The sequence below is a fragment of the Frieseomelitta varia genome, unplaced genomic scaffold (assembly GCF_011392965.1).
Source record: "Frieseomelitta varia isolate USP_RPSP 00005682 unplaced genomic scaffold, Fvar_1.2 scaffold_754, whole genome shotgun sequence".
Lineage (NCBI taxonomy): Eukaryota > Metazoa > Arthropoda > Insecta > Hymenoptera > Apidae > Frieseomelitta > Frieseomelitta varia.
Genome location: NW_025110539.1, coordinates 159286 through 231374, shown reverse-complemented (window position 1 = coordinate 231374; position 72089 = coordinate 159286). Strand labels below are relative to the sequence as shown.

The window sequence follows — 72089 nt, the reverse complement described above, 5'->3', positions numbered from 1 at the left end:
AGAGGAAATCCGCAGAAACTGCGCCGCGCGGCCGGTAAGTAACGTCGGTCGGTTCCCACCCTTAATTTCTTCCACCGTCTTCGTTCTGCCCGGTCGTGTTCAGGACCGTAGCCATCTAATGTTCAAGCCCCTTTTCATCCAACTGACCAACTTCGTCTAACCTTTCATCCTGCGTGAAGTTAATTACGCTTTTATGAAGCTCCATCTTTCTTTTCCAGCGATTTCGCCCCGTAGCGAAGCCCTTTCTCTCAACGCGAACAGTCAGGGAGATTTAAAGGTCTGCTTCGAAACGTACGGTTCGCACAAGCTGGGAGAAGTGTTCACGAAGATGTGCGTGCGCAGTTTAAAAATTTTACGAACAATGAAAATCACGGGAATAAAGTAAGAGTCGTCCATCTGCAACGTTCGAGAATTTCTTCGACTAAAAGATACAAGACTAAAAAGAACGGGTAGCAGTAGAAAATTCCATCCCTTTCTTCCACGATTTATCTTCCTCCGCGCATTTCTTTTTTCCACAACATGTGCTTTGCCCTTTACCTCGTTGCATCTTTTCTTTTTCCTCGCGTTATTTAACAGTGTCATCAGTTTAGTTTTATTTCGCCAGTTCGATTCGACTCTGGGCTTTGTCCCGCGTACTTCGCTGTTTCCTTCGTTCTCTCACCTCGTCATATTCTCCGGCGTTCGATCGATTGGTTCTGATCGTCGTTGCACAATGCTATATTCTCGACCGTGTGCGGAGAAAGAGAAGGTGGTGCGGCGAACGAATGGCTGCCGGGGCTCGGGGTAAATGAGAATGACTTTATTGTCCTCGTTTCGAAGCGTCCGCCGCGCTATCCGATCGCAAAGAGGCGGCAGACCTGCGTATAGAGAACACGCTACACGCAAAAAAGCAAGAAAAAAGGAAAAGAGAAAAGGTAGACAAAGTCGGCCACCGTTACAAAGGTTTAACTGGACTTAAAGTTGCAAACGTGTGAAAAATTTTATTGCCACCAACTCTCGAGAGTAGCGGCTGTAGACGGTCGCGAGTTGTCCAAGAAAATTTCGCGCATGACTAGATTTAAACAGTTAGTGACGTAAGTAGCGTGGCACCACGTGCGATCAGGCAGAAAGAAATACGATCCATGATATATGACTTTATAATCGATCACGCGGGTTTCAGACAAGATTCAGACAACATCGTGTACTCGATCGATTAGCTACTTTAATTTCTTACACATTTTTATATTTTTGCAAGCATAAATAATGAAATGAAGATTAAATGGAATTTTTTTCATTGACTGCGGATTTTCTGTGAAATTTTTAGCCACAAGTTGCACGTAATATAAAAATGATACTTTCTACTACTGACATGTTTTTAATAACATGTCATTTTTGCGTAATGTGCAAACTGCGTGCATTTCTGTATCTTTAAACTTCCTCTAAACGCATAAAAACCCGCAGTCTTCCAATTTCCTTTGAATAGATAAATCCTTGACAGATAAAAGAGACGATAGTGCACAGAGAATAGCGACGTTACACGCTGTACAAAGAGTTAACTGCAGTTAACAGTGCGCGAAAAATTTTGTTATCTTGGAATTCTGGAGTTTTGAAAGACAATTTCGCGCAATGCTATATTTAAACAGCCGGAACTTGAAGTTTCAAAGTAAATTTCGAGCGGTGCGAGTACAATAGGGCCGTGCCTGATCAGATAAATGAAAGTAGGATATACAGCATCTCGGAATATCACGATCGATTCGAGCAAAGAATACGGACAAGTTTTTCTTTTTTTTTTTTTCTAGTATTATTCACGATGAAAAGATCGTACGACCATGCAACTGGCTACTATTACAGCTTCGTTTAAATAAAAGACAAACGTACCAGCATAGAGAGAACAAAGGCACTCCACGCTGTACGAAGCACTAACGAGACTCAGTTAGAAGTTTGTAGACAATTTTATGCACCCTTGAAACTTTGTACACGGTAGATTTTGCGAACGAAAATTCCGTAGAATATTACATTTTAATAATTGAAGACAAATCTCTAAATGTGTAAGTAGAACAAGTACATGTTTGGTGTCAGAAGTGGAGAAAAAAAGAAAAAAGAAACATTTAAAAATGTACAATTTTACAGTCGATCACGAAGATTCCTGTTGGTTTCATTGGATCGTTGATGCTGTGATCAAGCCACTGATTTCATACACCTCGATCATACAAGTAGAACATAATCGTATCTGATCAGACAAGAACGCAGACTCTTACAGTCGAGATGAGATTCTTATAGCTTCATTTCCCAAGGATCTCGTCGTACGCTCGAATTGATAGCTACCTCTATCCCCTTCCAAATAAAAGACAATCGATTCCGTTGTCGACTCGCTCTCGTTAATAAATATTTATCCGTCGGCTCGGATCGGCGTTGCCTTTACCTGGAATACTCGTTTTTAAATAAGTCGAAGCGGAGGACGAAAACGTCGTTGAATTACATTAAGGAAATCCGTCTAATCGTATAAATCTTGGCGAAACGCAGCACGACTAACGAGTAACCCGATATCCGTTCTGGGATCTAGTGTCTGGTCTCGTCGTTAGATCCATGATTCAATAAGGAATACTCTGTCGACCTCCCCTTCGATCCCACTCGGCACTTCTACCCACCAGGACAACTTTGTTTAAGTCTCACAGGGTCGTCCGCGATAACCTTCGGGATAAGATACTTCCATCGAATAAGTATTTCACCCACGACCGAACGATAAGGACCGGGTGGCCCTTTCTCTCTCGCTTCTTGCCTAAGCTCTGCCAATAAATCTCATTAGCCGTGCTACGCGCAGATCCGCCTCGGTTCTCCATCGTCGTTAATTTCGCTAATTTCGAAAACTGCGCCGCACGTTTCGAGTAAAAATTTTTCATCAGAGCGGCGCAAACGAAGAGCGACGTTTCAAGTTGTACGAAACAAAACGTGAATAGGAATTTGTATTCTTGTACACTCTGTATACCGAGAGAGATTTTTTGCAGAGGGTTTCTGAGGAAAATTTCAGTTCAGTTTCAAAAACAGTTCCCGGTTCGGTGTAAGTAGAATAAATCGGTGACTGATCAGACGAGGGAAAAAAAAAGAAGAATCTACTCTGCGAAACTTTCATTTGTGAGACGGAATATTTAATTTTTAGAGAAACTAGAAAATAAAGTCACGAAGAAAGTATATCCTCGCGAAAAGAAATTACCGGTATTTGAAAAAGACCAGACGATTGAATCTCAATGGAAAGTGGCATATGATATGATTATTGCGGGATTTGCCTCGACAGAGTTTACTCGAGTCATTTTAATCCCGTTTCAAGCCCATTACCGGCATTTCGTTTTCTAACTGAGCCAACAATTACGACTTGATTGTAACTGTAACGTCGCTGTCCTGAACGAACGCATTAACGTCCATCCAGAACATTCACAAAACGTAATCATAATTTAACAAATGCAACAAACGAGAATGGTGAAATCAATGAAAGTTGCGAGACAAGAAGGAACAAGCAAGGCAGAGCGAGAGATCGAGACAAAGAAGAAGCAGAAGCAGTAAAGTAAAGATAAGCGATACGTCCGTGAAGCAGAACAGGGAGGGAACTCGAGACTACGCAGGAACGCTGGCCAAAGTGGGAAACGGGCGAAAAAGAGAAGGAAGGAAACGGGAAGAGGGGAAGAATAGTGGCAGTAGTGGACGTACGTTTCCCGAGGAGTGTCATCGGGCCGGCGGAGATTTAAATTGTGCCGGCAACAAAATGGAAATGAGGGTTGTAGAATGGAAAATGGAAGGCGGTATAAAATAGAACGAGAGAAAGAAAGAGAGAAAGAGAGAGAGAGAGAGAGAGAGGGTGAGAGGGTCTGGTTCTACAACGACGGGCAGGACTCACCTCCGTGGCGAATAATAGCCGGCGGATGCGGCTGTTGTTCCATTTTTGAGTTCGCAGCCATTCGCGTGCCCTTGTTTACGCGGTCGTTCGCCGAATGAGAACGTAAGAGAAACAGAGAGATGCGAAACAGACAGAGAGAGAGAGAGAGAGACAGAGAGAAAGAACATCGACCGATACGCGCGCGCGTGTACAAGCGGACGACGTCTGCGAGACGCTGGCGCGTCAGACGCAACTGAACTGTCGCGCCGGATATGCGGTGCACGTGCATGCACACGCGCATCAAACCCGGGGGAATATGTTTCAACCGACTTGATGAATATTCACGTAAATAAGGCGGCATTCTAATGAGAGCCAGGTTAATGTAAATCTAGCCAAGGTGCGAGCTGAGAGAGGTCGGGAGAGAATATTCATGCACTCGCGAAGGATATTTTAGAACCGGGTGGATTAAAGTCTTCCGTCGATGACACTTGTTTCGCTTACCAGCGGGGGTCGGTCGAGCGCAGAGCGTATCAGCGACTTAAGCTCCGGTAAAGGAGTTGAGCCTGGCTGGAGGTGAGATAATGTTGCTGATTGAAAAATGTTTACAAGGTAAGAGATGTTATCCGGGCGAAAGTTCGATAAAAATTTGATGGTAGTAATTGGATAAAATTTTACCATGTTGTGTCAAATTCTAAATGGAAGTACAGGAATACACTTTAAGAGATTGACAATCTGACATGATAGAGAAGTTTTCGAACAAATCTCTGAGAAATTGTAGGTTGAAATAGTAAAAAATATGTTATAAATAGAGAAAAAATTTTCGAGAAATCTCTCGATTATAAAATAAAAATCGAAGTATATGTACAAAGATTCCCTCGTGCGTGATCAATCAGTCGCCTCTTACGACACGTAGGGACTACGTTGAGCCTATTCTACTCCCGAGCCTATTCTACTCACAGGGGAAACAAGGAGACAAGAACAAAGTAAATCCCAAGATTCTCTTTAACGAAACACTTGATAATCGCGTGTAGAGCTTAAAAATCATCCACCTGTAACCTGAACTCACTGAACTAAATGACACGTGCCAAAAAACATTTCAAAATCCCACTTCTGGCAGTATCACGACGTTCGAGCTTAACGTTCGAAAATCGCGCATGAAGCGAGTGCACAGTGGCCCCCGGTAGTTCGACAACGAAATATGCGCTGTCTCGTTCCTCGAGAGGGCAGGGGAAGGGTCAGAGACGCATGGAGTGGCCGCAGTATATAACGCGGAGTGAAAAGGATCATTTCGTACCATCTGCGCGGAAAGGAATCGCGAATTCTATGCTGCTTGGGATCTTTATATCTCCTTCAAGCGTCGGCTGCAGCGTCCCCACTTGGGGAAAACAAACGATATATCCGCTCGATGGTCTGACCGTTCTCCCCCTCCCCTCCCCTCCCTCCGCCCCGCTCTCTGGTATTATTTTTTAAATCCATTTCTGAACGCGGTCGCAAACTCGCAGACTCGTTGTCTGCCGTTTCGGCCGGGCTAGACGAGACCACGCCATTTGCGTTTTATCGGGATCGGCGCGCGCGCGACCCGCCAGCTGCCAGAAACGCGTCGCGAGGAAGAAATATATAAAGTGGCCCGGTCACGGCGAGACGAGGAAACCGCTTGATTGAATTCTGGAATTGAATTAACGCTGACGCTCCGCGCGTCGATTTTTCTTGCCGTTCGACGGGGCCGCGTTGGGAACACAGCGCGGCCGTTTGAACGCCTCGTTCCATCGTTCCATCGTTCTTCTCAAGTGTACTTCCCTTCGGTTCTTTATGTTACGCTGGATCGCCAGCACGTTTCACTCGTTAAACTTTGAAGCAACGCGGAGAGAATTATGTTCGATAGTAGGACGTGAGGTTATAAAGAATATTCGCAACGATAGATTTGAGAAGGGAGACTCGAGAGATCTCGTGAATGGGGCTGCTTTACATTTTTACGAAGAATTAAGGAAACAGATTTGAACGAGAGAAAAACTGCGTCGAAACGAGATGAAACAAGTGAATAAAGAGATAGAGACTAATTAAACGTGGCGTTAGATACTATTCAGGAACTATGATCCTCGAACCGAAGATTTCGATGAGGATGTTATCTCTCATAATTTTTATTGCCTTGTGATCAAGCAGGAATCTACGTTAGCCATTGAAACCCACCCTATCACCGTCGAACTCGAAGGTTTACCACCAGAGGACACGTAAGATCAAACTGATTTTACCTCAATCTCGGAAGACCAAAAATCTATACATGTGTTGGAAATAAAAAAAAAAATAAAAAAAGGTTTATCACATCAATTCTTCAATTAGACACAACCAATATTTCTAAATAATTAGACTGTGGATTTCAAAATTCATAAATATGGTATACAGTACGTGTAACACGAGAAAACAGAAAATATGTAAAGTATGGTTCTCTCCCCAAAGAAATTCACGAAGCAATTGCGAAACAATTGTCTAACATGATAATATTCGCATGAAATGTAAATTCGCAGTTTAGTATAAGTAAACTGACAAATTTTCGAGACAATGGCAAAAGGTATCACAGAATGAATAAAACGCCAGAGACACGAATTGAGAATATGGTGGAATCGTGAAACAACAAATCTCCTGTCAGAATAGAAATCAAGATGCCGGTGCAACGATTTGGAAGACTTTGCGCGCGACGGGCGGCCCGATAATCCAGCTCTCCATGACGGTATACATTTATGAGAAGACTTCCGCGGACGAGCAATCTGCTTCCATTTCCTCTTTGGGCATCTCTGACGCCCACGGAGGATCCGTGTTCGCCGTTCAACCGGTCGCTTAGTTAGCCAGAGAGTCTAGCTGATGTACTAGCAGCTAGGGTTGCTCTCGCAATTCCGTCCTTCTGGCCCTGAAAGCCTGCCAACCCTTTCCGGTCGCTTCCATCGAGAGCAGTCGGACTCTCGCAAATAGCCTCTTGTCCGACCGCAGCACTAATACCCGGGGATTTTGAAATGTAATACGTAGGAAATCGGCGTACCGCTAATACCTTATGCTTGCCGTTTACAAAGGACTAGCGGAAATTCATTGGAAAATTCGGAGATACAACCGGCGAGGGCGAACGTCCAGTCAGCGAGAATCGGCCGAGCAAGAGTATCGCGCTTCGATTCCCATCAAAGTTACATCAACGAGGAATCGGGCAAGCGCGCAGAGCAGAAATTTGAGAAGAAAACGCGAGAGAAAGTTGAAAGAAAATAGAGAAAAATATATTCCGCGTAAGAAGAAGAATTGGATGGGAATTGATTAGCGATTATTTCAAGAATCCACGATCGTTGAGATCGTCAAACCCTCTGAACAAATACAAAAATACAGCAAACTTTCATCAGAATTCATCCGATAACACGAATCTCGTTAAAAAGAGAAAGAGAGAGAGAGAGAGAGAGAGAGAGAGAGAGAGGTCGTCAATTTATCTAAAGCAATGAATCTTTTCCTCTGTTTTCCTTGGTCCTGCCTCTGCACGGCGTTCGAAGATAATTGATAAAAGAAGCAACAAGACACGGCCAAAGCTCGGTCGCAGCGTACGTGACCAACGAACGCGATCGAAACCGCAATTGTTCAGTTTCTCTAACCTGGCACTTTTAATTCATTTGTTAATTTATCGCGCGCACCATTGTCCCGCAGGGTCGTAACACCAATACCTGCCCCCTGTCTGTGGTCTTGTGTCCGTGTGTCCGCGCACGCAGCGAAGAAGGAGAGGGTCACCGGTGCCGGTTTGTCTCACGGAAGATTACGGTCAGTGCATGATAAGAGGAGGAGAAACCCGTGCTTTCTGTATCTTACTGTATCCGCAACAATGTTTCCTAGAATATTTCTCAGACATTGATAATTCTCCACTGGCAGAGGGAACGAGACTGCAATGTTTCAAAGTGATCTGTATCTTCAAAGAATGTAATCATCCCCTCTTGAGGAATCCACGTTCGTGCACCGATGCGGTGGAAATTAAAATTACAGCGCCGTAAAGAATTCCGAGATACACGGTGCGGAACTTCGCAAATGACGAAATAAGGAGCCCCGATGTTCGTTCGGTGGCGACTCCCTGCTATTTGGAATATCTTTTGCCCATTACTCTCGTCCTCCACTGCGTCTTCGAGGGTCCCCTTGAAATTTTTCTTCGAAACGTTTCCCCTGTTTCGCAAATGATTGTTCATCTCTGTCTCTATGAATAGAAATAATTATTCGTCGCTTGCAACGTTTCTAAAAGTTCATCAACCTACGTGGATGTTTGTGAATTCTCCGAACTCTGAAACGGTCTACCATCAGGTAAATTCTGATAAATTTGGAATGAAAATCGAAGGAAACTCCTTCGAGAGAAATCGCTACTTGCGAGGCACTCGATCCCGTCTCTAGTTGCGATTCATCGGACGTGGCGGCTCGAAGAGAATTAGCAAATTAATTAAAAGCACTTGGCCGAGAAGAATCCAAACAATGGGTGCGAGGCGAGCCAGGTTTTTCGGTCACGTAGCCAGCTCGCGTCCACCTTCCCCGTCTCCCCTTTCCATCAACTTGCCCCGCGAGCCACACAACGTCCCCCTTCCAAAGCCAAAGACATCCCTTTCCATCGCTTCCGCCGAGGTGGAGGCAGATGCGCTAAATAGCCCGTAGGGAAACCGAAACGCTCGCCTCGGTCGCCATGAATGTAGCTCGAAGGCTGCATTTTATGGAGCAACGTTCCGAACCTCGAGTCGACCTTTCTCCAGAAAGTTGACCTGGAAGCTGCTCTCCTTCGGCGAGATCAATCATCCCTCTTCCGTTTACGAGCCGGAAATCGCGGTTTAAATCGCTCGACGAACGAGGATTCACGGACCTAACCTAACCTGCGTCTTCTCGGGTCTTTTATCTTTTGCGTTTTCACTGGGAATTTAATTATTTAGAGGGTTTGTTGTTCTTTACTGCGAGAAATTAATTTTGCCTCTTTTGTTGCGGTCGGTCACTGCATTCCCACGGGCGAAGACGATGGTTTATTGTTATTTTTAATCGTAGATGATCTCGTTTGATCGGCGGGGTTGGTTGCTTTGCCGAGTGAGAAGTTGGTTTTCAAATAGAATTCCGCTCGAACGTGCACGCGCCCGTATTTCGCCGGCACGCGCGCAATTGTGTTACTTTGAAAGTAAACACAGCCCCTTCAAAACTAACTGAAGCCGCGGTCTCTTTAAACCGGAGAGGAGAGCTAAATTCATCGCTTCAGAAAGGGGGTGACGTTTAAAATTCCCTTTCCGAAAATGTTCCAGAGAAGCACAGCTTGCAGCGAACTTGGCGTTGCCGTAACGCCGCCGAATGAAGGAGCTACTTCGATTCCACAGTCTCAACGAATTACCGGATCTCTTGCGTTAGCAATTTTCTCGAATCTTTAGTGTTCAATCTTTAAACGTTTCTTCATTCACGCTACGGAATTTTCTTTGTTGACTCGTAACGTCGCGACGTCAGTTTTCGAAGTTTCTGTCGTTAAATTTCCAAGCGTCTCTGAAATTTCGCCGCGAAAATTTCAAGTTTCGAAGCAATCTTTTCATGGTAAAGATTTGCGGCAATTGACACCGATACGAATTCACGTGTCTGTCGTATATATATCAACTGGAGTCAGCTGTACATACGCGGAATATAAGCAACTCTTCCACACGTATGATCGTATCGACCGCGTGTGGTTTATGGAGACCAGAATGGACATCCCTTTCTGAAAGTATCTGACTTATAATCCACTCGATCGGACAGGACAATTCTTGCAACATTATTACAAAACTGTGAATTGACGCAATAATCTACATCGAACATGTTACATATTTTTCGGTTTCCTTTTGCAATTCAAAATGCAAAAGAAGATAATTTATAATACAAGCCAAATAATTAAACAACTCTGTACTTTCGCTTCGCAAGTCAGTGTAATTATTAATTAAAACCAAGATCCAACTTTTCAACGCAACACGATTAATTTTTCACCTCTGTCTCAGGGAATTCTTTTTAATATTCCTAATAGTTTTACAAACTATTAAGAGTAAAAAACAACCTCTCCCAGCGAAATAAAAAGAAAAACACAGCGCAAATTTCCACGCATTTGGCCAATTTACGTGGCGAGCCTCCTCTTTCCGACGCGCGACAAGTTTCGCGGACAATTAAACAATTCTTAATTATTCGATGAAGATAACACGGCTACAGCTTGTTGTTTCCAGCCGGCGCGTTATCTCGCCGCGACCATGCGATGATACACAACGGCTCGTTCTTAACGGTTAATGAGATCTTCGCGTTCAACAGAAAGAGAAGGGAGGAGCAGCGATGAAAAAAGACGGGGGTAGGAAAAGGAGAGATGAAAAATTATGTTTCGTGGACAGTTGCCTGTTGTCGAGCAACGCGGTAAAAAGCACGATAAAGCGTGCGAGCTCTCTTATCTGGCTCGATACAGCTCTCGGCCTAGACTACTTGCGATGTTTAACCCCTTTGCGCTGGCTTAACTGATTCGCGGACCATAACGAGTGACTGAAACCGTATAAAATAATTTGTCGCTTTCTTTTTCCATTGAACTCGTCGGTATGATATCACTGGATGGAAATTATTAAGAAATAAACGTACCATTTGTTTTTTGCCTGGGTCACATTTAAATATACTTAAAACTGAGAAACTGTTGCAATTTGGGATAAAAAATTCTCGACGCGCGTGGCACGTCATTCCGGCGAAACAGATTAAAGAATCTCTCCCTTCTGTAAATTCTGTAAAGCCTGTAAATTACTCTTTACTTGCTCCAGCGAAACGAGTCGAACATCTCGGACAATATACGGAAATGAATAATAACGTAGAAGAGGGGTTCAGACCTTGCCAGTGCCTGTGAAAATGAATTAATTAATTCGTATAAATGCCTCGTTGAAACAACAAACTGCAGGAGGAGAGAGTGGAGCTTGAGCTGGCTGCGTTAGGTCCGAGTTAAGTCGAGCAAGCTCTAAGACTGGATTAGATCGGGATTAGCTAATACTACTTGATCTTCTCCTGCGATGTAATCACTGCTTCTACGATGAATTAATATCGTAGAGGATAACGCGTGCACGGAGGAATGTACGTATAAATGTTCGTCTTGCTGGTCTTTCAGCAGAAAAGTACACGGCAGAGAGTTTCTCCTTCGAGAAAAAGAAGAGAACCGCAAGCAGAGGAATTGAAAGTCGCGATGTGTGTGTATGTGTGTGTATCATTGTTGCGACTAAGTTTTTAGAAATTACAAGAAAAGAATCTACGCGAATTACGCTTGCGCAAAGTTTCAAATTTTCTCGAAATTTCCCCTGTCGGTGCTATTTTAAAGCAAACAAAGAGCACAGCTCGTTTTTTACACACTTTGCCAAACGAAGCACAGAAGTGAAGCAGAGAAAGTTTTCCCCTACAGGAAAGTTGCCGAAACCCGCGAAAATCAATCTCAATTTATAGAAACCACGATCATAGAGAAAGAGAGGGGTCGCAGGAACCGTGGAAAGAGTAACGACCGAAACTGAAGTTGGGTGGGAAGTTTCCCCCATGCAGGTCAGGTCCGGATACTGCCTTGAGAAAAATACAACAACTCGTTCGTATGGTCGATGGTGAAAAACTGTCGGCAGACTGCCCCGGGGCCTCATGTACAACCGTGGAAGAGAAAGTTTCGCCAAGTTGCATTAAAGTGGCTGAGGGGGCGCGTGAGGAGGGGAGGAAACAGCCGAAATTCGGGAGCGAACGTCGAGGACGGAGGCCGCGACGTATAATTTATGCGATCATAGATGTAATCACATTTGAATATTCACAACTACGCGCGTCGCCGGAGCTGGTAACTTTATAATTACCAAGTAAATTACCTTTCCTCCGCGCCTTCCGACCCTTCTTCCTCCTTCCTCCAGTGTTCGCCAACCCCTTTTCGCCAACCGGCCGCTACCACGCACCGGGAACAACCAACCAACCAACCAGCCACCCCCTCCGGGCAACCCTAGCCGGCCGAATTTATTGAAAATTAAGTCCGATTTTATCGCGCGGAAACTTTCCAATTTTCTACGGTTACTTTCGCGTTCTATTTCGACCGACCGGCGAGGAATTTGCGAGCGGGCCGCGCTGCCAGCCAGCTTAATAAACGTCACGAGCCTGATTATGCCCTCCGAAGGAGAGCAGAGCTGATCGAACTTAGCCCCGTAACGAATACGAGAGCGCGCGAGGGAACTTGAGATTGGTTCGATTGTTCGTGGAAACTTTTGATTTTTAATAGTATCTTCGATAGAATTGACATAGGGCAAGTGAGAATAGAAAAAAAAAAAAAAAAAAGAACAGAATACAACTGCAGAACAGAGTAATTGATTATTGACGGATCGTAGCTAGTGAAGTTCTGGTCTTTCATTTCTGGAAGTTTGTACCAGGGAAATAAAATTTATCATGTCTAATGTACGACCACCAGGCACTATTATTAAAATTAGTTGAAAAATTCGAAATATCAAGATTGCACAGATATAAAATAGTAACCGAAGAGTCTATTTCTCTGATTGCATTTTCACAAACATGAATACGCAGAAAAATTTACAGTCGAGCGATCATCGTCGAGGCAATAGGTAAAACTGCTCCTTTCCCTTCTATTCTTTACAAATTTTCTAAAGGATCTTCCGATTTTAAAATCTTTGATGGAACGTCTTGAAACAACCTTGGCGCAAAATAGAATCCAACGGTGGAACGAACATTAAATTTTCTATGTTCATTGTCCAGAGGAACTAGCAGAATTCCCAACGATAATAACGCGAACGTGATACACGCAGACGTAGAAATGGAAATACACAAAATACACGCCACCTTAATGGAATACAAACTTCCGTTAACTATTGTAACAGAATTATCTGAAAACTGTCAGCGAGTGACAACGAACACGGATACCCGTTAACAGGAAAGTAATGCATGTTTCGTAGCCGTAAACGATTGCCTCGAAATAGTTGGAACTCGGTCGTTGCGGGCCACCAGTGGGGAAAGTCTCCGTCGAAGGTCCTCCAACGTTCCACGGGAAATCGAATTCCATCGGTGGAAATGCTCGTACGTTTTTAGCAAACGAATTGCTCGACATTTTCCATTAATTTGCACCATTGCTGTTTGCTCGTTTTGTCGGTCGAAATATTGGACAAATTAATGTGTATACCGCCGCACGAGTTTGCAGCCACTCGTGAAAGTAGAAGCTTGAAACGAGTTAACTGTTTAAAACTTGAACGACATTGACGTCTTGATTGAAACAATCACGAAGAATCGACATTCGAAGTAACTGCTATGAAGGAATTCGAAATTCCTCTGTTGATATCGGTTTCGATTACGGTCAGTCACCCGCAAGTAGAACAAGTCAACGTATGGTCAGAAACCACAAGTAGAGTGAGTCAGTATACGGTCAGAAACCCGCAAACAGAATGAGTATATATTTCGCCTGGAAATCATCGAACACAGTAGATTTGTCTGTTCGTAGCGACAAGTCAAGAACTGGAGTTCGTTTCTCTGCAAATAAAATATACTCGTATTCTTTTTCTTTATTACCTATTTGTTAGTGAAACATCAGAATTTCTTTTTCTTTATGAGAGAAAAAGGAAAATTATATAATATCACGCAGAAAGTGAAATTGTCTATGAAATATTTCTACGACCCGTATACACTGTTCCACAATTTTCTTTGCGATACAAAAATACAAAAAAAAAAATAGAAAAAAAATTTTTTTAAGCGTAAAAAGTACATGTAGAGTTTACCTATTTGCAGTAAGGAATTTGGCAATAAAAAGGCTCAAGTTACAGTGGGTGATAATGTTTCAACCAAAGTGGAAAATCCTCGCAAACAGAAGGGGGCTAGGATTTATTTCGAATTCGACGTGAGGAGAAGCAAAACGAGTTCCCTTTATCGATAGATATCCCGGACTCCTTTCCCTACGAACTTTACGACGCCTGCTGCCTCTCTGTTTCTGCTTTTATCGGCCCATCGTTCGGTGTGTCTTTACGTGTATATCTATCCGAAGGCAGCCGGTAAGGGAGCCCGAATTTATTTATAAGTACTACCCTCCGGAGGACGACGAAGTGAAGTCGTTCCGACCGGAAAACTGTAAAATCCTCTTTACCTGTCTACGATCCCCGTCCATCAATTATATCTAGATTTCCGTGGGATGCCACGCTCTCCCTGCTAGTTTATCGAAATATTCAACGAATAATTCCACTGTGATGGTGCCTGCCGTGAGCTTCGAATTTTCCCATCTTGCATTTACTTTGGCAAATAAAAAAATCTATTTTATCTGGTGATAATTTTGTCACGCCCCGTTTCGAATGCCGACACTTTTTCAATGTATCAAAAATTAAACAATGAAGTGAAATTATATATTTCGAAATAGTAGACACTCCGCAGGAATTATCTTCAAAAGTTAGGGACGCAGACAAGGTTTCATGAAAGAAGAAACAGTGACGATAAGATATCAACGATTAGTTCACACATAGCTATACATATATATATAATAAAAATAGGTATCTGTGTGTCAGAATTTCACCATTTTGTTCAATCGTTAAAGAACTAATAGGAACGAAGTCACAATCATTAAGTAAAAATTACGTTCACAAAATTGCAAAGAACTGACAAGTTGTTGAATTTGGAAAGCTGCAGATCGATTCGCAAACAAAATGGAACGTTGGATCGTTTTGAAAATAGAAGAAGAGAAGTGAGACATTGTGCATTTTGGAAAAGGAAAAGAGAAGAGAAACGAGGGAAAGGGGAGGGGCGGGCGGGAAAAAATTGCAAAGCCGGTCGAACGTGTGTTTAATCAATACAAACCGACATGTTCCACGTTCGCGCTATTAAACCGATTATCCCGAAGGATTCCATGGGATTTCTGTCCTATCTTCGGAACACAACAGAAGCGAAATTTCGTTCTGAACTTTAAATATTGTGGGTGCAAATCGCCTTCGGTAACTGTTGTCCCACAGGGACGAAAGGAAACAGAACGGAACGTGAATGTTAACACGTCGCGGGCCACATGTACCGACGCAACTAGGGAATTACAAATAGACACAACTGAATATACCTACGAATAAACAAGCCGCGGAAGTAAATAAATAAAGGGAAAATTCTGTTCATACGTGGAAAATCTCGGAGTTTGGACAAAAATTCGCGTAAAAATCACGCCAGCCAGAGGAAGTGCGAGTGTGATTTGTCAGTGAATTAACCAATAAAGACTTTGCTCGAATGTAGTTCGTCAACTGCGTTTAACAACTTTGCGAAAATAAAGAGAAGTGAAAATCGGTGCGTAGGTTTTCTGCGATATTACCTGTAGAGCGTGGTTGCGCCCTCGCCAACATTTATTAAAATGGTGGAATTGTTCCGAGCCGTTTCTCGCGAGATTGACTTGCTACCGAGGTTGTAATTGAGATGCGGAATAATAGCGAACCGCTCGATGCTTTGTGTTACATCCTCTGGAAATTCCATCTAAACGCTCTCCCAAATAAACACAGTCGAAATTAATCGCGACCTAGACCGAGAGCAGATACTGACAACAAAAAAGAAACCGCGGTTTTCGTTCGTAAGTTTCAGATGATTGGAAATGATTAAAAAATTATCGAGTCATCGAAAGATTATTGCCTGATTTGAGACGCGTGTAAAAATGAGGACGACGGAATTGTAAGGTAAACGAAGAATTCAAGTTGCAACGAAAACCATAAAACGAAATCACTTTGATTCTCTGCAAATTTCACGCTCAATTAATTAAAAAAACTTACTCCGTGAGATTTGAATGAAGAAACTGTGAACTCTCAATCAATCGCGTAAACTCTTGCAAACGGTTTCAACAAATTCACCAAGTTTCATTGTTTTACACCAATGCAAAATTAAGACCGATTGATCGCTGGGGCTAATTGTTACATGTCGGAACGAAACGAAATGGCATCACAGTATTCATGAGCAGAAGCGTACGCAATGCAAGCGTTATTACCAATTAAATTATCTTACGACAAACCATCTATTGTACGCAGAGTTACAATGGAGCCATTTATTGAATTCGAAGTCCCGCGAGAAGAAAAGGATAAAAAGGGAACAAAACCAGCCCGGACAAATGGTGTCTTTTTAAAACAGACAGGCAATCACTCTTCGTTTCTAATCGTAGCTTGTTTGCGTTATCACGTGCGTGACCCTACCCCGGCTATCTGCCAAGCCTGGTGGGGAAAGTGAGCCCCTCTACGAGCGAAAAGGAGGATGGCAACTAATTGTCGCACACACACTGTCCGATCACTTGTCATTCGAGATCCAATAGTCACCGAGGGAACTTCGTTATACCGATTGTTCTCTTCCAGCGAACGATCCAGTGAGATACATATAACACGGGCAAGAAAAAAAGAAAAATATCCTCCAGTCGCATCGATAGTGTTAATTACCGTTAAATTCAACGATCGATATGGTCAGGTATAGAATTGATCTTCAAATTACAGTCAAAAGTGTCCTTTTCTCGTATCGATCGAGTGTCCGTGAGTCAGAGTGAATTCGTGTTCGCAGTGTATATCTTTGGCTGGTCACCTGTTGGATCATTCTGAATAAATTTTCGACAAGTATCGCCGCGCACGGCGATGATCATCGAGAGGAATGGGTGGTTAGAGTTCAAGGTGGATCCCAGATTGCATCCCTTTTGGCTTTGCAGAGCGGTTACAAGCACCTTGGCCCGGTACGTCAATCGATACATAATTTTACAATAGGCTAATGAAGGATTTCAATCTACATACGTGTTTACGGAAAATTTACCCGTCTTTTTCGAATTCGGTTGGTTTACGTACTCGAACTGTTCCAACGAATCCAACGGAAATTACGCCGGAAATTGTCTTTCTTTTTTTTTTTTTTTTCGTGGCGCTTGACGCCGCTGGTGGTGGTTTAATTTTTCAAGGGACGCGTGTTCCATAGAGTTAATATTTAAACGCGTTTTTTGTGAGGCGAAGAACGGGAGAAAAAAAGCGCGCTAGTGCTCGTTTCATGGAATATTCATCGGTAATCTCGGGAATAAGTTCGTCAACGTTACGTGGAACAGCTTTCTAGCCGTCTGAACATCAGGGGGGAGGAGGGGGGGGCGCACTGTGAGATGCAATTAAAACTTGAACAACTGCTTAATAACTTATTGTTAGCCACTTGTGCAACGCCCAATTCTAGTTTAACTTCGACCAAAGCACCATGCCATTGTAACTTAACTTTCGTGTTTATCTCAGACAGAAGTAGTCGCGGGCGAACTTCCTTCTCGTTGAACGGTAGGAAGAGAACCGGCCGGCGAATTTATTGCCGCGAAACCGAAATTATTCCTTGGGAAATCGACGAAAACAAAACCGACGTTGGCCCCGCTCAACGCCTCGCGAATTCAATCGTTCCAGAATGTGGCAAAAATACCCCGGCGAGGTCCCTTGAAATCTCTGTTATTTCAGTAGGAGACATTCAAAAATTCTGAAACGTTTGAAAGCAACCGAAACGAACTTGCCACGATGCGTTTTTAGAAATTTAAATAATAAAATAAAAGCTCGGCAGCCCTTTAATCCACTGTAGACTATTTTCTATTCTTTTTTAATTTCGATTTCTTCACTTTATTCGATAATTTTTTTCACTTTAGTCGATAATTGTAACATTCGTCATTGAAAATTTTTTTTTATAAATTAATAAAAACATTTTATAAATTCTGTAAACTTTAATATGATGCATACGTTTCTAGTAAAATTAATATTGATTTTCATCAGCTGAAAATTTGTAATTGTAATCATTCTTTCGCTTGTTCCTGTCAATTCTTTTGTTATATCCAAGTAATTTATTCCAACCGAACTCTGGATTATTAATTCCAATGGTAACGTTATTACTAGCCTTTGCAATTCAGATAATTACAAAATAATTGATCCAATGTAAACTATGTGGGCAATAGTTTAACCAACGAGAATACCCTCAAACGTCAAAAGATCCTAATCGATTTGCAAAGCAATTGAATTTAAAACGCGAAACACCAACAAGCACCATCGAGAAAACGCTCGAGTGCCCTACATCGAAACGAAACTAATTAATAGCAGCACTGGAAACGGTGCTGAACGACACCATATGCGATGTACAACCAGACGTTTTACACGTACGATAATCCGCAACGAGTCACTATAATCTCAAGTGTTCGATAAACAGCGGTGGAAAACGCGATTCGGTCGATCTCACGCGTGACGCAAACGCGGCGTGTCAAAAGAGTCGTGCGTTAGCTCTGGGAACCGGTGTATGTTACCGCAGTGAATAGCGATTATTGGTTCTTACGGCGACGCGTGAATAATTCACCTGAATGAAGAACGATCGATCAGATTACAACGATCGTGAAGAATTCCCACCGATTTTCACAGACCAGAGGGAAAGATCGTCCACTTTGTCCCGAAAAAATAGAAGATACAGAAAGAAGGGAGGGATATTTCTTTGCTCGCCCGAGATTCCCGAGGCGTAATTGTTGCTGTGAAATTGCAGGAGCAATTCGGATACCCTGAGCAAACTTTCAGCGAGAGAATATTTTACCGTTCGCAGGGGCGAAATTTCTGCTGGCCTCAGCCTCGAACGTTTTATCGATAAATAATATTTACATATAATTCCGGTTTAGCGAGCACCGGTGTAATTCCTCCGGAGCTGATGCTTTTTTCGAACCCTGTCCTTTCAATTCCGGAAATGAGAATAATTGAGAGGCGAAGAAATACAGAGCGGTGGAAAGTCTAGAACGAAGGACAAAAGAGCACTCGCGTAACAAGTCGCGTTTCTCGTTGTTTGTAAAAGAGCAGCGTTCAAATTCAATGTGTCGAAATCGTCCTGATTTTGAGATTAGGTACGTGTTTCTATTTCTCTTTTAAAAAGTAAAAGATTTAATGAGGAAACATTTCAATACATTTTTTTAAATAAAAACCACACTAGACAACGTCTAGGGCTCTTCAAATCGACTTCCTGCATTAACAATGACCATCTAGCCTTTCAGAAGCTAAATTGATGAACTCTACATTCTACAAAGTAATCACTTTCACATCAGATGGTGATACGTGATCGACGCTCGACGCTTCAAAAATCATTGCAAGTTGCGAAAGCAATAGCGATATTCCGAGTTTTTAATTTATGGGATTGCTTCCGATAATGCTCCCTCAAAATCAAAAAAAAAAAAATCAGAAACAGACGTTTCTCTGTTCACTTCCTTATCAACTATCGCGAACATCGGCACGAAGAATCGCTTCCGGAACGTTTGTCTGATCGACGATGATCGCGATGCACCGCGAGGGAACAGGAGGAGCGGGCCAGAAGCGACACGGAAAGGAAACAGGAAAACGACGACGATCGTCTAAACATCGGGGCCGGTTCGGGGGAGGGCAGAAGGGGAAAGATACGGCCTGGCCCGATATCTTCTTGGTCGATGGACGTTTTCTCTCGCGCGACTTGATCTCAAGGCAGAACTCGTTTTGCAAAGTGCACGAGAGCCTCGAAGAAGAAGAGGAGTAGAAGAGAGATAGAGAGAGAAGAAAAATAGAAAAGAGAAAAAAGAGAGAGAGAGAGAGAGAGAGAGACCGACCACGGGAGAACGAGATCTGGCCGATGTCTCGGCGAATCTCGACGCGGAAACGGAGGGAGAGAATGGCTGGAACGAGCGATCAAATGGTTCGTGAGGCTTGCTTACCGAGATAATCTCTTTGCAGCGATCCGTGCGCCGTTGGGGAAACGATTTGGCCGCACTTTTTCCACGCTTTCCATCCTCCCGCCCCTCCAGCGCCACATTCACGTCTCGCTGGATCCCGAAGGCCTGAAATACGTTTACGCTTTCGCGCAGATTTACCAGGCCAACGGAAACAGCAAGAGAAGGAGGAGGCGAAGGCAGAGGTAGCGGAGGAGTTGCTTGGAAAAATGTACGGGATTCGCGTTCAAAGGCACGGGAGAAGCTGGGGAAAATTCCTGGAGTGAACGGGAACCCTCTCTTTCCACGCGTATTTGACTGGGGCTACAAAGCGGAAACTTCTTTCGGCGAAATTGAGACGCGTCCGTGATCTTCGAATAACGACGACTCTCTTCGCTCGTGCCACCTCTTTCTCTCTCTCTCTCTCTCTCTTTGTGAGTTTCACCAGGTAACAACTTGGCGAAAGTAACGACAGGGCCTATGAATCGATGTTTATCTATGTTTTTTTTTTTTTTTTCTTTTCTTTACGAGAGCCGTGCCGTAAATACGATAACACTTAAAGTGAGCAGTATGATACGGTTTTGCCCAAATTGCGCGGATAGACGAGAATTTGTTGTGTCAAGATGAATCTAATAATAATAGGAGAGAATTTTTCGTTGGGCGCGTCGTATCGTGGAGATGAAACTTTATTTGAAGAAACGAAGAATTGTAGAAAGTGTACTTATCTTGGTGGAAGTGTGATGAAATTTTCAGACATGTTGCAGTCGAACGTTATATTCGCAATTGAATTCGTACAATTCGTATATCAATTTGAAAGAATCTTTCTATAGCTTATACAAGAAACAACGTACTCGAAATATCAAACACCTCCAGATATCAATTTCTTCCATTACGCAGAACTCTAAAGAGACCCGGAATCGCCCTGCATTATCCAACAGATAACTTTCTAAGGAAAATAAATTTTATTGGAAACAAGCAACCATTCGCGCACTTTCTCCCGATTGCACGAGTGCATACACACACGTGCAACGTTCTTAAAAGCTTCTCCAGGCACGCTTTTTATTATAACTTTCATCTCTTTATCAATACGGTGGCTGACCCAAATAGACCGGCATGAAATTGCCAGCAACCTCGCCACCGAACAGGGGGCTTTCCACCCTCGTGAAAGAAACGCACGTGTGCTCAAACCACCCATTGCCCGACGTACGCGTGAAAAGTTTGATCCACTTTCTTCCCCCGCGGGGAAGACGTCGGGCTTGAACAGGCGCTACCTCGTCGCATCACGATCGTCGCAATTACCATAATCATTTTTTCGTGTCTGCAGAAAAGTGACGCGTGTTCCTCTTCTTCTTCTTCTTCGTCTTTCTTCTGCCACCTTTTTTCCTTCTCCCGTTTTGAACATCAACCGGCATAATACAAGTGGCAGCACGCTGCATAATTACGCTAACAGAGTGACTCTCCTTTTTCAACCGCTTTGCCGCGGCGGTCCGCGTGGCCGCGCTGCCGGGTACCGTCAACCCAGTCGAGCACTCAGTGCTTGTGCGCCCGCGAAACTGCATTCCCCTGCAGCTTGCAGCCCCCGACTGGCGCAGTTGCAGCTGCACAAGCAGCCTCGTGGCCGACCGCAATCCAACGGTGAGCGCGATTCACGTGCCCTCACTCGCTCGTATATTTTCCAGTCACGTCGTGTAATTATTTCGTATAATTAAGCTCACGTGGTCTCTCTTCATCTCTCTCTCTCTTTCTCTCCCTCTCGGCTTTAAACGGCGAGAAAGGCGCAACGACGTAGCGAAAAAACCGTTCGAACTGCGCCTTTCTCCTTTTCCTTCCTTTTTTCCTTTCGCTACTGACCCAACGCAGAAACGCAAGCCGGGAGGTGACTTGCTGTCACCTTGAAATCTTGTAATCTTGGAATTGGGTTATTCGGGCTTTTGATCGGGTAGGCGAACGCCTTTTGCGTACTCGCGTTAAAAGTAAATTCACTGTAGAGCTACTGATGGCAAAGGTGAATTTGTGTAAGTTGAAAAGTACATACAGGTTTTCTACCAATCCATAATTGTACACTTTGCAACGCGACAGATTTAATAAAATTTGTCGAGGAGGTTTTAAAAGGCCATGATTAATTAAATTAATTAACTAGTCAAAAGCTGGGAAATAACTGAATATTAGAAACAGTGGAAAATAAATCTTAAAGTGTTCGATTGAATCTGTGAGTCGAACAACCAGAATGAAAGGGTTCATAGTTGAGCGTGACGATGAATCTTGCGTGAATCGTCTCTACCGCTGTTAAACGATTGTAAGAGACGTTTAGGTGCCATCGATTTGGCAACGAAACATAACATCCAGCAACTGCAATTTTTCTCTGACTACGGATTCGTACATTACTATCTGTCACGCGAGCTGAAAGGGAACACGTTGCAGAGATAACTCCAGAAATTGTTGGCTTGCCAAATTCTGTATCGCAATTACATAAATATTCTCATCTCGTTCAACGAGTATAAATACGTGCAAATTTTTAAACTGTAACGATTGTACACTTGAAGCTATGCTGTGATCCACATACTCGATGAACTTTGAGTAAATAATTTTTGAAAGAAAGCTGTTCTCACAAATGGCACATAAATTGAGAGAAATATTAGGGAAACAATCAATTTCATATCGTTAAAATTACTTCTGCGTGCAATTTGTCAAAAGTAATAAAATAATTGTATCTCTGATTTCCACAAAAACTTTGTAAATTCTATTCTATTTCCAACTTCTAGCGTTACATTACATAAAATTCACTCTTTTAGTCGTGGAATGGCATAAAAATTGACAAAAGACTGGCAATTTTCTTCAACGACCTTCGTTTAATACCAAGATTTCAAGTATCTCTCTGTTTCATTAGTTCCCACCGATTATCACTTTATTCGACAGCCTGACAAAGAGCCGCTGAAATTTTCTAGGATTTTCTCGCGTCTACGTCCATTCAGGCGCAGCTACGCGCCTGAAACTGAGTGACTGACGGACGTGGAATAGGGGAAAAAGTAATTATTCATCGGGCTCGGGAACGAAGTTCCGTCGCCTCGAAAGCTTTCGACCATTCGATATAACGTTGCCTATTCAGGATTTCGGCGACGTGTGAAATTTCGTCGATACTTCTCCCCGGGACACACAACGTATCTCATCTCCGTGTGAAACGTTTTCATATTTTTTTGTCGGAGAAAACTTCAATTTTCTACCAGCTGAATCGTCTTAACACGTTCCGATATCCGTCTTTAATCGAAAGACAATCTTCCTGAGAGAGACTGGCATGTTCGATGTTCCGACGATTCCTCCCCCCCCCCCTCGCTTTATCTTATCTTGAAATCAATACCACTTTTCGATTCTATACAATGTTCCCGTGGAATGCTCTCTCTGCCCAATCTTATTTCTCCAATTGCTTTTCCAATATTATATTCGATAAAGATAACAGGAATTTCTTCACTTGGTACGTCATCGGTTGGACATCAACGATCGAGAGTGCATTAACTGCGATACTCGACCTAAAGTGAATCCGAAATAGGCATCGGAAATTCGCCAATGTTCGTCGTTGTGATACTCGAGGCTGATTCAGAGGGGACGAGTTTCTCTTGATTCCGTGTTTCTTTTAATTAACGCAACGTTTCATTGTATGTTTCATCAATCCGCAATTGCGTTTATAGAATGGGAGAAAAATTTCTAGAACCTGTTGCTATATTTCTACATTTTTTAACGCGTGACTTGAGCTTTCGTAATAATCTGTCGCCTGCCTACACGTTGGCAGGAGAAAATCCGATAAGCAGGCTGATTACTCGCAGTGTAACTCCCGTACGTCCAAGTTACTCCAGTTTATCATATATCTTACACGAGCACCATATATTATAAAGGCACGAGATTGCTCAATCAAGCCTGGCCTCGGGGAAAATTGAAATCCAGTTATCGAGGAGCTGTTATGAAACTGTTGGAATGAATTTCCTAACATTAATTTCCGGAACGGGCCGGGGTAACAGTGTTTTCTTTATTCTCTGTCTCTCGCTCGCTTGCTCGCTCGCTCGCTCGCTCGTTCTCTCAGTATAATTGAGCGACATGGAATCGTGCTAAACCGGTGGGAGAAGGGACATACCGGATGGAATTAGACGGCTGCGAGAATTTATTAAACGTCCAAATTTCAGCCGAATATATATTGAACGCTACGTCTCGATATTATCGGCGGTAATAACTTTCGTAGAGCGTGTATAATTACGCGCAATTATTCCGTACTGTTTTAACATCGTATATCGTTAGACGCCAAGTCTTTGAAAAGTAATTGGCTACCCTTTGAACGTGGCAGTCGGTCTTTGTTCGACCCGGATCCTTTGTGAAGTGAAATAAATTTCATGAAATTTCAACGCGTTCATATTCATAGTGCGTCGAGCGTTCTCATGTTTATTCACAAAATAGAACAATATAAACTTGTATATTCCTGACACGAACGGGGAATTGCGAAAGAAACGAATTAATCTTTCGTTAAAAATAAAAGACGATAAAACACCGGTAGGTCGACCGTGGATTTTTATGCATTTATGGGGAATTTAAAGATGCGAAGATCCAAAGAGGAAAGGAAAAAAAACTGTAAAAAGTCAAAGGTAAATTTTGTTCTTCGTAGAGCGCGAAGCAACAGACTAATCGTCGACCAAAACGAAAGACGATAAATTACAAACGATCATCTCGTCCAGCAATGAAACAAAGATTTTTCAACGAGATTCTTGAACAGGGATTCTCAAAACTACATTTGCGAAAAGATACGAGATACGCGTAGCAGATCAGAGTAAAAAATATCTCAACAACCACCAAACTATATTAAAACAACCAATTCACAATTACTCGCCGAAATTTCAATGATCATTGTTCTATCGCAAGTTTCTTTGATACAAGTTTCACATTTCGATCGACAGTGTTAAACGCGTCAAACTACACGTATACACGTTTTTCAGCCAGGTTCGGTTCTTCAATTAAAACGAGGAATTCAATCCATTTCAATCGCGCACGAATGGAATTTCTTTGATACAAATTCTGCACGTTAAAGACGACTAACACGACAGTGTAACACTTTCAGCGGGGTTCTCTCCCGGTGGCGGCAGACATTAATGACGTACGTTCATAAATGATCGAGGCTGATTCGAAGGTTCTGCCGATTCAGCTCTAGCGTTTGGCAGTAATTGAAATAAATGACGTGGCGCGCCTCGCCCCCGCCACTGGCTGAACGCCATAATGAACTTGCCCGTTACGGGGGTTGACAGATGTCACAGCGACCTGCCGCCTCGGTGCTCGCCTTCGTTAGCTTCCTACCTTCAGAAAGGTTTAATCTCGGTTCAAGTAGACCGTTGATATTTGATCTCCGATCTCTGGGAAACTTTCGACCCCCCGATATTTCTTATCGTCAACTCGATCGTCCGCAACCCCGTCAAGCAGCCACCATGGACAAATGTCGTGTTCTATCGGCATTTATTCGCTTCTAAAGTTGCGGCTGTTTTCAATATTAATTTCACGCCGTACGTACATACGCTCGTGTACCCGATAAATCTAATTTTATCAGCTTAAATACTTACAAGCGCCGTTTTAAAATTCACGGAAGAGTTCTCGGAAATTTATGAATTTTCACTCGGACACTATCGACGCTGTACGAAAACGTGCCCTTCCCTTGTGAAAACACGTTTCACACCTAACCAGACTGTCTATGCGATTCAACGTAAGATTTAATGTGTCATTCAGAATTTTGAAACTAAATATTGTCGTTATCTAATATTTAGCAGATCTGAAGGATGCAATCAGCTTTATCGACTATTTTATTGCAAGAGAAAGAAATAAACAAATCATTGTCAAATTTCAGTAAATCTTCTATAAAATTCAAAATTCCAACGAAATGGAAGTGACACTGATATAATTTCCGAAAAATTACATTGACCGAATAGACAGCCTGGCGTTTCCTATGAAAGACTTGAATTAAAAGATGCGAGACATAATCGACTATATAATAAAACCAAGGAATCTAAATTCCATTTTATCTGCATTTATACGTAACAGCCTTAATCGTTGCAACGTTTTACGCTGTAAATTATTACAAAGCCATTGGAAAGTGAAAAGGTTGGCTTGGCGAAAGATTGATGGGTTAGTGACAAAGTTACGCTCGACTACTGTGGCAGACAGGTACTTTCTAGGCTTATATCGCTGCGAAATTAGATATTAGTTTACGCGCGCACACTTATGGGGGAGGGGAGGGGTAGCGCGGCGTGTCAGCCACATAATTCCGATACATAACATAATCGATACGGTACTAATAGGTTCAAGAGTTAAGTGAGATCGAGTGTATGAAACTAGTCGGGGCCCTCTTTGACCAAATTCACGTGACGCTGGTTACGGCGTTGATTTCAATTAAAACTTTGACTTTGACGTAGCCGGGGTTTGACGTGCCGTAGTTTCAAAGATTGCCTTCGCTAATTCAATTTCCCACGCATTATATCAGCCGCCGGCTGCGCTCCGCGGCACAAACGGACGATCCCATGGCGAGACACCATGGATCCTCCTCTAAATCGACAACTTTTTCAATTCTAATTTCATCGAGGAGGATGAACTTTTTTTCAACTCGGAGAACGCGCTGCCGAAACTTTCTTTTCGTTTCAACAATTATCCAACTGGCGACGAATCAAATCCATTTTGTCTCCGTCAAGTCTCTTTATAGGACATTCTCTTCGTTTTGAACATTTTTTTTCAAACGACAGATGGATTAGGATTTCTGTTTGTTAATTCTTGCGTTATACTCGAGTATCGTTATTCTGTCAAATTTGGTAAAGAAATGTTGAATTTTAGAAAAGATTTTGCTATATTCTGTTCTCGTTTGGAGAAATTTAAAACAGTTAAACAGTTTCTTTATATAGAAATAAAAATAGGATATTTTTATGTCGACAAAGGGTTGACAAAGTTACTGTTGAATTTTGAGAAATACAAGTTTGTTTAACCAGTTTTCTGAGTCACTGTGGTACGCTTGGTGCCTCGATCACTCGAGTAAATACGGATTTAAACAACAGGGCGGTTGAACAGCGCAAGTTTCCCGCTCCCTTCCGGAAGTCGTGGAAATTCCACAAATTTCACAGATATCGCGCGCTCGTGTCGCGTCATTTAGTATCCCAGGCATAATAATCGCTCGTACATCGTTCAACGTCGTCGGGTGGCTCGAGCTTACAAACGCTGTCTCGCCGAGTGCGTGCGCCTCGAGATTACGCGCCCTCTTCCTTGCCACTTCAACCACCCGGGCAAATTCAATTATACACATTGAATTCCGCGGATGAAACTCTGGCAGTTTCGCGGCAACGGAAAGTTTGCAGATCCTCGAATGGAAACGGATCTCGGGGAGTGTTTACGCGTCGATACGTAACTTGGCGAGCATCGGCCGCGATAATGACGACTGGCGGTTTGCTCCGTGCCAGAAAACAATCTTCAGGATGGAGAGTGGCGTCTGTCGAGGCGAGCAGTCCTCTGCGTGTATTCGTACGTGCGTGTGTGTCGTAGATTCGCGCGCGTGCCTCGTAAAAATTTCGAACCTTCGAAGGAGGGCGAGCAAGAAACAGCGTGGAAACACCGTGGAATTTATGGGGGATCGCGCAGTCGATTTCATTTCCCCGGTTAGCTATATATATCGGGATCGCTGCTTCGGGAACAGTTGCGAAAATATGCGGTGGATTTTTGTTTCATCGTCTCGCTGGCATCTTCGGAAATTGCTTCGGCAATGTGTTGCGACTGGTGATGAGTTCCTGAGATGTCGAGAATTTTTCTCGATACAGTGAACACGTTAGAAGTTTAGAGTAATTAACTGATGTCTTTTTTTTTTTTTTTTTTGTAAATTTCTGAATCTCCATACTGACGTGACAAAAAAAATAAAATCTACGGTGAAACGTTTCAATGTCTCTATTTCTTCCTTCACAAATTTTCCGCGAAATTGTTAATCTAACAGTTGGCAATATTATTCTTTTATTTTTTAAATTCATGTAGAATTAATCACCCTAGTTCGACAACTAGGAGAGATTCGTAAAATTCCGCCGAAAGCGGGTAAAAACACGAGCCGGCGCGGTCCGAGGTTACAAAAACAGCAACGAAATCAGTTGGAAAACAGGGATTGCACGAGCGAAAGGACACGTGCACGAGGGTACACGTATCCCGCCGCGCGGATGGTGTACGCGAAAGGTGTTTCCCTGTTCCACAGGAGGATAGAAACGTTAGGGTTTTCATTGGAATCTGACGATGCCTGCGGGAGCTTACTGCCGCGGGATTACCAGAGAGACAGTTGGAAATCCGATCAAAACAAATGGACTGCGAAAATACTGCCTTTCTCTCCTGTTATTACCCCGCCCTCTCTTCCTCCCCCTCGTCGCCCGTCGCATTTAGAATCCAGTCGTTTGCTCCAGCAGCGGCGCTGTTACAGACCGACCTCGATAGCCAGCGACTCGCGGATTTTCCCCACAGAAGGGGCAGGGGGAGACAACCGGGCGTAATTTTCGCCGATCGATAAGAGGAATTTCGCTGATCGTCGGGTAATGAGCGACTCCGATTTCTTGCAATCTCCCAGGCCTCGTTCCGATGAGAAGAAGACTCACGTAAGACGAGGTAGTTTTCAGGTGCTGGATTGACAAACAGGGGAGGCGAGAGAGTAGTTTCGAACAGCGTGGATCGCCACCGGGACGAAGGGAACCGGGCCATTATCACGTAACAGACGAATTCGAGTTTGAAGCGTCCCCACGTGGAAGCTTCAAACGTCAGGCGAGCCGCGTCGAACGTGTCCCATTTCGGGACTGTTCCCTCGTCAAACGGAGGGTTGACCTTGATGGAGAGTCGAGAGTCCACAGACTTTGGAATTGCGGAAATCAGGGTTAGAGATTCTTGAACTGTCGCTCGGAGGAGGAAAACGGATGGTAAGAACGAAGAATTGTGACATAATGCATTGAAAAGCCGACAAGTGGACAGAGCTGCGCGCGTTAAGCATCATTCACTGTGTAACGATAGCAACTCTGGCTTCTTCCAGTTTTTTCAACCATCCAATTCCCCCTCTCTATTAAATGATAAATTGGAAAAAATAAAAGATCGTCCTGCCCTTGCGTTTCTGATTCAAACCGCGTGACGGGGAGAGCGTCGCTCTCTCACGGGGTGAAGAATCGCGGATTAACCTGGAAAAGTCACGATTAGAAACGCGGCCCATTCTTCAGGAGGAGATTGGGAGATAAAGCGAATTGTGGATGAAACGTGATCAGCCGGTGAACGTGAAATCTATGATACGTGGCGACTTGCAGCGAACGAGGGCGTCGAATGAACAAAATCGGCTCCATAAATCTTCTTAAATGCCCGAGCGAAATTATTTGCGTGTGACCGGGGATAGGGGGGGGGGGGCAGGGGTGTCGCGGATGTAAATTGCCGCGCTTCGACTTCCTGCTGGCGCCAGGAATCGCGATAACATCGATGCACCGGAGCCAGTGGTGTAAAAATCGGTAGCTGCTTACGCCATCACGTGCGATCGTTCGCACGTACGACCGTTTTTATCCTCGCACGTTCGAACTGAATTGTCCTCTCATCCCCTCTCCTTCACCACCTCCCCTCCCCCCCCCCTTCCCCGAAAAAAATACGAAAAAAAAGGATATCATAAAATAAAACAGACAGAAAGGGACGAGGGGGGAAAAAAAGGAGAACACGAAAAAAACAAGCGCGGGGATCCTCGTCGAGGATATTCGGTCGTTTATCGTTCGAGTTCGACGGCCAACGACCGATCGAATTCATTCCCTCTGGCTGAATACATTGCAAATATAATGGATACTGGATTATAGGAATTTTTTTTTCCGCGACCCAAGCCAAGCCAGATGCGGGATTATTGTTTCATAACGGGCTTCGTGGATTTTTCCGGCCTTTGTTTTTCCGCGCGACAATGTGATTCGATGAAAATTGGGGTCACTCTTGAGCCTATCGCGTGACCAAGCGATACCCGCGGTAATATCGCGCGAAACATAGCAATCGTGGCCGTTCGTTATTATTCTCTCTCTGTCTCTTTTCCCTGTTAAATATACTATCTGGTATTTTGCGCGAATATTAGATAATGTACGCTGCCCTTGCCAAAGAAAAAGGAAAATTGCACCGCTTTGAAAATAAATTCGTACAATTTTCGATACGAAGGAATGAATTTTGAATTTCAAATTCCCCGAGTATCAAGTAGTTAATAAACATAAAATGTTCCTTTCCTTGTTCCAAACAATGTTTCGATACGTGTAAGAAAAAGAAATTTAGATTGCTCGATGAAGTCTTTGCTACGATATACAAGCAATTTTTAAAGTTTAAAAAAAAAGAAATAAAAATTCACGAGTGAAATTTGATTCAAGTTTTCATATGGAACGTACGTGTTGTGTGTCCGAAAGTTTTGACGAGAGCGGCGTATACACGTATATTCGCAAATATCTTCGGCTGTTAATTACCGGTTGGAAATCTGTCGACGAATCTGCGGGACAACGAATCTCCGCGCCATTCTTTCCCACGTTTCAAATCTTGCGCGGCTTTTACTCTGGAAAATACAGTTATTTGATAATGCAGGAAAATATTTCGACTCCTGACAGTTCATTTCCCCGCGCTTTTTCCCCGGGAAACATCGATGACGAACGAGGTTTTTAATCGCAAACGTCCATTGAAACGGTGCAAATATGGAAATGATCTATCGCGATGTAACGAGATATGACGTTACGTCGGGGCGAAAGAGAGGAGATACACATCTGGCCCGCGTGTAGATACGCTCGATTTATACAACGCTCGTAATCCACCAACTGCTGTAATATTTGTAATTGACATATTCGTCACGTTAAAAACATGGACACGTAGTTATATATGTATGGTTTGCATTAAAAGAAAAAAAAAAAAAAAGAAGAGAAAGAGATGAAAGTAAAATACACACTCGGTTCGTATTATATTCCGCGCTCCGTTTCACGCACACAGCTGGATAAAAGTAGCCGATATTTTTACTCTTTAATTGCGAAATTTGGAATAAATTGAACTGCAATTTATTCGCTAGGATATACAATGGTTAAATCTGGCGTTCGTAAATGTCGGACTTGGTAAAACTACTTTGTTATTCCGTTACCTCGTCTGCGCAATTTCTACAGACAGCTACGTCTTTGAGAAGAGTTTTTATTTCATTACGACAGCCTTACGAAGCATTTTAAAAGCTCCGGCATTCGAGTATCTTGAATTGTAAAGAGAATTGTAGAAAAAGAAAAGAAAGAAAAAACCCAATTAACCCAAAAATAGCCGAATTAAATTGAATTTCACAACGGTAATGAAGAGAATTACCAAGTAATATCTGGAAGACTGCTCTGATAATGGAAAGAATACAAATGCATAGAATTAAGGGTTAATCTCTGAACTGCGAGTCAGACTGTACCTAGTTAAACAGCGAATAACGAAATATAATACATAATCGTTTCAACAAACAATCCACATTTACATATAATTATTAAATCACCGCTAATCCACGAACATTAATCAAATTCAAACATCACAGTTGGATCGAAATCCTACGTATTTTATACGTATATCTGATCGAAGAATAACTGAAAAATCAGATTAATCAACCAACAGGCGAGACGGGTGAACATTCCAAGCCGGGAAATCCCACCAATTTCTCAATTCTTCTCTCAACCTGTTACGATAAGCCATAAACCACTTTGCACCTGCAAACTCCTCGTCACCCCGTGCACGTATTCCCATGCGTCGCACCCTAGTGCACCAGCACACGCAGTCACCACCACAATCATCAATCAGGCCTGACCCGTGAATCGATAAACCATCAGCCAGTGGGAAAATCCGACTGTCAGGAGGTGGATCGAAAATAAAATGCAGACTCGGCTCGTTACGGAAATTTCGTCCAGGTCCCTCGTCTCGTATCGAGAGGAGCTGTTGACACCGTACGCCAGACACACCATAGAAAAATACCGCCAACACGTGACGCCTGGATAATAACAACGTTATACCCCATTCTTTCGACGTTCGACGTTCGAACGCTGAAAGCCATTTCGTCAGTTTCACTCTGCCTGTCTTTCTGTCCCTCGTTAAAATTGAGACACCAACCCTCTGTTCATGCTACCCTGTTCGAAGCGTCCCGTTCGATCGTTCCAAGGGTTGAAACGTTGCGACGTCGCGGCGCACCCCGGCTGCTCCATGGGAAGGGTGGTGACTAATAACGACCAACAGATACTCGAGTTTAAAGATGTTACGATTCTATACAACAGACTTTACACATGGTAAATTATATTTTTGTTCGTTGTTTTATATGAGAGGAATTTTCACATCTCGTCGATCGAAAATTCTCTATTTGTTAAATTTAAGCTTGACAATATTGAAAATATGCAGAAATATATTAAAATAGAGTCCGTTAAAAGATACACATTTGCGCAAATTTTGTATTTTTGAATTATCGTTGAAAAGTAAAAACCTTCCTCGACCGTGTTATATTGAAACATATATCCTTTGGATCATCAAACAACATCGAAGTCAGAAAGTCAACAGAGTTACACAATAATTCTCTTCGGATGAATATTTCGAGTGTTAAATTTCAGCTTTATTTTTTGTTCAACATTAATTTGCAAACATCCGCGGGTCCATTTTTGTCGCTCGAAAATTTAAATGCAATCTCGTTTGAGGTGTTTTATTAAATTTCTGGCTGGGAAAATGCTGCAGCGATGGTGGTACTGTGTCGCGTTACACGATTATCGAATTGGGAGCGTAAAAAATCAAAATAGAAAAAAAAAAAGAAAAATATATACCAGAGATAGATGAAAGCAATACGCAGGCCTGCGCGTCGCCATCAGGTTAATTTAAATTTTTATGAAGCCGCTGTCGTGCCGATCTCGCGTTAATTTGAATTTTTCTGCCGAAAATTGCAATCTTTCCCGATTCCACCCTGCATCGTGGTTTCTTGATTCAGGTCTTGGGATTCAAGGACACGTATATCTGGCTCAAAGATGACAACGGTGGTCAGAAGAAAAGGGGTGGAGTTTGGTTAACGAAAGCACTAAATTCGAGCAACAAGGTAACATGATTGAAATGATTTCTAATTCTCTATCGAACAAAATTTTAGAAATTAATCCTTTAATTGGAGGAATTAATTCGTCACTGAAAAAATGATGTTCTATAGTATCGATCCTTGCAAGAGAAAAACATTAACAGCAACTACTAATAATTATTGTAAAGTAATCATTCGGTATTTTTGTGGTAGTGAAGCAGTAAGAAGAGAAAGCAAAATCTTCAAAATGTTGAAGGGAGTTAAATTCTTAAACTACAATATTAACCTCCACTGACACGATTCTTTTGTTCTGGAGATCATTTGGGCGGACCAGCAGAAGAAAATCGAGAGACAGAAACGCGGCTACTTGCCACTATCTAGCCTCGACTCGGAGAAACCACTGATAAGGGAAAAGAGGCTAGGGATGGATCAGTATTACTTGAATGGTATACAAAACAACGACGAATACTGGCAGGAACTTTGGCGAGAAGATCCTCTAGACTCCAGATTGATGTTCAATGACGAACTTTGGGATCAAGAATGGTATCTGGTAACGAAAAAACGTATTCAAATCTCCCTTTAAAATTGCCTAACACTTGGAAACGAAGAAAAAATACTATATATATATATATATAAAAGATAGTAAAATGTAGAATAGAAAGAAATCAATATGAACCGAGATCAATAAGAGGAATTGTTGGTAAAACGTTTGGCGGATGACTTTGTTGTCTGACGATAAGATAAGGTTTTCTTATCAACTGTTGCAGCAAGACACGAGGTCGAACAAAGCATTACCCAAGCTGGATCTGAATGTACTATCCCTCTATCGACTGGGGGTAACTGGTCGAGGCGTGAGAGTCGCTGTTCTGGACGATGGGTTGGAATATACCCACGACGATTTGCGAAATAATTACGTAAGTGGGTACTTTGATCACTTAAAATTGCCACACTAATATTTCTTAGCAATTTTCTATTTTTTGTTTCTTTTTCTGTCCGTCTATCAAAGGTTTTTAGCTCATTCAATAATATTATCAAGAATATATCGAAGCAACTTTGATATCAGTTACGCTTTTTATTTCACAGATGACGGGAGTGGTCTTTTAGAATTACACCCTCGAATTCTTTAACCCTTAAAAGCTATCGTCAAAAGAAACATAAGTTAATTTCATCCTGCGTGAAATCTCACCGCAGTACATTTCCCTAGCTTGGAAGTCGATAACATCAGAAGCGTTGAATATTTTATTGCTGTCCAAAGTAGAAAAATTATTGATTGCGGTGGATATAAATAGCACTGCAATAATATTATTCTGGGTCGGGAATATTAAAATAAACTTCGTAAGAAGTGAAATTTCACTCCAGTGTAATAAAAAAATTAATAAATTCAGATAATGTTACATTAAAATATCGCAATGTCAAGGCAATAAATCAAACGTGAGATAAAATTTAATACCGAAATAAATTTCATCTATGATAGTCTTCAAGGGTTAAAACTATTCTACTTCATCTACCAAACTCTGCTATCTAACGATTTATTAATTAATCTCATTATGAATTTGTTGAACTAGGATCCTGACATTAGTTACGACGTGAACGAAAATGACGACGATCCTCTGCCACGATATGAATTATCAGGTATCAATTATGAAATCACGACATATAAATTCAGAGAAAAAATCGAGCTACTACTCTTCTAACTATTTATTCTACGAACTGTATGCTCGAGTTTTATACTGTCACATCGTAGAATTTCCGCGATCAAGATAGTTTATTCACGTATCAGATTTATTCCGCATCAAGAACTCTCGCAAGTTATCGTGTCTCGCAATAGAGAAACTGACAGGCGAACTGCAGTAAACTGTTGACGAGCAATCTATACAGGATACGCTATAACTCCAAAGACACTCAAAATTAATTTAAAACTTGACAAATTTGATTTACGTTGTTTCGAAACTTACCCCTCCCTTCCCCTCCTGCCATTCTGTCCAACATCAGAATATTGATATCAATTTTGTCGATATAGCTCTGGCCAATGTATTTTTTTTTTTTTTTTCAACCATCAACTAGTTTTATCCTTCCAGATCTCTAAAAACTATTAATTCTGGAGTTCAAAAATTTTCGAGGGAGTTATACTTATAGTAATTTAAGTAACTTACAGAGGACGATTGTTTTTCATTACCAAATTTCGTACTAAAACGTTAAAGAGATATTTTAACTGCTCGCGACACAAACAATGATAAGATTCTGTGAATTTCGCAATTCTAAAAAAGATGAAGAGAATTTAAAGAAATTCTTTCGTACTCTGCTGAAACTTAAGAAATTGTCCAACGATGCAGAGAAATATTGAAAAAAGAACGTGAAAATTCTGAACATTTGAAGAGACATCTATTTAATCAACGTTTCCTGTTACTTTACTATTCAACGCGTCGTCAGGAGCAAACGGCCACGGGACGAGATGCGCGGGGGAAATAGCAATGGAGGCGAATAACCGGAAGTGCGGCGTGGGCATCGCTTTCGAGGCTTCCGTCGGCGGGATTAAGCTGCTCGATGGTTTGGTGAACGATCGCGTCGAGGGAGAAGCACTCGGATACAAACCAGAATTGGTAGACATTTATACGGCCTCGTGGGGCCCGGCCGACGATGGGAAAAGTTTAGAGGCACCTGGAAGATTGGCCACCGAGGCGCTGGAACGTGGAATCGCGATGGCAAGTACAGAGACTTGAAATTGACTGTTTTCGTTGGTAAACAGCAGCGAGAGCTCGAGATTACTTGGAACATTAATTTATTCATTAATTGTTCTATCGTCTGACGATTAAGTCTGCGGATATTTATGTAAATTCGTACACCTCAACCTCCGCTAGGTTAAAAAAAAGAAAATTACTGTCTTATCTGTGAAACATTCTACTTTGAACATTTTGTATATTTTTTTGTATCTTTGTATCGTGAAAAAAATTAGTCGAAGTAATGAAAATTGTATAAACTTTCGTATAAATTTCGATTTTCCATCTGGTCGTCCCTTGCAGGACGAATTAATTTCATACGAGAAAACGAACACGTAACAGTTTCATGAAAATATACGACGTGGCTACGAAGAATTAAATATTCATGGAGAATAAATCGCGCGAGAAGGTCGAGGAACCAACGATGCATATTTATATCATGGCCGATGCATATTTGTCAAACGAATCCCTCGTGATTTGCATTGTTCCATTCGATACGACGTAAAAGTATGGTTGACGAACAGGGTTTAGAGCGCGTAACACGCGCTTTTATAACGCGGCTTCTTAATATTATCGATCTCGCACCGATTGTCCAGGGCAGGAACGGCAGAGGCAGCATTTACGTGTGGGCTTCTGGGAATGGAGGCTTGAAATCGGACGACTGTGGATGCGACGGATACGTAGGAAGCATTTACACGATCGCTGTGGGCTCCGCTAGTCAAACTGGAAGATTTCCATGGTACAGTGAAAGCTGTCCGGCCACGTTAGCCACTACGTATAGCAGCGGTGCTTATCACGATCAAATGATAGTAAGCGATGTGTCTCATGTTTTCTGTAATATTATACAGTCGAAACTCGGTCAGGACGGGATCCTGTTAATCTGTTCGTTTCGTTACAAAAGATAAATGACTTGTTAAAGTTCATTTATCAAAAAAAAAGACAACCAACGTTCCAACATCTTCATTCTTCTCTCGATAGTTCAAAAAATAGTCTAAAAATTGCGGTCAAATACGCGAAGCAAGGATCTTCAAGTCGTTCGACGATTCGAAGATTTTAACTTCTCCCGTAGAGACTCGAATCACCGAAAATCTAATAGCAGCGGATTACTCGAATCGTTAAAAATTTTAAATTGCAGCAAAGCGAACGGGAACGCAGCTAACGGAATAATTTAACTCTCTGTTTCTCTGCCATCAGGCTACGACGGACTTAAGGAACACCTGCACCACGGGCCACACGGGCACTTCCGCGTCCGCTCCATTAGCCGCGGGAATCCTGGCCTTAGCTTTGCAAGTAAAGTACGAGCTCGTTACCGTTACTTTTTCTCGCAGCCGATGGAACATCTGTCCCATTTAAACCGGGCACGGGCTATCAAATTTGCAGGGAGAATCGTTAAACGCATTACCGCCTGACTATGCTTGAGTTTTCCATTGAGATTCAAGTAGCAGCAGCTTCTCAGATGGATCCGTGGAACTGAACATTTGCACCAAGTGCATGCATACATTAACACCGAGCAAGTCGCGTTACTAACAATTTTATCAGAGGATGAAGCAGTGAAGTAGGGCGCAGAAGTTTCTCGTATCAAGCTAGTATCATAGTTAGCAGAAGAGAAATACTTTCTTCCTTTCCTTTATTCTCACATTCCGCGATTTATCGACACTCTGTCGGCCACTTCATTCCTCCACCATCTGCTAATTTTCTCGTTTAAATTATAAAGCTAGTAGAGGGAAAAGTAACCTTTCCTTCTTTCGTTCCTCTCCTCCTCATTTCCTCCTATTCTATCCTCTCTCCTTTGCTCGCTTTTATCTCTCTTTCTCCCCATTATTCATTTCTCTCTTTATTCCTTTCTTAACATCTCTCTTTCAACTCTTTCTTCTTTCTTTCGATCCGGGAATAACGGGAAAATTGACCTACGTGAGCTTAATTAATTAGTACAACGTGCAAGTTTATTGCAGATATATACCGCTGTTTCCGCAAAGTTGAAAACAAAACGTGTACGCGGGAAAACAAGCTAAAGTTCCTTTCTGAGTCGGATATTTATTCACCACGAATCCCCGCGTAATCTCTTTTTCATTTATGAAAATATTGTTACCGGAAATCTGTGGTTGCCCGCACGCACAGAGAACGCTCGGAACATAAATCTGTCCGCGGGGCATTAGCATAATACGCGACTTGATTAAAAACTTATCGTTGCCCTCCCCCGACTGCGATGAAAATTTCAAACGAGCCACGTGTTCGTTCCGTCTAAGAAGATGCAAAATTTACGGCAACAAGCCGCGAAGAAAAACGCTTTGAGCAATCACCTTGTCCTCGCGTTTGCTTTAACTTTGCGTTCCAACTAGATTACAAAATATTTCATCTACGTGCGTCGCGAGACTACGTACTTTCATCATTCACGTATTGTTCTTGAAGCAAAGATCTGACCTGGAGGGACGTGCAGCATCTCATCGTTTGGACCTCGGAATACAGTCCACTCAGGTACGTTCGACGATTACGTTGTAACATACATATTTCAACTTTCTATTCTTCACAGAGCAGTAATCCTAAAGTTCTAAATGTCGCCAATCGATCCAACATTACCAGAATTGTCCATTTACTTAATTACGAGGTTAAATATCTGTTTTTTTTTTCCATCCGCTTCGTGATTAAATATCGCTTCTCGTAATATAATACGACGCGATAATATTTGAATAAATATGTACAATGAGTTTCCTGGCCGCAAAATTCAATTTTTAAATCTCGGGCGAACATAAATTGACATAATTTAATTATGAATATAAATTAATCTCTTTTCGGCGATAAAATGATTTATCGAGTCTTCCACCATTCGTGCACGGTGACGTCCGATCTCTAACATTGATATAATATTTGACTAACAAAACTTCGTTCGAAAACAGCTCATATTTTTATCTCTGTATCCTCTTTCGAGCAGAGATGTTATCACGCGGCAGACACTGTGACAATGCGTAAAAATTTAGATTACGAAATCAGCTGCTGCACATACTTACACATAACGCACGTAGGAATTTTCTTCGATCCATCGAAAACGCAGTGAAGTGACAACGAATTCAAATCGACCAACTTGATTTCACTCCCGAATTCCTTGTCGTTTTACAGCCACGAGATCGAAATAAATTCGGTCACGCACCCGCAGCCTCCGAGCCAATTAAAACCATCGAAATGCGAATTTCACCGCCGGTTCGCTTTGCCGAAATACCTTGTATAATAATCGTCGTCATCAATTTTCATTAATTTAATTAATCTCGCGAGATTTATATACGCGCGTGAAAATCCACGTTTAATTTCGCAAACAAGTCGACGGCTCGGACGTATCGTTGCACGGAGATTATCCGAGAGGGAATATATATCTCGCCGAATTGCCGAGCCCCGAATGGAAAAAGCTTTTCCCCGCTAGGAATATAGGAAGCCGAAGTAGTCGATCTCGTTTTTTTTTTCTCCTTCGGGGGAGGTATCGCGAGAGCCGTCGCCGGATTAAAGCATTGTGTCATTCTTATTCGTTCCGCGACGGCCAGGGAATGTAGGTCGACGGTGCTGTTTCGATTCGGGCAACGATAATTGCAGTGAAACGAACAGGAAGCGAAGATCGTTTCTTTCTCTGTGTTGAAGATAAATACAGGCCGCGGTAGGTAGCCCCGCTGTTTCGCTGCACCTGGCCAATCAGTCAGGATCAAGACGAGCCTGCGCCAGTCGTTTCCCTTTCCCATTTCATACGCGTGTTACGACGAGCTTTTTAATTGAAATTACAACGGTGTAATTACATTTGTAATTAATCTCGCGATAACTGCTCCGACTCCGTCTGAATTTCACTGACATTGTTTGAAGCACTCTCTGTTTGTCTCTGCGTGAAACAAAATGCGATTCGATCAAAGAACGAAGAGAACGCGCGAAAAAGTAAAGTAGGGGAAATTAATTCGCGAGTGATCTCGTAACTTTTGTTGGGATGCGCGGAGCGAGATATATTAAATTTTCACGGAAGAGAAGAAAACAAGAACGGGTGGCGGATGAAAAGAGGACGAGGAGACAGAAGGAGAGGGACTGGATTTATTAAGAATTTCCAACTTCATTCATGGCGTGGAGAGTCGCGCGATAGCTCGAATTCAGTGACCTGATTGTACGATTGTATCGGGCTTTCGACGAGACGCGGCGAGCAATGCTTTGTCCTGCGCCGATATCGCTCAAATGAAACCGTCCGCGGTTAAAATCGATGTTTGCAAAAGTAATCGGCTATCGATCCCCGATGCATTATCATCGCGGATTCTTGGACAAATTCGTAACGATTAAGGAAATTGTAGTTTGAAGAGAAACTTTCTTCAGTCTCCAACTATGGATGTTTCGTACATTTCTATCGCGACAAGTGTCGCGATATTTGTTACGAAAGATAACGAATTAGAAAGCTGCTTGAAATAAAAATTAACAACAGCTATAGAAAAGTAGATGACGATATCCGTAATCAATTTGATTAATTGGGAAATTTCAAAATTTTGAAGGTCAAATGGAATAAAACAGGAAATAGAAAAGATTGAACTGCAATTCATTAATTATCAGTTAAAATAACGATCGACATTTGTAGTAGCTGGTTAAATTAATAACAGAATGTAAACAATTTTTATTGAGTGTTATAGACACATAACACAAGATGATTTCAAAAATTTTTGAAAAGTTGATCATTTTTCGGATTCTTCGCTAGATATCAAACTTGTTCTTTATAAATGTTCCAACACTTATAAACTGAAATACACATATACAGTATCTTTTTAAATAGTCAAAGTATCTTTATATATCAAGAACGTTAAGAAGGGCTTCGAAAGAAGAGTATTCGGCAATTAATCTAGGAACGAATTAAACGAAAACTTTCCAAGATGCAAGTTAAATAAACTTGTCTAGCAAATGGAGGCTTCTCGCCGCTTGTAAAAAGGGATTACACGCGGGGAACCGTTTCATTTTACGTTGGTCATTCTTTCCTTCGCACCGGCGAACCTCGGTAATTGTATCAACTTTCAGGGAGAATCCTGGCTGGTTCAGAAATTCCGCTGGATTTTGGTTCAACTCACGTTTCGGCTACGGACTTATGAACGCGTACGCTCTAGTCTCGGCCAGTTACAATTGGACCACTGTGCCGGACAAGACCATCTGTAAAGCGGACGTGGCCAAAGTGTAAGTGACACCACAGAGGAAATTCTACCCTTCGCTCGACAAAATTCTTTACCAATGTTATCAACTCTAAAACTACCAGCGAATATTCCAAATTCGTATCTCTATTAGACGAAAATTTGCAGTTTGTAACACAACTATGCTTTTAATTCTCACGGTATATATTTGTTTGAAAAATCAAATTCGAATCTTGATTCAACTAATTCCATAGAGAAATTATCAACTGATCGTTAAATACGAAACTTTACGAAAATTATCAATCGATCGATATGAAAGAAATCCTACGTAGAATTGCCGATCTGTCGTTAAACGTATAAAAATTCTACGAATTATTAATTGACAATTTCGATCATTCTGCTGGTTCTAGTGCTAAAAGGAAACTTAATCGACGTAAAGTAGAAACGAATATTCGTTTAAATTTTTCACTGAAACGTGTGAAAATGTATTTTATACATGGCTAGGGGAAAAAAGGGAAATGATTAATCAGACTTATATAGAATGCAACGCAGACACGCGATACCGTTAATCGATAATACGGACGTGTCCCGTTGTAGTCGAACCAACTACATGCAAATACTGCGCACGTAGGATTTACCACTCACGGTCCATTTAGATTACCATAGTTGAACCTGATTCTGTACGTTGCTTTAAACACCGTTAACTCTGAATACTGAAACAAGCTTTCGAGCTTTCGAACTTGAAACTTTCACCCGCCATTTCGCCAACTATCGAATGCGTCACACTCGCGTCTCAATTTCCACTTTCTATTAACCTAATACAGGAGTTCCTCGATCGCAAACTTCTGGACTTCACACACACAGTTGACAGATATCAAAATTCATATCCGTCCCCGGATTCAATTTTCGTTTCGATCCGATTTCAAATTAAATCAGAAAATCGAGGATTCATAACAAATAAGAGAATTGTTACGGCCAACAGACACGAGTTACAACTAGCCACGAAGAATTTCTACATTTTTGTAATTCCGACTCTTCCATTTAATTTCATCTTTCGTCCTTTAATTTAACTTTGACTTAATTTTAAACTAAATTAAATTGCAAAGTTGAGAGATCTGTTTCAACGAGGAAATTGTCGTCAAGCCGAGAACAGCAGCGAGTTACACGGTCTCGTGTATAGAGCTTCGCGTTTTTACAATCTTTATTCGGCAGAAGAATATTAAAGACTGCTCGTTTCCTTGGGCGATCCAGGGCACGCTCAGACAGAAGGCTGTCTCCGAGATAGAAAACAGAGACGCGAGCTACCCATTTTCGTTTCTTGCAGCCACTGCTTCAGGTGATGTGGCCAGGTTGTGTCCTTGCTCCTTTAAAAAGCGCAGCGAAGCCCCGCTGACTTTTTACGTCGTTAAACTCGACATGCCGTAGAGTGCTCTTCAGTCATTCGTTACTGCACCGTAAGGAGGAACGCGTAGTCGAAAAAAGTGGAACGTCTCGAGGACTTTTCGTACGTTGCTCGCGTGTCGGTCCTACCGTTCCAGATAAAAAGCAGCTCCGCTTTCTTCTCTTTGAGCTAAACGTGCCCTGACGCCTCGTGCCGGAAAGTACAGCCGACGGTTTCTCGCGAATTCCGAAGGTTTCCACGTCGCCGCGTTTCTTGTCGAAAAGCGTTCCACTGAAATTTCAGTGTCAACAGCTCTCTTCGACCATCAGTTTGAAATTCAAAATATTACAAGATAGACAGTTGTCGGAATATCTCTCTCGTCTGTCGAACAGAAATTCTGGAGAATAGAATTTTTTTTTAAATAAACAACGCCCGAAATTCGAAAGAAATTCCACGGTAATTTTGTCTCCCCTTTAATTGATGTTTAACGTAGATATTAATCATTGATTAATCACGATACCTCTGAACAATTTCCATTTCGTTGAAAAATATTTCTACCAAGGTTTCTCAAAGATGTCAAACGATATTTTCTCACTAAAAAAGAAATATGCAAAGCCGTCGTTTCATTAGTAACTGATATCTAACATAATTATCAAATGACATTTAAAACGTTACGACTGACCAACGAAACGAGACGTGCCACGGTCTTGACAATCAATATCCCAGGAAGTTTCAACCAGCTCTATTGACAAGACACAGCTGCGAGCGGAAACGGCCCGCAATTTACATACACGTGTGTATATATGAGAAAATGTTCCGTTCCGGCTTAGAATCGACAAGAAGCTGGCTTATGGAAACAACAGACGGTTGCGATTCGAGACGGAGGACGAGTGTCGATCAGCGGGCAACGAGATTACGTTTTTGGAACACGTGGAGATCGAGGTCACCATCAAGTACAGCCTCCGCGGCGCACTTCAGATGCATCTGACTGCACCCTCAGGTACGCAGCTTTTTTTTATTCACGTAAACTCAACCACTCTCGAAGATCTCGCTCGAGACTGGAGGACGAAAGGATTTTCCTTTCCTTTATTATAAATATTTGCTTCGACAATTGCAAGAGTCAAGAATCTATAAAATTCGTGATTTTACTAACCACGATGAATAGTTGTCGATTATTAAAAGTAAGACGTATCGTAAGAATTCTGAGTAAACGTGAGATTGGAAAAAATCAGAAAAATGTAGAAATTCTCAAACTAAATTTCCCTATTAGTCGCCTTTTACGACACGCAGGGATTACGTTGAGTCTATTCTACCCTCGAGCTCACAGAGGGACGAATACGAAAAGATTTGTTCAAGAAAATACTTCAATAGACACTCGGTATTGATCAGAGGGGCAATGTTCTTATATTTCTAAAATTACAATCGAGGAATATTTTTCTATCGTTAACTCTTTCTACTGGTGACGATAAATACTCTACGTAAATGTTAAAAATGTCTAGTTTTCATATTATTACTATATATGCAAAAGTATGTATATAACGTCATATATAAAAAGTAGTTTCTTTCTTCTTTTTCTTTTTTTTTTTTTTTTTTTGCTTCGAAAATTTCCAAGCGTACGAAACACAGAGAAAATCGAGAGGCGGGTCAATTAATGCGAATAAATTTCGTTCCTCGCAAAAACAAGCAACGGAAAAGCCATACACCGTAGGAAATCACGTAGCTCTCTGTTTTCGGCCGAAATTACATTGCGTCGAACTTCGTTGTTTTAGCGAATATTCCCCGGATCTACGCGCGGACATGGGACTATTAATATAATAGAAATGCGCGAACGTGCGCGGAATTAAACGTGGCGGCACAATGGTCGGGCCAATCTCTGTCCAATTCATTAGAATTAGCTCGATTCAATTCCGCTACCGTGAAATCATCCGCAATATCCCGTTTTTGCGTCACATTTAGCGAGTCTTTTCAACTACGACAATTTCTTTTTTTTTGTTTTTAAGAAGCAGAGAAAAGAAATATCAGAAAATTTCTTATCTGACAAATATAGAGGAACAAGAAGCGGTAATTAGATTTGTAATACTTTGAGCACACTACCGAGAAAGTTACGTATTTGTAAAGTGTTAAACTTGCGAAATAATCCCTTTATTTATACTTTATATTTGGGATATCAGCATCACACGATCTTTTCTCTCGTCAGCATCAGATGACAAACTAAGAAATTATTTTCTTACTTTATCCAAAGACCGATTTACGAGAATATATCTTTGTTGCGTTAACTGGGAAATTTTTACAATTACGTAACTCAGAGTTAATAAAGTTCATAAACCTACTTTGAAATTGGTTAATTTCACGCAACCACGCGGACAATAATTTCTTCTTAAGGGGAAATGAGACAACGTAAGAAAAGATACGAGTTTCAATAAATTATTACGTCTAAGAGATAATCCCAGCGGCAGGCCAATTTGTCTTGCCTTGTTAACGAGTTAAGCATTACGTTCCAAGAAAAAAAGCAGGTAATTATTAAATACAAAAAAGAAACTAAAGACGTAGCAGTGACAGAAAATTTCATTTCAAAACGAAATTTTATAATTTTATAATCTACTTAATATAATCAGAATTATTCACGATATTGATAGACCCTCTAGAAAAAATCTTGGAACAAGTGCTACATTTGTTTCAAGATTAAAAGATTATGTCTCGCATAACAAAGAGTCTGTAAAAATTTATTGCCTGCGACAAATACTGGGAAATACAAGTATTTTGTATTAAACACAAAGGACACAAATCTCCACTCGTACATTCGATTTTTAATTGTACGATGTCAAAGAGGCGTTTCTCTAATGCGAGACGTATTGATACATCTCTCGCAACACTCACCACGACGTAAGAAAGTTCGAGGGAACGGTGAGGGGTTGGAAATAAAAGATTTTTTGCTAAATTGCTCTCCATAGAAACTGGTAGGTGTTACATAAGGTGGGCCATAAATCTACGCTCTTGACTGTTCCACCGCTTGGAAACGGTGGTTCGCGAAATCGATCTCGAGCGGCGACGTGTACCTCGATCGCATCTGTGTACATAGTAAAAATCTTATTTCTAGGCGATCCTCGCGAGCATTCTTCCGATCCCCGTCCCGTGCAATCCAACGCTATGAGATCCATCTCGCTCCGCGATAAATACGCGACAGACCGAAACAAACATTTTAACCCACATTCTTCAAGCGCACACGAGAGCGTCATCCTCGTAGTTCAAGTCTTTTAACAGATAGCTCAAGCTCGTGGAAATGCTATAGGAAAATCCTACAGGAAGCGTTCCGACGAGAGTTAGTTTATGATCAAATTAAAAGCGCGCGAGTATGTTATATTAGACGTAGTTAGCTCCGTTTCTTAACTAAGGGGCGCGTTAAATTGATGCTTTTCGCAGTCATTTTTGAATAATAATGATACAGACCAGACTATGGATAAGAAATTTGAAAAAAGTGACAAAAATAAAATAATATTCAAAGTACAGTTCCTATAATCTCCTACCAAGAGTCTTTCCCTTTAATTACGTTCTCGAAACTATCAGTTTGCTTAAGAATTCCCTGAACCTGCTCGTTACACGATCCAATAAAATTAATTTCTTTCTTTTCTTCCTGTATTCTTCCCAAGGGACAAAGGTACAGATACTAAAGCCAAGGAAGTTGGACGATTCGGCTGCCGGATTCGAGAAGTGGAAATTTATGTCCGTGGCGTCATGGGGCGAGGATCCACGCGGCAGCTGGTTTCTAGACATCCTCGACGAGGTGAGAGATTTATATATTAAGAAACTATTTCCCATTAACCTCATTAACGAAGCTACAATTGGCAACAAGCGCCAATTCGGTTTAATCTGTACTCGTTTCATCGCGACAGATTGGACCGGAAGAGAATAATGGCACGATAAAGGCGTTCACGTTGATCTTACACGGAACCAGGAGAATGCCAGGGTATCGAAAGAACGGGCCACGAATTTACAACCAGGACTACAATAAAATTCGAAACATCGTGAGTAGAATTAATCTGTTCCTCCCTGTTTGATAAATCGTAAGAGAACCGTAACTCGCGTACTCGTATTCCCCGATATTTCCTTCGATATTTCCCGCAAGGAACGTACGTGAATGTTTGTCGCAGGACGAGGATCAATCATCTACGTCGTTCAAGAAGAAGCTGGGCTTACTCGCCCAAGACACAAACGACATCTATGAAAAGAATTGGCTCAAGATTCTAGGAATATAAATTCTCGAAGAAAAATCATTTTACGTTGCGCGAACGAAAGCGATCAAGCTCGATGGTTAAAACGTATTTCCATGTATTTCCATATATTATTCTGTGTCATCGTTCGTGTTAAAAATAATCTCTAATGCAACGGACGAATATTATTGATGACGCACAGACCATTAACGGACGATTACGGCGCAAAAATAATTGCAAAACAAGGTTGCATTTTCCAGCAAATTCGCTCAAAGGAATGACTGCACAATGAGACAGTGGAATAAAATAAAAAAAAAGAAAAAAGTTTTAAAAAGCGAATAAAAGTAGAACGACAGAGAGTCTGTTTAAGTTCAGGTTCTCCGTGTGGTAGATTAATGTTTTCGTCGAGTAGAACAGTCAAATTTCCTGCGCAAACGTGACGCTATTGTGACACAGCCGGAGCATTTTAGTGCTCAAGTTTCTCTCGTTCTCTACACCCGACAAACTACCGCGGTTGTCTTTGCAGCGACTTGAAACTCCACTCGCAATCGCGAAATTTGAGAAGGTTCACTTCAGGCGCCGGGAGACTCGGTGTTTTACAATGAATTAACATTCACAACCCTCCAACTACGAAACTTGCCCGTCGCGACAGGATTTCACTGCGTCCCGACAGGATTTCACTGCGTATCAGGGAATTAAGCTTTACTATTAGATGTTGCGATTAGGATTTTGATTTCAATTGGTGCGTACAAATAAATAGATAAATTGCAAATAACACGGCTGTCATTTTCGTCACTCTAGGGTACTAATATTTCTTTGAGCAAATTTTCTACTTTGTTGTTTACAGTTTTGTATTTCTGGATTTTCGAGACTCCTACGTTTCTATACTGCCACATTTCTGTGGTTCTGCATCTTATATTCTGAAATTCCTATATTTCTAAATTCCTACATTACTATGTACATTCCTGTGTACATTTTTATATTTTTAACATCTGAGGCGAAAAATTTGAAACAAATTTACGAAAAGATTCCAAGCCTGAAATTTACTTCTACGCTTGTTGGATAACCCTAATATATTGGAAGGCTGAACAGAGATTTACGCGTTCAGGAGTATTCCTAGCTCCTCAATGGTTCCTCTCTGGAAAGATATTATTACATCGTTTTCGTGGTAGCTCGATGAAGCGTAAGAAGCAGCATTTAAGACATCATGGAACACACTTTAAATAGAACGTGACCGAGTTTGGATATTCTTTCTCGTCCCGAGTAATGCAATTAGGTTTCCCTTAAATTCGTTCTTCCCCGAACGACTATCGAACGTAGAATTTTTTTCTACGAAAAGAAACGTTGATGGACTCGAAGAATTCGCGTAGCCAATAAAATCTTGGAAGGTGATTGCAAGAGCGAGCTGAGAATCTCGAAGTTCCGTTTGTTGCAAATTTCAATCGGAATATTCAAAAACGAAGTCCACGGTGCTTTTAATCTCGCTCGTCCCATTCGTCAATTATTCATGAAATGCTTTCGTTTGCGAGTCAGAAAAAAAAAAAGAAAACAAATACAAGAGAATAATGCAGATACTTTAAAATTTACAATCAACCCAGAATTTGCCAGACACGAGTGAAAATTCCATCATACTCGATCGATAATAATAGCACAGCAATCTCGAAAATCGTCCGGAGCGCAATCCTCCGAGGAGCTCGTCGTTTACGTAAAAATACAAAAATACAAAAATACAAGTTGCACGAGACAGTGAGAATATTTCAAGACGATGTGCAATCAAGACACGTTCTGCGCGAAATGCAACGCAAGCTGTCACCTTGCCCAGCTGTTTCGTTTTTTTTTTTTTTTTTTTTTAAAAGGTAATTCCCGAAGATGAAATTTTTATAGAAAATTTCCGTTTTTTTCACCGCATGAGATGCGATTCGCGCACGTCGTTATAATTCTCTGCTATGGCAAAGACAGTCGTTTCGCGTTCGAGATCAAAGGAGCTCGGTGTGTATTCGCTGGTGCTTGCGAAAATCACATTTCAATTTCACCGAACCCGAGGAAGGCAAGAAACAACGTTCGTTCGTTTCTCGTTCGAGGCATCGATTCACCGAACGAACGTAACAGTGATAATGCAGGCACACATTATGCTCGTTCTCCTTTCGATCAACCGGACAAATACGCGCGAGACAATGGGGGAAACGGGCAGTAATAAGGGAGAACAATATCCGTGGATGAAAACCGGGAGAATCAATCGGCCTGTTACGGCAAGTACAACGATTCTTCATGGAGAATTTAATTAAAATTGCGAATTAATCCTGGCCACCATGCGGAACCGTGTACCCGGTTATTAAAAGCCGTTTGCTTTATCGATTGACACGATATTACCGCGAATTAATTGTACGAATATTGATATACGAATGCTCGCGCGAGCCGATTATTAATATTAAACAGATGGGGAAAAAATGGCTAAGTTTAATTTAAACGGCGAATTTTCACTCCAATCTTGACAGAAAATTGTTTCACGTGCTACGTATATCGAAAACTTTGTACTCGGAATAGTTTGTCGTTTATAATTTCTGGAAACGTACGCCACGTTTGCAAAACTAATTGGACACTCGATGAAAATTTATTGATACTTTAAACGGTCACAACGTCGTGAAAACGAATCGCATAATAATCTATTGGGTTCATTTTAAAGCCTGAAGCTTCTACTTTAACAGTTCGGTGTTCGTTTTATCTCACAGACACACACAGTTTTAACACAATGTCGTGAAAGGAAAAGCGAGGATATTTTTCTTCAAAAAAATTGTAAAAATTCAAACGTCTGTAAAAACACTGAAAAATTCTTTTTACGACTAAATTGACCACTATTTTCGAAGGTTGTAATTTCCTCTTTACAGCCATCTCTTAAAATTTTCTGTATGATTCTTCTTCATCACTTTATTGAATTTTAAATATAATTTCAGTTTCAAATATTGGGATTGAAATGACGATAGGATTTCTTGAAATTTTACTTAAATGACTCAAAGTTTTGTAAAACAGAGAAGAAAAATCGTAGAGCAAGTTTATATGGTTCGTTGTGAAGAGGAAACTTGTTAATTTACAAGAATGTACAGAAACAGAATCATTCACATACTAAATGTTATAGAGAGTATTGCACATTGGACAGTGTATTCATGGGAATGTAATTAAAAAAATAAAATTGTTTCACTTACCAAATATCGTTGAAGTTTATCGGATAATTTACACATTTATATATTTTATATAATATTTTTTCGCGTCATGTGCAATTTTCTAGAAACACACAAAAATATTTCCCAGAAACGCACAGTCTATTAATTACGTTTCGACGGAAATCGAATCAATCCGCGCGACGGATTGTTTCGGGGGAATTAGAGAATTCGCCGAAACGGCGCCTCCACTCGAATGAGAAGTTTTCATTTAGAGTTTACCGGGGATTCTAAAGAAAGAGAGTTCCGATCGATGCATAAATAATTGCTTACTTCTAAACGATCGTGTAGGCGTCACGTCCAACTTCCATCCGAGGCGAAGTACTAGTAACGGAAAGGCATGAAACGCTTGAAAGTAGCCTTTCTATATTCAGAACAACCGAATGAATTATAAATCAAAACTCTCGCGCTTTATACGTCCGCTCTTGTTCCCTTCCCGTGAAAGAAAACTAGATACCAGTTGGCTATAACAATATTGACATTTCACTTTCAGAACTTTGCAAATGGACTCTAAACTTCGCCGATATAAACTCGAGAACTTTGAAAATATCAGATTCGCCAAAGGCGACGAATTTAAAAAAAAAAAAAAGAAAAAAAGAAGTCGTCGCGCACGTTTCGCCGAACGGTACGAAATATTTTGAGAATAACAAAAGAGAAAAGAAGGATGAGTAGTTGGACGAGAGAAACGCGGAGGAAAAAAAAAGAAGATTTGAAATTCGACTTACTGCGGAGCGCCTATTATAGTCGTTGCAACCACCACGTAGCTGCGCTGCCGTCGACCTGATAATGGGGTGAGTTGGGGGTGAGACTGGGATGATTTGGCCAGTGGCATGCCGCCCTTCGTGCCATAAACATCGTGCAGCTCGCTCGAGACGGGAACGTCGATGGTATCAGTTCGTTTCACCTGACTCTCTCAGCCATTCTTGCGTCTGCAACCACACAACACGGCAGCATTGTCAGCGACACGCTTCGCTCGATAAGAACGCGTGAGTACATTTTTCTATCAAAGTTGAAACGTGCGCGTCCATGTACCGTGGGAAAACTCTGTTTTTAAATAAACAGAGAAAGATTTACGCCGAGGGAAAACACAGAGAAACGCGGTGAGAGGAAATGTGTATTAATCCGGGCGAAAGGTGGATTCCTTTTTTGTAATTAAAATCGTGATAAAGGGCGTGACGACGTTACCCAGAATGCGTATACTCGCCGAGTAGCTCGCCAAATAGCAAACGCAAATCCCGCTGATTAACAAACAGCAGCCCATTCATTTAACAGCTTGACCCCACGACGACTTGGCAATCGCCGCGAACGTTCGAACTCCCACGCAATACCGCCACGCACCTGTTCGAGCTAACGCGAAATCGAGTACGTTGTTAGATCGATCCTATCAGCGTGTATACGTGTACAAGGATTTTAAAAGTTCGTTCTTTTCCGGGAAATATATTGGAATACACGCGCGAACAAAACGTACATACGTCATGGCTCTCACGACGTTGGGTAATAATCAGACCGCGGATTTGTACGCACTTGTCGGGAATTCTGAAGCGCGGAAGAATTTCACAAAATGCAATTCCCCCCGTAGCGATTCGGTGCGTGAAACACGTTTTCTAACTACGATTTTTCTCCGAACGTTTGAAAATAATTAAATCTTCATCTCTCCGCGTTTGGACGATGGATCAAAAATAGTTTGAGGCACGCAAAGACACAGGGTAGGGAGAATTTACAATTGTACTTCTCTGCATTTATTTCAAAGAAAAGTTAAATAACGACGCACGCAATCATGGATAATATAGAGATAAAATCGGGAAAATTTATGCAAGTTGCGCGCATAATATTCCCCGCTGTAATATTTTGTTTATCTGATAGGAGTTTGCGTTTAGGTAAATGGAGTCAACAAGTAAAAAGTTTAATTGGGCACCAACTAAACTTTCCTTTCTATAAATGAAACTGGGATAATAATTCTACGGATATTACCTTCTGCATATTCACCTCTCCGAAAATGTTCCTCGATACAAAAGAGTGAAAATAGTAGACAAAACCGAATCAGGTCAAACGAATTTCACAGGTTTGAATAATAATGAACGGCCTGTGAATTTTGATGCATTTGCGGGAAATCTAAAGGAGCATGTATAATCCGCAAATATAATGCTCGTTATTATATTTAACAATTCAATATTACGCGAGTGAAATAAACATTAATTTCAATGAAAATTCGCAGCCTCATCCGTTGTGGATATTAGCTTAATCCCGTCGTAATGTTTTATCATACTAAACGTAACTACAACGCGAGTCTAAAGAATAAAATTATACCGTAACTTTCAGCAATTTGCCGGTTTATTTCTAATTTCGTTGTCAAAACAGACCTCGTTAAAAACCGATCGAATATTTGGATATTCTTTTAAATGGAATTACACAAAATGGAAACATCGAACTACTGATTTTCTTCGAACTGTACTCTTGAAACTCAAAAACTTGAATTTACATGAATAATGAAATTAACGTTATCGTTTTAGCAGCATTTTGAGTTATGATATACACTGTAGATACTGTAAACAAAAGTAATCAGAGGGAAAGTTACCTTCCCTTCAGTGTGCAAGTAACTTCTCCCGTGTGGAGCGAGCTTTCCCCTCAACAGGTCGATTATACTCGAGGAAAAAGAAAAAAAAGAATCATTAAACCCCTGTGTAATTATTGCGTGACTCGTTCACTCGCGCGCGTTCAATAATTAACCAAACACACGCGATTTTTCAGTTGCCACCGTCAGAACGTTGCGCAGGCGGTCCTCAATTACGAAATGTTCGTTCATTTATTTTGCATCATCTCTGCAATTTGGTCCGGCAGAAAATGCACGTTTAATTGCACGGTTGACTGTAAAAAGGATTTCCGTAGTTTCTTGAAAACTATATCGAACGTTTCTAATCGCACGACCCCTTAGAGTATGTTCGATTCGCTCTCCTCGCAAGCGAGGGCGAAACTCGTGAAATTTTTAGCAAGGAACAGAGCCGCTAGTGAAAAACAGGGAAGTTCAACAGAGTGCAATTAAGCTTTAAAACGAGCGACGAATTCAAAAGTGACTGCCGAGTAAAATACCATTCGCTGCACATAGTTTACTTCTGCCAAGGGAAACGTGGGCAATTATTTTCAGGAAAGTTTGCTTGCTCGATATTTCAGAAAATGACAAATGTAATGTCAGCCAAGATAACCGCAATTAAGATAACAAAAGAGTGCTGCAAGAAGGAATAAAATACGACAGTGCAAGATATATTTTACTGCCTCTCACTTCACAAGTATATTACATCTCAAGTATATTACATCTATGAATCGTTTACCCCGAAATATATTTTCAGCCCATGCTTTCGAAAATTTAAATCTGTTCTCCTGATAATTAATTCATATATATATTTTAACATTTTGTTTTAACATCGTATAAATTGAAAGTTAAATATCACATATTAATAACATCGCAATATTTATTGCTTCATTATTGATTTCATCAGTGTATTGTTAAAAAAATAGCAAATGACTTTTAATTGGAGTAAATAATCTCTCTCTCTCTCTCTCTCTTTCTCATAAATATACGATAATTACAATTTGTAATTAAAAAAATATTGAGTTACTAAACAAAAAGAATAAAATATGACGAATAAATTTTATCGAAATTCATTAACGACCGATCGGCTAATCGACAGAAACAATTTTGTTTCAAATTTTTAATCGCAACACGAAATTTCTAGTAATTCTTCCATCGAAAATTAATACCTTCGTGTGCCACAATTTTTTTTCAATTTTCATCAAACAAGAAGGAAAAACTGAAATGAAAATTCACGCACGTCAACAACAGTTCCCTCGTAATTTCTCTCTCGAAATATTCCCTGACAAAGGAAATATACGGTCCAGAAACACGCAACAAAATTACAATATCAACAACAGAGAAAACTATGTCAGAACTACAGATACGAATCGAATTATCTGTCCAATGTTTCAGCAAAAGAAGTAAAACAAAAACCGAACGACAAATGAGACGAATGATTTTCAACCCTCGCTGAAGACGAAGCTAAGAGAAAAATGTGGCAGAGAAACGAAAGCGGCGGCCTCGAGAAATGAAAGTTCTCCGAGCGATTTGTTTCGCGCGTGGCTCGTCGAGTCTGTGAAACGCGCGTGCATCGATGGTTATTCAAAACGCTAGGCCGAATTCCGCGATCTGGGTTAATAGCTGGGTCGCTTTTCGCGAGTCAAGTGTCGTCGATTGCCTAAACGCGTTATTAATTAACCGAAAAAAAAAACCTCGGAGAAGAAGAATTCCTCGCGGAGAGAGAATTTACCGTTTAACGCGTCGCTGAACGTCGAAATTATATATAGAACGCTCGAAGTAATTTCTTTATTATTTCAAGGATATTAAATCGAATCGCGGGAACATGCTGTGCATGGTTCGACGAATTGTTGGAAAATACACTGCGTTTTTCCAAAACCGCAGTTATGAAACCGAGTTTTCGCTTAAACTCGCGCGAGCTTTTCCGCGAAACCAAACGTTTCGTAGTGCGTTTCAGAGGAATGAAAGGCGTATCAACGCGGATGATCTCGAAATTACAAGTGATTTGCAAACCGCGCAAACACGTCTTTCACGTCGAAGTTCAATGCATCGCGGCTGAGAGACTTCGATATATGAGAAAATGGTAATAATTACGTGGCGCAGGTTGTTTCCAATAACAAGTGACTTACGCTTGAAGAGGGTCAGGACGTCAGATCACTTGAAATAATTCGTCATTTCGAAGAACGGGTGGGGGTGGATATTAAATTGATCGGTGAAAGCTGAATAGGACAAATGAAATTGAACGAGCACAAACTTATTCCAAAGTTTTCGGCTTAACTAAATATTCCACGAGATAGAAAAGGGGGTGAAACGCGTATGACTGAGCAACACCAACACGCGAAAGCGGATCGTCGCTGGGGAAAGCTGAATCGATAATCGAAGTGTAAGACATTTTTGTATCTGCGAATATATCACTGTGCACCGATATATCAGAGAGCTGGCCAGAAATACGTACATATCCCTGGGCAAATTCTGCTTGAATTATTGGCGAAACCGATGGAACTCTCTCTCTCTCTATCTCTCCCTCTCTCTATCTCTGCCAATCCAAGCTTCGTTCCCATCGAGGAACTCTGCCCTGTTCTGCTCTCTTGCCACGATAAGAGGTCGCTTTAACGGATGATAATTAATCGCGTAGAGAAGCTGGGAATTATCAGTTTTCCCTGATATATCATCCAAACTATCGAGTACCATTGAGCTTTGGCTCACAGTTTCAACATCGCTCGGCAAGATTGAAAGGTGGGCCGTGACGCCAAGTTTCCCAGGGAAACCTAAACTTTGCCGTGAGTTGCATCAGCGGATGCTCTTTTCTTTCCTTCTCCCTTTCATATCTTTTTTTTTATCCTCCCCCTTTCCCTTTTCTTTTCTTTTCTTTTCCCATGAATCAGCGAATGAACTCATTCGCCGAGGAAGCGGATGTTACGAACTCCAGTAAGAACGGAAACGCTAGAAATCGATATTTCAGGGGAAAATCCTCGGCCGTTTAAATATACATCCACGTTGGTCCTGATTTCGAGAGTGTATCGATCCGATTCCGGGAGAGAGCCCGAAAAAGAACTCCGAGGAAAGTTCGAAAACGGTAATGGCGGTAACTCGAGAAGTAGATTAATACCGTTTTAAAATTCATGGCTACCTTTTCCTCGTCTCGCGAAACGCTCGCCACCGCGCGACGGATAAATCCGCGAGATAATTCCTGAGAGTGTGACGTCAACACGGAGGAAATTTCCACCTCGAGCAAAACCGTCAAGGACATCACCCTCCGAAAAGTAACGAGCGAACCAACGACGTCACAAAGCCGGACGAATAAACGCCGGACCGGATCTCGCGTAAGAAGTGTATTCAGCGTCCAACGGTGGCACCGACTTTGACGAGTTACGCGGCTGCAACTTGTTATTTTCGGGTCTCAAAGCACCGCGAGCATGTCCAGGGTCTCCTTGAAAATCGATTTTATCACGGCGTGCAATTACTCGCTGGCGAGTCGCGGACCTCGAATCCGAAACTCGACGTTAACAAGCCGCGCTTGGAGAAAATTACCAACGCCGATGAACAGATTCACGTTCGGCGAGGGAAGAGGTGGGAGGGAATAAAAAAAAAAAAAAGAAGAAAAAAGAAACAACATTCGCCGGAAACGTACGGATCCGATTGAAAATTTCAGGCTTGTCCAGGATAGGGTAGGGCAAGTAGAGAGACAGCAAATACTAGAAAACACGGTCGAAAAAAACGAACGCAGCGGGAGAGCCAGGAAGAATGGGAGAGTAACCTGCTGCAGGCCGGTTGTATCGAGTTTATTTTTAGCTCGTAACAAAAAGCTCGTCGCCCGTGTGTGTAACGTGAAGGTAACATAGTTATTGCAGCAACAGTCGGACGGAAAATTCTGCTAAATTTTTTGTTACGATTGCGAATCCGGCTGCCGCGGCCACCACGGAATTACCGGGAAAGCTTGTTGAGCTAGGTTTCCCTGAACGTAGATGGAAATGTTTTAAAAATATTTCCAAGTGTGTGAACGAGCGGAGCAAACTCGTTTCGTTCGTTTTCCCGTCGCTCCGTTTAGCGTGAAAGTCTCCACCAGATAGCGTAGAGATTGCTATTACACGAAAATGTTCAAATATTATTGATTCTCTGTTGTTCCGTGAGATTCTGTAAACGTAGAGGAGATGAAGAGGAGATTATTTAGGAAAATATTTCGTATAAAACGACAAAAGTTTTTCAGTAAATCATTGAGGAATCGTTGGATAATCGAAGAACCTTCTGAAACACTTTTTTTTTGAATATGTTACAAAGTTTCACGTTGCTGAAGATTGCCACAGCTTGGTGTATGCGCGTAAAATTTACAACATATTTGATACGGGTGTACATCTCGCAGAAATCACGAAAGTTTTTTAAACAGTCACTTATCGGTTTGAAATTTGAAGTGACTTCATCCTGCAACTTTTACACGCGTTACAAGAAAATTTCCAAAAATCCTTTGAGACACACGCATAAAATTTTCTTCCCGCGACAAAGTTTATTTCCTCTCGAAGTATTGCCGAAACTACAATATTTTCTTTGCCTCTTCGATTGACTTTTACCATGTAATTCGTGTTTTTGCGCGGCAAGTGAAGGGAACACGAGTTGATCCGACGATCAGGCCGAGGTAAGGGATTATCATTGACGCGTACGTTACAACGTACGCCGACGCCTTTATTTTTAGCACAAAAGCGGAGAAACTGGCGTTGCTTGGTTTAACGAAGGCGTCGCCGCCGCCATCGTTCTTCACCCGTTGTCCATTTCGCACGTTCTCCATTTTTCGCCCCGGAAAGACAGAAAGGCGAAAAAAAAAAAGAGGAAGGAAAGCAAACAGGGAGACCGGTTACCGCTAATTACTTGACCTCTCGTCGTGCAGTCACGCGCTAAACGGTCGCCCTTTTATTTGCCCGGCTCCATTGATCCACCGAGATAAAAAATGGGCAACGGGTTTCTCCCTCTCGTCTCTTCCCTGCGTTCTTTCTCTCCTCTTTAGATTTTTCGGCCGCGGTTAGCTGGACGTTATCGATCCACCGGCAAACATTTGTCACTTTCATCGCAAGATATTAGCGCGAACGTGCGACCTCATGAGGATGGAAATTGAATTGGCTGATCTAGACATTCGCGATGAATTGCGTTTTTAACCCATTAACGACCAGACAAAGCGGCTCGTCACACAATGTTACGAACAATTTGATTCCTTTGATCTTCAAACAGTTATTAAAATTTTTAATATGTTTTTCACTCTCTTCTCCTCTCTCTTTCTGACAGACATTAACAGTAAAGTTATTCCCCAGTGTCCAATGAGGCTGAGTTAGAGATTGAATTTCGTGAAATTTTGGAATTTAATAACAAGAGGTAAGAGAAATATTAAATCTCTCGTCGGGATTATCGTTTCGCGATACCGTACATACCGTTAAGGAGGAAAATTTATCGACGTAGATCGATTGAAAACATCTGTAAACAGAACGTTACGGTGATGCAACGTCGGTCCTTAATGGATTAACTTAATCTATTATGAAATCAACGAAAAGCCAAGATTATTTAAAATTCCCCAGTAAAGTAAACACGACTGACCATACATTGTACGTCGACGCCACTTTGAAACGATCTGTTTAATGTTTCAAATAGCGTTTAATTTATGGGAAACAACAAGCCAAGAAAACAACGAGAGAGAGAGAGAGAGAGAGAGAGAGAGAGAGACAGAGTTACTGGAATTTCATTCCGCTCGAGGAAATATTATATTATACATTAATCAATTAAAATATAAAGACCGAGTGTTATATACAATTATCGCTATTAACCTATTAAATCTATAAATCCGGAAAATTATGGTCGAGAGGTCGTTATTTATTAAACTGCCACAACGGAATTATAGTAGCGGTCTTGAATGGCTGGATGTTTATACCATAACGATGTCGACTACGCGCGAGCTCAATAGGGATTACAAAGCTCTGCCATCAGATTATCGCAACGCAGGATCAAAAGCGACGCGATAAACGCTTGACTCGATGCTGATAAAATTCACCATCGGAGGATGAAAGCAGTCTAATTGATCGTCGTGCTTCCGGTCACATTAATTGGAGGATATCGACTACCTGCTCCGGTGATTTATGCTCGGCCAAAAATTATTTCTTCTACCGCAGTTATTTTCGTCGAGGAGCCAATTATACTTGCTCTCGACTGGTGGAAAATGGTCCACGATTTATCTCGAAAATACCGCCGAACAGAAACCGAGCCGAAAACTTGGTAAAAATCTTGAGCGTTGATCGTCGAGTAGAAAAGGACCGCGACTAGTCAGACGCATTGTGGCGAACAATGTGTTTTATCTTCTACCATCGTTCTTATCTCCCTCTCCGCAATTTTTCACTGTGATTTATTTAATTCGCGGGACACGATAAGAGAGCAGTTTGAGAAAAGAAATGCACGCTCTTTTAATTAAAATTTCGTTGCCTTTGTATTGCGCCAACTGCTCAAATATTCATCTCTTTTTCACGACGTGTTTTATCGATTTTTAGCCGGACCGTTATTAAAAACTTTTTGGCAAAAAGTTTCAGCGTTGATAACCTTTCTTTTTTATTGAAAATAATATCAATCCAATTTACTCGATAGAATGAACATACTTCGGACAATTGTAAAACGATTTTACAATTATTACGGTTTTAAAATTTTTAGTCAATCATTCTTGGCAATTTTTGACCCATTTTTCGTATCTCTCGAATCCGAATTATTTCACACGAACGGCAGGTTTTTTTTTAGAAATTATTTCACACTAATCCTGCTGAATTTGACGAAATATTAATGTATGACACTTAGCAGCAGTTTCAGTTAAATTTCGAGATAAATTCTGAATCGGCCATTCGGTCGAACGCATAAAATACACCGAAATATTTGAAGAGATTCATGTATTCCTTCGACGTTCAACCTCTCGGAAACGGTTCATTGCCCAGCGAAATCTAATATTTCAGTCAAGCCAGCTGGAAACCGCGTTTAAACGGTAGAAAAATATTCTAATTCCCGGGATTATCCTGTCGAGACTATTCCCCAACGTGCCGTTTTAGTTATTTGCGAATCGACCGGAAGTACGTTCGTCTTTCCAGTTGACAGTCGACTGACTGGCAAAATAACCCGAGAGGAATCGACACAGCGATTAGTTGCTTAATCACTGCCATAACAATACGTTCAGCAGATTATCTTCCCACGTTGCGTTCCCGTTTGTAATTTGACCGAGCAAGGTTGTTCGAAACTCGCGTCATTAACAACTAATGAGAGCGTGTGGGTTTAGGAGATGAATCTTCGTTGACCTTCCCTTAAAAGTGAAATATCTCCCAATACAAATAATATGAATATCCGCGAATGAACGTGGCCTCCAATTTCAAAAGGTTCGAACGATCGCGGTGGCGATGAATCGGCGACATATAGAGAGTCAACGTTCGATTGAATTTCAACGATGTAACCAACGTGGAGTACAGAGTCACGTTCGCAATGAGAGCTATGTCGCGATCATCGTTCGTCAGAATCCAATTGATCAGCTCGCTCGTGTCTCGAATAACGAACGCTTTATTTCAGAAAATTTGCTACCAATGTGGCGAGTATCGCAAAAATTAAACGGTTCAGGCTGGGGATTGAAACACGATGATTTATCAGAGTGCATTCGCGACTGGAATGACAAACGTTTTTACGACAGTAGCGACTGTTCCATCCGAGAGGAATTTTCTATCGAAGTGAAAATATTTAAAAGACGTCTTAAAGAATCGCGTGTTATACATTCTCATTGCATTCGTTTCGAATAATTCTCTCAGGCGACAGGCAGAATAGAGTTGGAGAACTATTTCCAACTGATTCAACTTCGCTCTGCTGTGATCGTCAATTTTCTGTGGAACATTCCGGCTCTTACTGTCGCGCGACATTTTTTAAACCGTGCAAACCGTCTGCCGTCGAAAACGGGGAAGAGATCCTTATTAAAACTTTCTCAGCGCAGTGAATTCGTTTCTCAGAAACAGTTGACAGAACGTCCCTGCACTTTCAACAACTGACGCGCCGGCTGCAGGTATATTTTCATAAGTGTCACGGTTTGGAACTTTCAGTCGAGGAGGTTTCATTTTTCTGCTCGCCTCTCTGCGACTCGTTTAACATTTTAACATCTGCGTGTTACTGACTGTGATTAAGGCATGTGCTCTATCCGCGGAAAACAAATAAATCGCGTAAAAAAGAAAAACAAAAACAAAAAGAAAAATATGTGTGTGTTTTTACATATATCCCGGCTGTCAAAAGCTATCGACAAATATTGCCAAAGAACAATTTTATTCCATCATTGAAATAAAAAATATAACACGTATGATACAATGTTGCAGAAATGTACTGAAATGCAGGCAACTTAAAAACGTACGCTTTCAACTTTTCAAAGGAGAGACAAAGACGTGCAAGGAACAGGAAAGTGTCAGTCGTATTTCCAAAAATACAGCCTGCTGTAAATTTCCAAAATTTCCAAAATTTCTGTGAAAAATTTGCCACTGATATTTCTGTTGAAAAAAAAAAGAAGAATTGCTACGAGGTGCACCGATGCTTTGACCATTGCGACAGTTGCAGCGGTATTAATTTGCAATTTTAAATTGAAATAGAATGGTTACTGTGCGACCGAGAACTTCCGACGGTCACGGTATTCTCTCTCTGCCCTCGCGAGACTAATCCGATGCAGTTCGCAGCCAGCGCGAAACAGAACGGACAAAACCTGCGTTCATCCGTGAGAGGGATGTTTTATATTTATACATTTTCAAAGGACGTATTTCCCTCCTCTCGGTATCTCTCGTGCCACGGATTTGCCTCTCGACGTTTGCAACGCGAGCGCCCTGCGTGGATTGTATTTCACGAAATCCACATGGATGGTTCTCAGAAGAAATACGAAACAGAAGGATACGCATTGTTGGGTGGATAACGTTGAAACGGCTGCTCGTTGAAAGAAAAAGCACGTGTATTCTTCGAACGTCAGTGAAACGTATGAACGCCATGCGTATGAAATAAAGCGTCGTACTACTGGCGCATGGAGTCTTTGAAATATTTTGAATTTTTCTCTATTTCGCCGACCGAACAAGCACTTGGTCGATCGTACCAATGACCAGACGAGCGTAACTTTCGACTATGACCAACGCACCGTTCTAACTGGCCAAAAGTTAGGCAGCTGGAATCTTTTTATACCTTCCGACCATTCCCCAAAGATTCTCGAAGAATTCCGAAATTCCTCGGAATGTTAAAATTCACAGGCAATTTTCGAATTATGAGACACTTTCGAAAATTCAAGCATCAATGTCTCCTGCATCAATATGAACAATTCATTCTGTCATTACGTAGTTTTGGCCAGCTAGATCGGTCGAATATCTCACTATGCGACGCGTTGTTACTTTGATCGACAAAACTTTGGGAAAACAGATGAGTGAACAAGCATTTGGTAAAACAAATGCGCATTTTAATCAATGCTAGAACTATCAAAATGGTCAAAATGACCAATTGACAATTCCTATTAAATATTTTAGTAGATATAATATAGTGTATTTTTAGAAACTAGAATTCTTCGTAAGATATATAAGTGAAAGCTTGTGCAAATTTTATGCTTTTGCCGTCGGTTGTTCTAGTGTTAACACTAATTTCGCTACCACGGGGAAATTTCGACAAAATACAGCGTGCAGTGGAAGTGAATAGTCATCCAGTTATTTACGTCACTTGAAATTCTTCTGTCGATGACACTCTGTCTTATTCTGATCATTCGAAAGTATTTATAGCCGAGAGAGGAATCGACGTGACACGCCGCTTCTAACCAAGTCAAAGTGTTAATTCACGAAACCCGGAGCGAGAGGGACTCGAGCGGATGCGCAATTAATAGTATCTCGCTGGTTGTATTTCGTATCAAAATCGCGGCGTGCCTGCAAGGTTGCTAGACGGTTGCACAAATGAAATAATTATACGCATACTTGCGGTCTCGCTTGCTAGCATGCTACCCGAAGGACTACCCGTATGTATTTAGCAATTTGCATCGATGACTTGGCTCGCTAGCCAGAATTAACGTCGTTATTATGTAGAGGATCCGCCGCTCAATTTCGAAATTACGCCAACGAGAGGTACCACAATGATATTCATAGAACGACCATGACTCGCTAACAGGTGTTTCCAGTCGAGGATCAAGCGCTACGAAGATACACTCGAATCGCGAACACGAATGAAAATTTCACCGTTAATTCTCACACGCCGATTTTTACCTCTTCACAATTGGAGATTCCTTTGCTTAAAGAAGAGAGACCGGCTACACGTTCGCTCCGATTAAAAATTTGGGGACTAACGATTGTTATAAATAAGTCATTTTCTATTTTCAAAGTTACACGACGATTTCTAAATGTTGGATCCATTTGATAATAAATTCGCGATTGTTACCTTTAAGAAAATTCCAATTCTATCTGCAGCCCGTGTGTTGATTGGTAATCGATGGATTTTAAAAAGATTAATCTCAGATGCACCAACAAATAAATAAAACGTGTGAAATGAAACACGAGGAATGAAAGATCAGAGTGTCGTGTGGTAAAATCAGCGAACCAATAACCAGAGAGCGTTGCGCAATTCCATGCAAATGAATTTATTTCTTTTTCTTTTTTTCTTTTTTTTTTTTTTTTTAAATTGCGAAACGAAACAAAGCGAGTACGAAGGATTTCGTTTGCATAATTTTGCATGATCGACGCGCGCGAAGCTTGATTGCGCAATACCAAGTAAAATGGTTTCAGCCGAACGAAAAATAATTGAAAGGTAATTAAGAAATGAGGGAAACGATACACGTTCAGTTTGGATTTTCAGATTTAATAAGCCCGGCGATCAAGAGTCAATATGTAGAGAGCGAAGAGACGCGCAAGGCAACGAAAAATGGTGGACAAAGAGGAAATAACGAAGACGCCCTCGCCGCTCAATATCAACGACGCGATCGAGGGCGAGGTATTGAATCAAAAGACTGCTAGGAGTAAGTATCAGAGAAAGCCGGAAACTGTTATTTTCGAGAAACTATCCGCGTTAACTTTCCGTCCGGATCGGAACGGAATCTGAAAATAAATAAAAAAGAAACTTCAGTCTCTCATCTTTTCATCTCCTGCAGCTTCGTCTCGATTAAACAAACAAAACAAATTAGAAAACTTTCTTACACTTTCTTTACCTGCTTCTGATTCTGGGAAACAACGATTTTTAGAAACTTTTCTCTGAAGGAAAATGATGTGAAAGAGGTTCGTTCGGGAAAGTTCAGCGAATCGAAATAAGGAAACAATGAAATGTTGAATTTTTCATCAAACAACAATGCGACGATTCTTTCTTGAAAAGAACAAACACATTAGGGACCGATGTTCAATTAACGTTTCACTTGCAAATTTTTCTGATCAATCTATCGCGGTAGAAACAACATACCATTTATTTCGTTAATTTCGACTTTTCCTCCACTGATTTTCATTTCTTTTCTTCTTGTTTTATCTCACGACTGAGATTTTTTTTAAATTTCCTCTGAATTTTCTGAATAGCCCGAAACATAAACTAACATACAACTGAAAGGTTCCAAAGAAACACACTTATTATTTTCAATACTTTTAACAAACAATTTCTTGTTTGCTTAGTACTTAGGAACGATCTTCTATTATACGAAGCTGTGATAAAAAATGAAGCGGATACTGTTCGCAAAGTGCTCAAAGAGACAGTGGACGTCAATTCCAGGAACAATGTAAGTCATACAGAGCCAGACAGAGCGATAGAATAGAATGAAAACTACGCAAAACAAGGAGAAACGGGCGAGAGAAAGAGAGAGAACGGAATAATCGGAATTGTGGTTAATGTTGATTCAGTTTCCGATAGAAAAATCAAATTTCCGGGAATCGGGGACGGGAAACGTTACGGTTGAAAATAGAATCTTCCGTTTTGCGCCGCTTCATTAACGCTAATGCCGTGGAAAACGTATTTCGAAAGCGGCGGATAACACGATGCGGTTGCAGCAACCTCGTGTAGACGCGAGTGGCGAGCGTCTGACTACATACGTGGCATTACTACTCGAGGCTCCATTAGCGAAACATCGGCAAATTTAATTAAGAAAATTTACCATTTGCCTGAAATCGTCGACGCCGTTCAACCATGTTCCATCTGTCTGAGTTTGATATTAATCCAAAGGAATTTTAATTCGAGTCGGACGCCTGGCTGAACACGGACTATTTCACTTGATTGTGCTACTTCTTTCTCTCGGCCGTTTAAAGGGGAAGGGAATTTCTAACACGTGGAAATTAATTATCAAGCATACTAGAAATTCATACAATCTAGAATTCGGTTCAATTTTGGAATTTCATACGAAATAAACTAACACTTCATAAGTTTAAGCAATGCAACGTAAATTAATCTGATTTGTCTATATACTATTTGGTAGTTGGTTATATTTGTCCACGTAATATTAAATTATTCGCAAGAGAGATGAACAAGAGGAAAATACGTGGTAATTCAACATCAACTGAGACAAAATGATGATTGTTTAGTATGGTCGTGCGCCGATTCACTGGGCAGCGTCCAGGGGGAACACGGAGATCATCGAGATGTTGATACAGGCAAAATGCGACATCGAGGCCAAAGACAAGGTGACACATTTTCGTTGAATATATATTTATACCGTTCAAATATGCAATCAAAGAAAATCAGATAACTGCCAGGACATTCCCAACTCGTTCGTCTGTTAATTATTTTTCAATTTTCCATCGTCCGCGTTTGCGCGTTTGCCACGTTCGAGCGAAATTCGTATCAATTTGACTGACGCGAGCAAACGCCATATAGATTTCATACAAACTCAACATAATGTAATTAAATTCTGTTTGCTGTGTTTCAAGTTCGGCATGCGTCCGTTACACATGGCGGCGCGTTATGGGCACAGGGACGCTGTGAAAATGCTAATCAACGCCGGGGCAAGCGTGTCGGCTGTAAACAAGGTGCGTGCCCATAATTACGTAATTATCGATTAACGTTAAACAGAAAAAGAAACACCTGTGAGATTCGACAGAATTAGCGAAAAGAGAGAATCGAAGCTGACGCGAAGTTACGTCGGCACTTTCAAGCATCGGTTCACGAGTCACGACTCCTCTCGTTTCTCAGATTCTTTCGTACGGTAGAGGTCTCGAACGTGATCTCATCATCGGAAGTTCTCGTGAAATTAGTTGGAAAGGAGTAGTTTTCGAAAAGGGCGTTCCAGTTCGCTCGATTCAATGAGAACAATGTTCGATGAAAGATTTACGTATTTACTGTAAATCGAGACCGACGATATTCGTTCGAGAGAGTAGTTTCACAAACACACGCGCGCGCGTAACCGACAGTTAATTCTGTTTGTCACAGAAGCAACACACTCTCTTAATGTGCGCTGCTCAAGGCAACAACGTTCACGTGGTCGAGTACCTAGCGGAGGCAGTGGAATCGTTGAACGGAGATGCAACCGACTGCACCGGTGCAACCGCTCTTCATCACGCGGCCAGCGCTGGTCACCCGACTATGATAACCGCGCTCGCCAACGTGCCAAGAATCGAACTGAACGCCAGGGATAAAGTAAGAGCGTTTCACTCGTGAAAGTGTATTTTTCGTTGCTTCCCCTCCCCGGTAATTTGGGAGAAAAGTGAATGGAAGTGGAAGTGCAGTTGATAAGGGCGAAAACTGATAGAATTATTATTTTCTGGAAACTCGGAGAATTCCCTGAATTCAGAAATTCCAATTGGAATTGAAAATCGAGAACTACGTTGTCGTTGTTCTCTCGATCGAACTGAACTCGTCAACTCTCCGCTGAAATTATTATAATTCAACTTGAATACGAAGTTGCGATTCCGAGTTCGAGCAAAATTTACTTGAATTCAACGATTGATTTGACGTATCGAGGCGTTCGAAGATTTCGAATGTTCGTTGTATCTCCGCTTCGTTGCGATGTATCTTGGGTTCGCTTTAAATTTCACGAGCGAAGCTTGTAGGTTGTAACTTGTTTCTCAACGACGAATTGAAAAGCACGTGGATGCAGTTTACTCAACTCGAAGATATTAATCCGCTCTGAATTGATGCGGTAATATAAATATCTGCATACGAAAACCAAATGCAAAGGACGCAAGAAACTTCAATTTATACGGTGGGCCTTCTCTCTCTCTCTCTCCCGATTTAGATACCAGGAAAACTAGGTCTCCAACATTAGCTATATTGCCTTCTTATCGCGTAGACAAATGAAATCCTCGAAGGAGAGAGTGCAAGGTACAGCTAAGTGAATTTAACTGCGGTCCTTTGAGAGAATTTTATGAAATTCGCATCGTTTTGACGCTGCTTCCGGCTTTCCGCTTCCAGCTATTCGGTAATTTCGTCCTTTACATTACGTTTCCCTTTAAATTCCGAACAACTTCTTCTGATCTTCTCGAAACAGAAAATATTCCAAGTGATTTTCGTGAAATATCTATTTACTCCTTTCGCGCCAGTTTCATCGACAGTGTAATACCAATAATTTACTGATTATACTTTACATAGAAAGCATCATCGTTTAATCCTCTCGGGATTTCGAATTCTGATCCATAGAAAAATTATTTCCATTCTTCCTGACGTGTTTAGATTTAAAATCCACCAAAATTGCAGTAAACACGCTCGTTGTTTTGCGAAAGTAAAATTGTCGAATGAAACGCACAATGTTAAAAAATGCGAAGGGGTTAAAAATATTTTTTTCGTCGATTCATAGAAAGGCCAGACGCCGGTGCACTATGCCTGCACGCAGGAGCATCTAGAAGCGGTGGAAGTTTTAATAGGACTGGGAGCGAACGTGGACGCCCAAGACAGCGAGGAAAACACACCCCTTCACGTGGCCACGAGAACGAGGCACACGGCTATAGCTCAATTGCTGTTAAGAACCGGGGCGAACACGGAATTAACCGACGAGGTAAATAACATTTTCAACTTCGTCTTTCGCCAATCAGCCAACAGGACCCGCGCGCTAGTTTGATCGTCTTTCTTTTCAGATGGGCTTCACTCCGCTTCACGTGGCTGCCAGTCAGGGTTGCAAAGGGATACTAGACTCGATGATTCAACACGGCGCCGCACTCAACAAACAATGCAAGGTACACACTTAAGGTACGTGCAATCGACATCGAATAACTATCCATCATTCGGCGAATCGCTTTGCAGTACGGGAACACGCCTTTGCACTTGGCCTGTCAAAACAACGAGGTTGAAACGGTCGAGATACTGATCAATAAAGGCGTCGATCTCAACTGCTTGAATTCGGTGCGTATCAATCGTCTCGCGCTTTTTTCACTCGTTCGTCCACGACACCGATCCGATCCGATCCGATCCGATTCTGTTGCAGAGATTACAGTCACCGATTCACATTGCCGCGGAAATGGGACACACGGATATATGCGAGCTCTTGCTGGCGGCAGGTGCGAATATCGAGCAACGGGAACAGGTAAACCAACGATCCTATTATCTGCTCTTCGTAGTTTCGCCCTTTTCTATTTGTCTTTTAACAATGTATATGCGTTACCTTGTACAAGGTAGCTCGGGATTTCCAGTTGGAAACTGCTACCCTGCCTCGACTGTCGCGGTCGAGTTTGAAACTCCATTTGTTATTTGTAAAGTAAACTCGAGTATGCATTACATCGTAAAATAATTACTCCGACGCTGATACGATTATTATGACCGACTATTAATACAAATTGTTATGTGCGATTCGATTAAGCGTTGCATTGATTTGACGTAGTTCACGCACGATTTGAAATTTTAGTAATATAATATGATCGTGACAGTCGTTGGCGGTACGTTATGCAACACACCCCATATGGACACGAAACTTTACCATGGCAAGTATGCAAATACCTTCGCGCGCCGGTCTATATCCATCGACCACAAACTTCCGAACTAGTTATAACTGTAGTACTGGTGAAATCTACGTTACGTGGGAAACTTAGCCAGTTATACGTACGTATCGCGGTTTTGCTATCCTCCAACCGCGAACACTGAACTAGTCCTCGACGTGTTGTAATGACTAGGATACTCGGTCGATTACTGGCCAAAAATCACGCAATAGATTTGCAATAGGAGGAATTTTTTTTACACTTTTCCCGAAATCCTCGGGAAATTCGAAATTTTTGAATTGCGAGATTGAATACTTTAGCTTTTCTAATAATATAATTTTTATAATTATCTTGATGTTATTTATATAATGACGATCATTCATCTGATCTTGTCAAATGATATTTTATAAAAACGGGCCAACCTGTCGAACATTCTGGCTTCCAGAATTATTCTAGAACCTTTCAAGACTCTCCCTTGGTTCAAGGGTGAAACCTTCGTTTGCAATATGAATCCACCGAGGAAAAAAATTTCTCGCAACGACATTCCACGTCGATCGAACGTAATCAAAATAGGCGTCTCTTTGTGTGGAGTATGTTAACCCCGGTTTAACACGAATGTGACGAGCTGACACAGTCAACAAGACTACCTTCAAAGTTTACACGAGCAGGCTGACGTGCATGGTATTCCTCAATTCGAGAGTCAACTTAGCACACGACACCACAGTCTACGAAGAGTTCGTTAAAATAAGGTTAATAGGAAGTTGTCTCGATGTTCACAGGGTGGCAAAACGCCACTTTACATTGCGGCGAGGGGCAGTTTCACAGCTATCGTCGACATGATAATTAAAACTGCGAGACTGGACTACCCGACGCCGGTAAGTAATCGAAACCTTTTATTACGGTTTCTGTAATGCGTGCTTCTTAATTCGTTTACAACTCGAAGCTTTTGCAACAACAATTCACCGAACAATAAGAATAAATTACTGAATTATAGTCTTTCAACGTTTCAATTGCGTTGTTGATTCGTTTGACACGTCATTTTTTGTGTTACTCGTTTCTAACATTCAGGAAATGCTTCTTACGTGTGATCGTAACAGAAAATTTCGAGCATTTGCTTGATATTTTAAGACTGTTATTATTGAGACAAAAAAATCGACTTTTCCTTTTGCTCAACTAGATCTTTCTCTGACCTAACCTATAAAAGTATCTTTTTCTTTTCTTTTCTTTAGGAGGATTCGACATCTGACAAAGAAACTCGGGATCTCACGCCAGCTAGGAGAAGATGGCGAGAAGGCTCGGGGGGTGGAAGTATCTCCAGTAACAATGGCGCTCTTTCGGAATACATTCGATCGATTTTGTGGAAGTTGGCGTACAAACAATTGGGACCCGAAGATTGGAAGAAATTGGCGTTACATTGGGCGTTCACGTACGATCAGATTCAAGCAATCGAGCACCAATACACTGGTAAAATAATTATTTCATACACGAGAGAATTTCAGATTGAAACATGCGAGATTGCAAGTAGTCGTCGAGGTACAAAGTTCTCATTTCTTACTTGGATCTAACCGATTAGTAGATAAATTTTATAAAGAATACAACGATATACATTGGTTTTTAAATGTCAAGAGCTATTAAAAAATTTGTCGGTAAACTGTAATTTTCAATCCTCGGAGTGTACGACTGACTCGTATACATTCATTTTTTATTTTCAACTCTGATTAAATTAGGCAGATACGACCCAAGGGTTAAAATAATTTTGTTCCTCGATATTCCCTCCGTAAATTCGAGAACAGCCTTATGAAAAGGACGATAAAGCTCCTCTTCTAGGTCCCTCGAGTTACAAGGAGCACGGTTTTCGAATGCTGATGATCTGGGCATCAGGATTAAGTCCCGAGATCTCCGTGGGGAAAGAACTTTGCGACGCGCTATCCGCGGTGGACAAAAATTCCGTCGCTGGTAAAACGTCAAATCGAAAAATTACCAATATACATTCTCCGCCGAGAAAGGCGTAAAAATAGAGAGGAAACTATCGTTGAAATAATAATTGCAGAATCCGTACGAAAGCACATGGATCAAGAGAAAGAAGGGAAGACGAAATTGAACAAACAGCGATGTCACAAATGCTCCATCACTTAAGGACAACGACCGACGATTCTGTCCGAGTCGGAAGGAAATTACAAGAATGGAAGTCGGGGAAATTCGGAAGATCTTCAGTAGAAAATCTTTAGCAATATTCGCGGTGTGACATATCTGTAGGAACGCCTGGTCTTGCATTTTTTTACAGCATGTGTTTCAACATAGAACCGCGTTTCACAGTGAAATTACGTTCGCATAGCGTTCGAAGAGATGATCAACGAAGCCTGTTCTACCAGCCAACGAATTGCTTTCGATCTATCGTGAAATCTATATTCGAGTCTTCGAATCGAAACGGAAACTTTTCACAGTCCACGTCTTTGTTGCCCGTAAGTTGACCGTTCGCACGCATCTTTTAGGAAATTCGAACGATTCAGAAGCGACGTAACTTTCATTCTTGTTCGTTGGTTAAATAAACGATCGACGTACGAAGCCGTCCCGTTTCATTTGATCTTTCTTCCGGTACGTCTCATCATCCTGTCGCGCGGCAATGCTACACGAAACTTCAACAACATGTACATACACGAACGCAACGCGTAAAATACATTTTAGAACAAACGCGAGGAAACGGAGAGAAATTCTACAGGGCTTTCGATGTGATAAAAGAAAGATATAGAGATTAGACAAAGGAATCTATCTCGAAACTTTGACTCGTTGTGCAATTCGAGAAAGACAATCTACATATCCCAGTATTATGTACAATTAAATAAACGCGTGATTAAAAGTCTGTAGATATTTTTAAGTAGCTGTTCTTCCCCTTTCAATTGTCAACGACACATTATAATATTTATCAAAATAATTATCCACCAAAAGCAAAATCTAATTCATGTTTCTCAAGCAACATTTTCGATATTGGAAATTAGTATTGTAAGTTTTACTAATTTGTCCATAGTGTATATATTTAACACTAGAACAACTCTACATATACATATAAATATAAATATATATATACATCGATCATTTCAATTAAATCGATTAAAGATAAAAATTAGGATAGGAACATCAATGAAAATTGAAATTAATTTTACCAAAGATACCTATCCTTTGAAGTTGCCAAAGACAAAAAAAAAAGGGAAGCTCTAGTGTTAATGTCACGCTGATACAATCAATTTGCTACAAATAAATAAATAAATAAAAATCTCTTACCTTAAATCAGCTCTGGTTCTCGAATCTTCGATCTTGAAAATAACAACTTGTTGTCGAGGGATGATGATAAGGGATGATGGCAGTCAGTGTGAAAGGTTGTTCAGGCAAGTTGTTCAGGATTGTTGACAGGATAATGATGTGTGTGTGTGTCAGGGATACCCTAAACAGAGTGTTCTATTAAAATGTGAATGTTTATTAATCCATATGGAATATTCATTTGCTTCTATACTATAAAAGAATGCATTTCTTGCTGTTTCCGCCCTCGCAAATATATAACAAAATATTACGAACGATATCCGATCGTCATCTTTTCGTTATCGTCGTCATAATTACTTACGTCGTTATAATTATCGGCGACGATAATGCAAACTATCTGGGCTCGTCAACGGCAATTAATTGTTATTCATAATCGTCTATCGTATCGAGAATTGTACAAACTGTACGTTTAACCGGGCGGGTGGGTGTGGGAGGAGGGGGAGGAGGGAGGGTATAAATAAAAACGTCGGACTTCCTAACCCTTAACATTACAAGTAAGTGCTAACCGGCAATTAATTAATTAATCGTTATTGTTACAATAAGAATCGCTATATAACTCGTGGCTTTATCGTGGCTTCTCCTAATATATTAGCTTCTCCGTTGTCAGTTTGTGTTTACCGCACGTTCGAACACCCATATACGAGAAGAGGAAAGTGACCACCATTGCGAGCAAGTACGTGTAATTGTGTTCCAATGATAGGATGCGCAATGGTGTCTGACATCTTTTTTTTTTATTCTTATTCTCTCTCTTTCGCTCTTTGTTGTCTGTATCCTCTGTCGTGGCGAGAACAAGAACGCGGACACATCGAGAGAAACGTTCTCTTCAACGTCCTCGTTTCTTACGGTAGTTAATGTCCCGAAGTCGTACGAAAATATACAGCCAGTCTCGCAAGTGTATACAATCAATAAATACAAGTATATATCCATTGTGAACGGCGCTTAACGTAAATAACGATGTCTACTACTTATTTTAATTGCGTTAAATTACTCTAAATTGTCGGACGAAGCTGCTGGCTCGCACAGAACGCATGGCAATTAGCTACGCGGTATAAATTTCATCGTTTCAATTCGGTTTAGCCCCTTTCGTACTGTGTGTACATCTTATTCTCGAATCGTGAAAA

At 41.3% G+C, this 72089-nt stretch overlaps 2 protein-coding genes across 5 annotated transcripts; both read left to right on the top strand.

The window, feature by feature from the left end:
- The first annotated feature begins 16126 nt into the window (after positions 1-16126).
- LOC122535693 (neuroendocrine convertase 1-like) lies at positions 16127-46775 on the top strand. 3 transcript variants are annotated; one of them, XM_043667435.1, is made up of 15 exons: positions 16127-16276; positions 16367-16532; positions 32491-32595; positions 32885-33118; positions 33336-33482; positions 34134-34200; positions 34999-35270; positions 35882-36094; positions 36480-36580; positions 37695-37760; positions 40305-40457; positions 42623-42792; positions 45440-45573; positions 45683-45814; positions 45941-46775. In XM_043667435.1, exons 1-15 carry the CDS (start codon positions 16269-16271, stop codon positions 46043-46045), a joined length of 2073 nt encoding a protein of 690 aa, XP_043523370.1. In that variant the 5' UTR covers positions 16127-16268; the 3' UTR covers positions 46046-46775. The 3 variants fall into 3 exon arrangements, 2 of the variants coding, with proteins under 2 accessions (XP_043523370.1, XP_043523371.1); XR_006308235.1 differs by lacking the exon at positions 40305-40457 and having other exon boundaries at positions 36480-36575; XM_043667436.1 differs by lacking the exon at positions 40305-40457.
- Positions 46776-49958: 3183 nt separating this feature from the next.
- LOC122535692 (ankyrin repeat and death domain-containing protein 1A-like) lies at positions 49959-70697 on the top strand. 2 transcript variants are annotated; one of them, XM_043667434.1, is made up of 14 exons: positions 49959-50201; positions 62639-62798; positions 63436-63539; positions 64336-64434; positions 64681-64779; positions 65180-65386; positions 66543-66740; positions 66820-66918; positions 66986-67084; positions 67167-67265; positions 68433-68528; positions 68883-69117; positions 69481-69609; positions 69704-70697. In XM_043667434.1, the coding sequence occupies exons 2-14, from the start codon at positions 62705-62707 to the stop codon at positions 69787-69789; spliced, it is 1644 nt and encodes a 547-aa protein (XP_043523369.1). In that variant the 5' UTR covers positions 49959-50201; positions 62639-62704; the 3' UTR covers positions 69790-70697. The 2 variants fall into 2 exon arrangements, with proteins under 2 accessions (XP_043523369.1, XP_043523368.1); XM_043667433.1 differs by having other exon boundaries at positions 49960-50201; positions 69469-69609.
- Positions 70698-72089: the final 1392 nt, after the last annotated feature.

Coding starts and splice junctions, on each gene's coding strand:
- LOC122535692 (XM_043667433.1), top strand. CDS start 62,705: ATGGTGGACAAAGAGGAAATAACGAAGACGCCCTCGCCGCTCAATATC. Junction 66,741..66,819: donor ACACGGAATTAACCGACGAG/GTAAATAACATT, acceptor CTTTCTTTTCAG/ATGGGCTTCACTCCGCTTCA. Junction 66,919..66,985: donor CACTCAACAAACAATGCAAG/GTACACACTTAA, acceptor ATCGCTTTGCAG/TACGGGAACACGCCTTTGCA.
- LOC122535693 (XM_043667435.1), top strand. Junction 36,095..36,479: donor CTTATCACGATCAAATGATA/GTAAGCGATGTG, acceptor CTCTGCCATCAG/GCTACGACGGACTTAAGGAA. Junction 37,761..40,304: donor TCGGAATACAGTCCACTCAG/GTACGTTCGACG, acceptor ATCAACTTTCAG/GGAGAATCCTGGCTGGTTCA.